Source organism: Podarcis erhardii, assembly GCF_964252035.2.
Source record: "Podarcis erhardii genome assembly, chromosome: 6".
Taxonomy (NCBI): domain Eukaryota; kingdom Metazoa; phylum Chordata; class Lepidosauria; order Squamata; family Lacertidae; genus Podarcis; species Podarcis erhardii.
The window spans coordinates 97576354-97646663 of record NC_138510.1 but is presented as its reverse complement, the minus strand read 5'-3'; the positions used below and the strand labels follow the sequence as shown (position 1 = coordinate 97646663).

Below are 70310 nucleotides of genomic sequence, written 5' to 3'. Positions count from 1 at the left end.
GTAATGTGGGTTCTTTGGCATGAACCCACACTAGAAATTATGGCAGCAATTCTGAGCCACAGAATTTAGGGTTAGGTGTTACATATTAATAAAACTTTAAAAAAACTTGCATAGGGAGAGTATGAGGAAAGACAGAGGTACACAACTATTTTCCCAGCAGAAAAGCAACTGTGGGTTTATGCCCCTGCTGCTTTTCCCTGGAAAACCCACTTTTTGATGATAAATCAGAATCAACATTAATCTGCAGAAAACTTGATTAACATTTGCTCCAATTCAGTGCGAAAGAGCTGGTTTTAAAGAGGAAAGCTCTGGGGCAAACAAAAAAAAAAAAACCCCATGCTCAGACACGGAGCTCTAAAGAGTGGACCTCTGCCTGGAAGAGCAAAAGGTAACTGTGGCTGAGCCCTAGTCTTAGGACAACTGCAGTGCTTAAGTATTCACCATGTCTTTGCAAGCAAGGAGGCTGGGAAGAAAACCAGAACAATTGGGCAAGACTTCCTAGCACCCCTGCCAGGTTCCATGGGCACCAGCTGCCAATGTATGATAGCAGGGACCATCCACTGATAAATCTTCTCTCTCTCTCTCTCTCTCTCTCTCACACACACACACACCCACACCCACACACCCCAAATTGCCAACCCCCCAAAATGCAGCTTCCACACACTAGCAGTGACTGCAGAGAAATGATGGGTGATTTTTATCTAACTAGTTTTTCACAGTAAGAAGAAATCCAAATAAAATGTAAAAAAAAGTATAAGTTGACATTTTGATGTTGTGTGAATGCTGCATAGGGGCAGTTCTGATTCCACAATAGACCTCCATCTGGAAGCACCCTAAGGCTCCATTCTGATCTGGAGAGATAAGCTTCTGCTTCCCACGCGCGGCCTTCACAGTGAGAATCGGGCTCCCCGGTCAGCTACAGAAAAACAAGCTATGCAGCTGCCTGTCTGTGTCTGTGTATTTAAGCATGCAGCTACTTTGGCAGTAATTAATGGGGGGGGGGGTTCTGCATGATTCACAAAATCAGAAATTAAAAATAGCAAATAGTAAAAATAAGCAAACTTTTATTCCAGTAGGAATAATAGAAAACAGAATGCTTTCCTCCTTCCAGAAACTCAGAGGAGCCGCTGGCTGACAAGATGAGACTGCTGTTTCCATTATCAGGACAAGATGAAGCACATCGCCTAATTTGTTCTTAACGACTTTGAAAAGGAAAAGTGCACAATCTATCTAATTTCTGTCTCTAATGATTGTTCAAACTAGGCCAATAACAGCCATGCAGATCACAATGCAATCTTCAGATCAGTCTATCTGCAGAACCTTCGTTAGAAGTAATTGGAAACAGATTCAGGGCCAAAAAGCCAATATACAGTAGTTTCCCTTCTCCCACTGAGGCCACCCTTCTCCGTAACAAAAGCAGATGCTACTGATGTTCATTTTGTTCCAATTCCTGGAACTGATTTATCTTCAGTACAGATGGGAGACTGTTTTCCTTCAGATAAAACTGACAGTGATTAATGCTGCGGATCAGCAGGCAGCAGTGCCCACAGGGATCCAAGGCCAGCATAAATGGAGCCGTCCACCACCAAGATGCCTCCCAGCAGTTGATACCATTAACTATTGTTTTTCCTTGCACACTTCCTATAAAACTCTTATTCTTCTAAACTTGCTAATATAACCTGAAGTTTTATTAACTGACAGGGGATCAATATATCGACTCACAGTCCTTTGACAAGCTGTGAAAGCCATGGGATCAACTTTCAAGCTGATTTTATTTCCCCTTTTGTAAAATGAAGTTTAATTCCCTCATATATCACAGGGGAATTTAATTTCCTGTTTAAACACTTATTTCTAAGCCCTGTTAATGCCTGCATTAATGTGCAGTGTCATCAGGATTCTGGTGACAGACAGCTCTACCTCTCTTTTCCACATATAAATCCCAGGAAGGCTGTGGAACTCCTGGACAGGTGTCTAGAGGATGTTTTGGGACTAAGATGAAGAAAGAGGTACTAAGTCTTCAGTTGATCCTGGATGGAGCTGTGTTCTAAAAGACCATCTTTACAGCTTTGGGCAGGGTTCCTCCAGGGTTAGCATTGTCTGTGGAACACAGTGCCAGGTATGCTTTCACAAGCCCTTGCCACTACGCCAGTTGTTTCCTACATGGGGAAAGCTGATCTAGTCTTGGTTATGCAAGCAGTTGTTACATTCAGACTAGACTACGGCAGTGCACTCAGAATGTGGAGCTTCTGTTGAAAACGACTTGGAAACTTCAACTTGTACAGTAGAGAAAGAGTCTGCTCATTGTGACTAGGTGGTCAGAACATGTTACACTGACTCTGTACCAGTTGCACTGATTCTGGCCCCAGTTCCCAAGCTGACCATACATAATTTGAGACCACATTGCATGAGACCACCTGTGCCTGTACAAACCCGCCTGTGCCTTCAATTTGGCAAGGGAGACCCAGATTGTTTTTTTTTTTTTTTTTAATAATTTTTATTGGGTTTTTACATTTTATAACAACAGACACACACACAAAGACAAAGACAAACAAGCACACAAATACAATTACATACCCTAAGTTTCTTTACCCACTTTCATTGACTTCCCCCACCCCCTCCTCTTACATCCCAATTCCAAAATTAATTCAGCAAGTTCTTACCTAACCTCTTAAAGATATTCACATTGCTTTTAAAAATTAAATTCTTTTGTTTATCTATATTCAACTATCCAATTCTCTTATAATCATTAATTTCTTTTTTTTTAAGGTCGATCTAACTTCCCCTTCACAAATTTTCCCTTTATTATATTAATTATAGGTCACATTGACCAAGTAAAACAAAACATAACATTTTATAATTCTATTCTCTCCCCCCCCTGCCCCGGTTTCTGTCCCTTCCTAGACAAATGTCCAGAAAACAAACAAAAAATATTTCTAGCCCGGATTCCTCACGTCCGAGGCGTCTGATTCTCTGTCAGTCCCTCTCTGCCAGCTATATTGGTAGTCCTCTTTGATGGTCCTAAGACCCCGAAGGAGTTCAGTCAGAGTCAGTTCATATTTTCTTTCATTCAGAATGTTGAAGAGTGTTTGCTGCGAAAGACCATCTAGTTTTCCATACTCAAGAGAAAAGTCCCAATCATATTGCTTTGTTCTTTCTAGTTTTAATATTCCAAGTACTCCAGGGGCTTCTCTCTTCTTCTTTCTCATCTTTCGCAGGTCTGTAATCCAGAGGTCTTCTTGCTCATACTCTAACGCTGCAGATTCCTGGTTGATATTTTCCACTTGTAGTGTCTGAACTCCTTCTTTTTTCTCTGTCAATTCCAAAGGCATCTCTTCCTGCTCAGCTGCAGAATTTTTATCATACATCTCCTTTGTGCATTCAGCAGAGTTGTTTGTTTCAGGATTCAAGGTCATAAAAACTTTACTCAGAGCCATACTCTGCTCCTGCAGGATTCCCACGAGAAAGAACATTTTTTCTATCTCCGCCAGTAATTTTCCCTCTGCAGCCATTGTAATGTCACTAATTCCCCCTAGGGGGCTTTCAGTTATTTAGTAGTCCTTTTCCAATAATCTGTTACTTTGTTATTATCAATACTTTGTTTCCAATCGCCTCAGTCCAAATGTATCAGCTTTAATTCCACGAGTTATTAAATAGCAAAATTCTTTACTTTGTCCGCCCGTTTGACAGCTTCTTTGACAGCTGTCAAACTCCTTTCACTTCTTCCTCCGGGACCCAAATAGGACACTCCCGGGTTTTTTGGGGGGGATACACACAAAGTTCCAAATTCCCTTTCTCTCCAGCACAAAAATCTTGTTCTATCAAATTTGTGAGAAACTTTTAAATCATCAAAACAGTATTCATTCCGCCTTAATTCTCCGTTCCTTGCTTTGAAACGTCTATAAGTAGAGGGGGTGCGGACTTCCCTTTAACACATCCCCCGATCGTGCCGAATTCACAGGATAAAATTTTTAAAGTCCAAATTCCACTACTCACGGGTCCTTTGTTATCCAGTCCAAATTTTGGGAAGAAAGTCAGCGCTCTCCGGCCATGGCTTGCGGCTTCGCTCTACTGAGGTAGCGGTCTACTCTCAGCACCACGCCACTCTCCGTACCCTCTCCGCAGCCTTTAAAAAGGCTCTTCGTGGGTCGGGGAGGGCGCTTAAGGTGCCCACCGAGTCACCAAGTCCGCAGGCTTCCGCGCCTGCGGTTTCTAAGGGTCCCCGTGTCGCCGGCACGGCAAGACCCGTCCTCAGCAGAGCCGATTCCCTCCGGAGCTCGGAGGGAATCCGCCATTAGCCGTTCGCGCTAACCCGGAAGTCCGGGAGACCCAGATTGTTGGCCTGCCTAAGATTGGTTGAAGGACAGGGATTTTTCAGTGGTGGCTTAACTCTGGAATTCCCTCTCAAGGGGTATATAGTTGGCTTGACCCCTTCAGTCACCCCTTTGTTGCAAAATGCTTTGAAGATCTATTTGCTCCAAGTGACTTTTTAAGTCATGGATGCACTGCTAACTGGCTGCTGTGGTTTGTGCTATTTAATGTTGACTCGTTTTATTTTAAAATGTTGCTTACCTTTGGATTTTGTCATTTTAAAAGTTCAAAGTTCAAAGAGGCTAACAAGGGTATTAAAATGAATAATAAGCTTCAAATGTTTTGCAAAAGTTCACCCAACCACACTTTCAAAAGTAACATTGCTAGAAAATAGCCTTCAGCAAAACGGAAAAACGTAAACAGCAGAAAACAGGGTCACAGAGTGGACCAATTATTATATCCTTACTTCTGGACCTTTGCTGGCTTCTCTGGCTTCTCTGGGTAAGGGATAATCAAGTCAATAGCCGAGTCAGGCTTCTGGAGCAGTGTGCCCAACTTCGTCTTGATCTCCTTGGCTCTGGAGGGAGAGATATATGAAAAAAATATATATGTAAGTGTAGCTGACATTGTATTCAATAAATGCTAGTCTGAGACAGTTGAATACATTTGTCATAACTTATAAGAGGTAGTTCTTCAAGTTGCTTCTACATTTGTTCGATTCAGTGGCAAAGAGCAGATTTTCCCAGGGAAAGTGACAGGGCAAATGGAAAACCACTCTGATTTGTGCTTAGAAAGCACAGGACAAGCGAGAAATCTCTTGGATCCGTGCTGTCTAGGCATGGGGCAAGGGGAAGTGTGGACGAGCCCTCAGTTGAAGTGACTTTAAACCATTCCTCCTCACCTTATTCTGATTGCATAGACATCTCCCCTTTTATCCTGGGTATCATCCAGTCTACTGGCCACATTCACACCATGCCTTTAAAAGACTCTTATTCCATTTTAATAGTTGTATCTTCCCCCAAATAAAAGTTTTGGAAGAAGAAGAGTTTGGATTTGATATCCCGCTTTATCATTACCCTAACATTCTCCTTTCCCTTCCTCCCCCACAACAAACACTCGGTGAGGTGAGTGGGGCTGAGAGACTTCAGAGAAGTGTGACTGGCCCAAGGTCACCCAGCAGCTGCAGGTGGAGGAGCGGAGATGCGAACCCGGTTCCCCAGATTACGAGACTACCGCTCTTAACCACTACACCACACTGGCTCTCAAAGAGTCCTGGGAAGTGTAGTTTTGTAAGGGTGCTGGAAATTGTAGCATGGTGAGAGGGGTCTCCTAGCTACTCTCAGCATCTTTACATTTCCCTCCTACCACTACCTAGAAGTAGAAGGTGGTTTCTGCACATGCTGTAGAGGGACGTGAGGAGCAGATGGGGCTCGTCCACTTGGGAAGGCAGTAGAAGGAATACTCTGATCCTAAACCTCCACTGCCTTGTGGAATATCTACATGAGAAAAAAAGGCTAAGGAGTAAACACAAATTCATAGTGGAGTCCCTAAGGCAGGTGGATGCTCCTTCCAGCAACTCCTCCAGCTAAGCTGGTGCCAAATATATTGCTCTCCTTTCCTTTCAGCCACATCAGCAAGGCTGAGAGGGGGGTCTTGTTGTCTGGGCAGCCCAGGATCCCCCCTCCACACACACACTGCTCAGGCTTGCGCCACTTGGGTGCTGCTAATGCAGCGGTTTGAGCTCACTCCTGATGGTGCCCTCCATTGTCTCTCGAGATGGACAGGTGCCAACAATTACTACTTGTGGTGGTGGGAAGTTATTTCCCACAATGTATTTTTTGCAATCTTTTATATATATATACTTCACCATTCAAGCTGAATGTTGGGAGATTCAGGACAACAAAAGAAAGAAATTTCTTCTCACAGCACATACTGTAAGTAAACCATGCCACTCGCTTCAGCAAGATGTCATGTCACCCATGTCAACAGCTTTAAAAGGGGATTAGATAGATTCCTGGAGCAGCAGCAACAACAACAGCAACAACAAAGGCTATTGATAGTTATAGCTACTAATCATGGTGGCTTTATACTATTTCCAGGCTATCTCTGAATGCCAGTTCCTGGGGAGCCTGAGCACCCCATGTCATGCTTGCAGGCTTCCCAAAGGCATCTGGTTGGTCACTGTAGGATATAAGATACTATATTAACCTTTCTTTCTTTCTTTCTTTCTTTCTTTCTTTTTTTCTTTCTTTCTTTCTTTCTGCATGTCCCGCCCATCTGGCTAGCCACTCTGGGTGGCTTCCAACAAAATATTAAAATACAGTGGTCTGTTAAACATAAAAAGCTTCCCTAAAGAGGGCTGCCTTCAGTGAGATGGGCTTTTGGTACCACTGAGCTGGGCTCTTCGTTTATTCCTACAGGGAGCGCAGGATGCCTATGGAGGCTACCCTATTTATCCTCACAACAGCCCTATGCAGCAGATGGAGAGAGGCTATGACTGAGCCAAACTTCCCCAGTGAGCTCCACAGAAAGCAGGAATGAAACCTGTATCTCCCTGGTTTGTGAAAAGCACACTAGACACGGCACCACAATGATTCTGCGATCTATAGAGCTCAGGCAATGGATGAGGGTGGGCAAGGGAACCAGTGGGCGAATGGGGAAGGGGCTGTAAGCAGCTGTATCCTGTATTGGTGGCTCAAGTAATTTGAAAGCCTCATTAATTTAAAAGTATATCAAATGACACAGTGTCAGGGGCTGCCTGGCCTGCTTTGCCACCTGATGCAAAACCGGAAAGTGCCATCATATTTGCAGGGCCCCCACCTCCACGCCAAAGCCTTGTTTCACATGGCTGTGGCTTTGGGTGAGACCTCGTGAGCAGTCCAGGAGATTTTGCAGGGCTCTTGCGATATCTCACTGGAAGCCACCACACCACTTCTCCTCACTTCTCCCGTGGCAATGGCTGTGTGGTGCACAATCCACAAAGCCCAAAATGGACTGCTTCCTATTGCCTTATTAAAAGGCCGCCCCTGCACAGTGTTCTTTCCTTTCCTTTTCCTTTCTTTCCGTTTTTCTCTCTCTTTCCCTTTCTCCATAGGCAGGAAATCTCAAGAGTTCTGAAGACTGACCGTTATGTTCTTGGCTTTTTGGACCCTGGAGTCAAAATCTTACTCATCCATCTCTTTGGAGGACGTCAACAGATGCTAAGGCTATTTCCATAATCAGTAGTTCCAAGAAATGTATTCACTTGACCTGGGAAAAGCCTTTTTCACAGGCCAAAGGGTGGCTAAGTCCCCATGCTCTCTTTTGACCGAGGTGTCTCTGGAGGAAGGATACTCTCATTAGAAATGCATACTAAGAGTGGATGCAAACGGAACACCCCACCCCACCCCCAATATGAGAAAAAAATACTCTGTATTCTGGGAGTCCCTGAGCCTAGAAATAAACACAAGCACACTAGTTGCTTTAGAAACTTCAAAGAAAATATACTTTTTGGTATGCAAGAAGAGCAGTTTTGTTTTTTTTGTTTTTTTGCTTTTTTTAGGGGGGTGGTGTATATTTTATGGTTGTGCCAGACTAAGGGAGGTTCTCGCAGGCTCATCCTCTCAAAACAAAGGAAAAACTGCTTTGAATCTTCCAATGAGTAACTAAAGCCTGTTTGAGTTCTGGGCAAATTTCACCAGAAGTGGTTTTCCCTTTCACCAAAGTTTCTTAAGCGATATTATTTGCTTATCCTCAGGTTATCAAATGAATCTCCTTTATCAAAGCAAAGACCTCTTGGATAAGCAGAACTCCTCTGCAATTAATGCAGATTAAAAACCATAAGCAGGAGAAGCTCTGAAAACTTCTTTGGAATGACAGAGCTTAGGGATGTTGCCTTCCTGTGCTTCTGACATCTACTGATACCACACACAACTGGGTGTCCAATGAAGCATGGACTCAGACGGGTACATTTCCTGCTGGCCCATCCCCAGAAAGTTAGCCAAGGAGATTGCACCCAGTTTGGGCCCTGTTCTATCTGCACAGCAGTTGCTCAGTCAGTTTTATAAATAACTATTTTATAAATAAGTATTGTCCTATCTCTATGCCGGAAATGGCTGCACCTGCTGAATTTCTGCTTAGATCAGAACTCACTGGCAATCCGCATCTCTGGTGACAACAGGACCACAACCCAAAAGTCATGTGGGAGCAAGCCAGACGGAATGGGAGCGAGAGGCAAGGAGCATTATTAGTTCAAACAAGCAAGCAGATTCTAGACACAGTAACCCCTGTACAGAAGAAGGACAGTGAGCAGGTGCTCAGTCCACCAATGTCTTCTCATGAGGGCAGGGGGGGGAGGACTCCAGCCTGTGGGCCAAACTTGGCCTGCCAGGGGTTCAAATTTGGCCCACAAAGTCTTTTACCCAAAGCATGCCCTCCTGCCCCAACCCTACATCAGGTGTGGGGCAGGTAGAGATGTGGCTGCCAGAAGGCCAAATTCCCACGAGAAGGCCAAACTAAACATGAGGTTAATCGCAATAATGTAGTAAACATACACACCAAGTTTAAGTGACTGCTGTGAGGTGGTAGAAGCAGGATTAGGATTCTCGTGCATGTGGAGGAGGGTTCAGCCGTTTCAGCTGCCACAGTCCTGATGAAGCAACTTTATCAGCAGGAGACAGTAATGGATCATGTCCCCTCCCAAGCTGTAAGCCATGTTTTCATCTATGTTCAATATTTATGCTGTGCCCAATAACAAAAGTTATCTGAGTAGTTCATGATCCTTCTTTCCCAGCTGCATTTAACTTAAAAACAAGCATCTCTCAGTGTCTTGTCATTATTTGGCACTGTGGCGCTGCAATTAATTCTGTGTGTGCTAGACACTTCTAAATTCCTGGAACCAGTAAGTGTTAGAATTTAATCAAAGGCTTCTAATTCCAGGAAATTGCTAGACCACTATAAGCCCTGGATTCAGCAAAGTGTTAAAATCTAATCAAACCCTTGGGTGTTAAACTGAGTGATACTGCATTAATCCCTCAATTTAGCAAGTGTTAAAAGTGTTAATTAAGCCAGGCTAGCCTGCAGGTTGACAAGCCATTAAGACAAAGCACAAAGAGACTTTGCGTGGGACAGCAAATAGGTGGGGCCCCTCCCTCAAGAGATAAAGCCAGGGTTTGGAGAGTGGGGAGCTATGTGAGCTAAAGAGAGGAGTTTTGTGATCAAGAAACAAAGCAGCGAATAGGAGAGGCAGAGCAATGTTTGAGAGCCGTGGTGGAGGTCTGCCTGAATCCAAGGCTGCAGCTATGGGAGAAGCAAGACCCTCTTGGGGTGCTGATGCTGTGAACCCCTCCATCGTAGGTTCAGGTTGTATATATGTGTAAATCAACCATATGTGATAAAGACACCACTGTGTCAGTGTGCCTGGGGTGGCATGTCACAATGCATTTACCCCAGGGGAGGAACTCGGACCTTATTTTGGTACACAGCCTGTGGAACAAGTAACAGTGGCTGAAGCTGGCAACCCGTGAGAGTCTGAGTCTTGCATGCCCCCTTTCTCACACCATCGAGCTCAGTCACAGAAATAAGATTAACAGTTTATTGTAAATCAGCAATGCTAAGTTGGTGCTGCTGCACACATGATGAAATAACTATTAAGTGTCCAGACAAAAACCAAACGGTAAAAGAAGATAAGAAAATGTGGTTGTCAAAACAAATCATATCTAGTTGTATTACCAAGGGTCCAGTTTTTCCAAAAGCAACTATGGAAAAAATCCATTAAAACATAAAAAGAAATCAATTAATCCCATCCCATGATCAGGAAGAGATCAAAAAGGAGGTGTGTTTGTTTGGGTCTGCAAAATAAAATGGCATTCACAATAAAGGGAATTGTTGGCTTATTCACCATTTTGAGGTTGTATTTGCACCAGCTGGTTTCCTGGGACATATTCTAGGAAGTGCTGGTGCCTTTCCCTTTCCACTTGTGTTGAAATTGCCTATGACCAGGGCTTTTTTCAGCCAGAACTCACCGGAACTCAGTTCCGACTCCTCTCACGTGGGCACCATTGCCATTCTAAGAGAACAAGGGAGGTGTTCATGGTGAGTTCTGGCACCTCTTTTTCTAGAAAAATAGCACAGGCCACAACTACTAACACTTGTGGGCTTTGTGAAATTATCTTTCTCCTGACAGAGATTTGAGTGACCAGTACAGTGGTAACTCAGGTTACAGATGCTTAAGGTTACAGACTCCGCTAACCCAGAAATATTACCTCGGACTAAGAACTTTGCTTCAGGATGGGAACAGAAATTGCACGGCGGCAGCGGGAGGCCCCATTAGCTAAAGTGGTGCTTCAGTTTAAGAACAGTTTCAGGTTAAGAATGGACCTCCAGAATGAATTAAGTTCTTAACCCGAGTTGCCACTTTAGTGTAAAACTGTAGAAAGGAGACATATATGTACAAGCAGCAGATCCCAAAGTCATTTAGACCGTCCCCACAAAAAATAAAATAAAAAATCAAGAGGGGTTTTTTTCCGTTTTTAAGTTGGGACCTCTGTGGTTTTTCATTGGTTAAGTCTTCATGTTCTCATATTATCTTTGGCTTGCTATTCTGTTTCATCAGATGAAAACCAGGCTTTTTCTTTGATGGATAGTTCTTGTCTTGTGTCTTTCCCTTGTTTTATTCTTTGATCAGGATGCCTCTGTTGTCACGGCCTATGGCTAATAAAACTCATGGACAGCACCCATTTGTTTTCTTTCATCACATCACCAGGCACACCGAAGCATTGCGCCCAGAGATGCTGTCAAGCGAAGCTGGAATTGAAGGATGGCGGACACAGCAAAGCAGCAGGTGTTGACGCAGAGCAGGTGTGGGACGGGCACAGGAGAGAAGCCAGGATTCGGCTCAAGCAACAGGAACATTTGGCCATAAGGGCAGCTCACTGACATGGCAAACTGGGTTTGGGGCTGTGTGACTTCACACTGCCGGTTAGGGTTTCCACATTTTAGTACTGCATTCTCCCGGAGCCCAAGCCAGAATCTTTTTCCTCTGGCAGCTGATCAATAAGCAGGAGTCATCGCCTGTTCCTCTGCTTTTCTTTTCTTTTTCAAAGGAAGAATAAGCTACATGTGCCTGAGCACATTATGTTTATCACAATTCATCAGAGAAATGCTGGAGGGTTTGCTGCTAACCAATGGAAGCAATTGTTCTCCTCATGCAACCTGTCCTGTCCTCCGTCCACTGCTGCCCCAATCTTCCAGCTTATATCACTCACACAGTTACACTCTTTTCTTTCTGAAGTCCTTGTCTCTGCCAGCCCTTTAGCAATATCAAAACAGTAGTGAAACACAGCACATAATATGCCTTATGAAGCCTTAAGTGACTCAGGACCGCAATGCTGTCTCTTCCCATATGAACTGAGACCATCCCCTGAGGCCCTCCATGAGAGGTCCAAAGGGCAGCAACATGAGAATGGGTCTTTTTTTCTGGCGGCTCCCCACTTACTTTCTCCCAGAGAGGCTCGCCTGGCACCTTCATTCTACATCTTTAGGTGCCAGGCAAAAACATTCCTCTTCAACCAGGCCTTTGACCTTTAACTATCTATGGCCTTTCAGAAGTGGGTGGGATGTTTCTTATGTACTGGGGGCTTTTCCTGCCCCGCTTAGTTTTAATGCGTTTAAATGGGTTTTGCTTGCTTGTTTTTGTTGGTTGGTTACAAATTGTTTTGAGTTGCCATGGGCAAGATAAAGTGACAAACAAATGTAATAAATATTACTACGACGAGAAGTCAGTCCCGTTTAGCAAAGATTGATGCTAATGTTAATTAAAAACATGCTGTTTGCTGATCCAGTTCATTTCATTTCTTCCTATTGAGCAAGGCTCGGGGATGACTGATTAAAAGCTTTTTATTGCTGATTGAAGACCGTTTCTAAATTGCCATATTGTCACTTCTAGCGCCTGTGAATGGTAGAAGCATCGGGGGGGGGGTGGAGGACTTTTCATTGCTGATTTCCTCCTCTTTAATCTTTTCATTTTCACACAGTGAAATAACACTAATGCTATATATATATATAAAAAATAAAAATAAACGGAAGATTTCTACACTACCAAGGAAAATAAATGATCAGTCTGTGGCAGTTACTGAAAAGTTCAAACAGTAAAAAAAAAAGAAAGACAAATATAATCAGTAGCCCACCCCACCCGACCCCGTCATGTTCTACAGAAAACAGGCTGAACTAGCTAACAGGATGCCTTTAATTAAAGACACAGGAGCCCTGGAAACTCTCAGTGCCACTTTGCCTGGCCACACTTGAGAAGTTAGTGCTGTGATTGTTTTCAGACAACCTCCATCCCCTGCTCAACAATCACATATGAAACAGAGGTAGAAAGATAACACAGAAAATGCTGAAATGCAAGATTGTAATGTAACCTGAATTCTCTATAAAAAGTGAAAGAATGGCAAACTGGAGAAAAGTGTGTGCATGAGGATGCAGCTTCTGCCTCCTCCTCCTCCTCCTCCTCCTTTCAGCTCCCTCAGTCTCCCCCCCCCCCATGTTGCCATCCGTGTTTTTTCCGCCATCTTTGTTTCTCACCACTTTCTCTCCTTTGTTTCTCTCGCTGGGCGTCCCCTCCTGTCTGATGCACCCCAGGCCCAGTGCAATATAAGAAAGGGCTAGCACTGCCATGAAGAATTTGTCATAGGGAATGTGTGTAAATAAGTGCTGTTGAAAAGTCAAAAGCTGTGTGGTTATAAATGCTAGGAATGGTTGCTAAGGGGTCCAAAGTCTTAAGAAAAAGCTACAGAATTAGTTTCCTGTCTTCTGTATTATGTAGAGCTGCTTTCCCATGTAGTTCCTTCTTTTTAAAAACCCATTGACACCCAACAAATCCTGAAAGGTATGCACTTTTACTAAGATATCCAAGCTAGCACCAGCAGTACATGACAAACCCAAGAAGGGGCTGCACACGGCATGCTTAGTGATTGCCTCCCCCTACAATCCAAATAGAGCTTGACCCCACTCCTGAGTAATAAAAAACACGGACATCCTGGGTTTAAAGAATGACCAGTAGCCCATTGCCTTGCTTGTGGTGACAAGCAAAAAACAAGAGAGTCACTACTAAATAAGAAGACCTGCAACAAAATGTTGCAGTGTGGTGTGCACTCTCTGCTCAGCCCTCCAGGCAGTCAGCATGTCAGCTTTCCATCCTTTTTTCAAAATACTCCATTCCACGCGATCTCAGAAAGAGGAGAGAGATATTTCTCTTTCCACTCCCACCAACAGACACCTAGCAGGGTTGTTTAGGGTTTAGTTTTGTTGTTTTGCTTCATTAGGTGTCCTGCTTCTGCAAAAAAACAAAAAAATCCAGCCTTCAGATACTTCTCCCTTGTGTAGGGATGGTGCCATTTTGGCTACATAAGGATATACTTGCGCTGCAATTCTACCATGTCTACTCAGAAGTAAGTCCCGTTAATTTGACGGGGCTCACTCCCAGGTAAGTGAGGTTGACTGCAGCTTTAGCTATGAACATATAGAATCCTTAGCACTTAGAATACTGAAAGTACTTCATCCATGATTGCACTAATCTTTATGATGACCTGTGGAAGCAGTACCAGGATGACTGCAGGTACAATTCCTGTGCAGAAATTATCTGTTTAGCTGGGCTTGATGGTTTGGATTCACCCAGAGGGGTAAACTCCTGGAAAAGGAAACCTTGTAAGAAAGCAGCAAATCTGGAAACCTTCAGGCCTCCAAAGTGTTTCATCAAGAGACAAAGACGCTTCTTTGCTTTTGTTTTAAGTTAGGATCTCTACGGTTATTATCAGCTGCTTATAAAATAAAAGTTTATACCGTTACCTCATCTGTTATTTGGTTTAATGGCTGTTATTTGGTTTAATGGAAATCCTAATATATTTATTTCAGTACTGTTATCCTGATATTTCAGATGGCCAACTGAGGCTTAAAGGAGCACAGTATATTTCCAAAGGCCATTATCATTCAGCTCATGCCTTAGGGCTAAATTAAAAGCAGGCCATGTGCAGAATGGGACCTGTATCAAATCCATATAAAGTAGAATGTGTGTGTGTGCAAAGGAGAATTAAAATGCATTAAAGATGAACAGAGTAGGAGCTAAGCCTTTTTCCCACCCACAGTCCCTCTCAAGAAAACTCCTATTAAGACATTTTTTTTCCTCCCAGCATGGGTTTAAAAATGGAAATAAATCCTACTGGGATAAAAACAAGTTTTTAAAAGGTAGTTTGGGTGGGGAAGCAGAGATGGCGGAGAATTCAGCTCACTCTCCTCATTCTTGCTTTGCCTTAACAGAACCTTCTATGGCATCCTTCAAAATAAGAGTTCACCTCTATAAATCCAAAATTTAATTAGATTTCTGGTTCCATACATGCATAATAGAAAACAAATTAACTCAGTTAATCATACTTTTCTGTTTTGTTAAGCCACCTTATTTCTTTACTGTGTTGATGAAACTCATTTTATACCATCCTGACACCACCGGCACAGTCCGCCTGGCACTTCTCCTGCACAATCTGCACTAAAATGAATGAGAACAGGAGACCATCCTAACATGCTAGGGATATACTGTCTTCAATGTACGCTAACTCTCATTCTGAGAAAAGGCTGCTGTGTTCCTTTTCAGCCCATCAACCCATTAATTTTCCTGTTTAAAGAGACAAACTGGTTCTCTCACCTCTCCAGACATGTGTGGGGCAAGGCAGCTAGTCCTTTGCACATCTTGCCGTGTGGTTATTGTGTCCTTGATGCCAGGCAGATTGTGTGTGGGGAGGCTGAGACTCCGTCTGGAACGCGGCAGCTGGCTTCCTTTCAGAAATATATAGCGGCTGCCTTGAATCCCAGCCAGCCCCTTTGGCCAATCACGTCCCATGTGGTGATTCTGAGCGAAGGAGCATTAGCCGGACAGGCACAGACCTCAAAGAGGAGGCAAAGAGGGGACCTTCCTTTTTGCATTTCCCAAGTTAGCTGCTGTTGACTCAAGACTACTTAAGCAAGCATGGACAGCATTTAAGCCTTGCAAATTATGGAAAACCCAGTCCTTCTCCAAATCTGTGGGGCAAAGTCAGTAAAATCCTGAAGGATTTATTTACAGTTCCAATATAATAATAGCTTTCCATTAGTCACACACACACATATAGCATTTTAAAGTTCTATAGCAGTGTTCACAGTACTTACTAGCATAAATATGCAAATAATCAAATAAAAGGGGAACAGGAAAGGGGAAGAGAACTGGACAGGGAGGCAGATAAAGGCAATATAAACAAGGTTTTATAAATTGGATTGATATAACGTGCATGATCTGGGACCTTTGTTCTAAATTTCACTGTTGCTGTAATTTATGCCTTCCAAGTAGAGCAGTTAGTGTCCCAGAACCATTGATTGTTGTAGAGCATCTGTATTTGCTTTGCTTTTAGGTGTGTGGTGTTTTATGAAGTATTTCTTTAAAATCTGCATCATGTGAACTGGCTTACAATGGAAAAAAAAACCTGAAATAGTTTGTGAAACAATCCACACCATGAGCAGCTGGCACCTGACAAGTCCATGTACCCCACGGCCCATTTCTAAGGTGCAGGCCTATTTCAGCTCAGCTTGCAAGGCCAGCCCCCTGCCATGCCCTTCTCTAGCAAGGGAGGGAAGGTGTCCGGGAAGCAGTGGCTTAGAGAGCTCCCTTCTTTCTCACTATGGCAGGCCCCAGAGAAGCGCTGCAGTAAGGTGGTTCTCTGTCCCAGGGGCTGCCTAGGGGCAGAGGAGAAGGGGTGACTGCCATTGCCAAACTCCTAGGGGGCTGTGGTCCCTTTGCCCCCCCCCCAAGTTGATGGGCATTGCTATTCAAATGGTGGGTGCGCTGTGTCTTGTGATCAGTTTTGTGGCGTGGGGCTTACCTGGCACCCCTGCTTAGCTTTCTTCTTTCTTCTACACATCTTTAAAGTTACAAAACGGAGGGCATTCCAGTGAAACCACTCGTGTTTTTACATCCATTTGAATGTTCTTAATAAACCTAGACATGCAAACCTTGACAGCTACCACTAGTAATTACAACCATTTTGCATTCCTGTTGTTCTCTTGTGTTCTGCTGCTAGAGGGCATAGAATCAAACCTAGGGATGCTAGTGCAGGCACAATTGCATGACCACTGGCCCCTTCAGCGTGAAAGGTGTGCAGCCTTAGCTGCTGCCAGATGTGGTAAAGCAGAACACCACTCCGGCAATAGCTGAGAGCCAATGTACACCAAGCAGTTCCCTTCCCCAATCTGGCATATCCACCCATCATTTGAGGCCCTTATTTGTGTGCCCCCTCCAAGGAGGTACAAAGGGTGACAACACAAGAATGGACCTTCTCTGTGGCGACTCCGTTTCTAGAGTGCTCTCTCCAGGGAGACACACATGGTGCCATCACTATAGTCTTTAGGTGCTAGTCAAAAACATTCTTATTTATCCAGAACCTACCTTTTAGTGGGGTGGGATAGAAATGGATCTGAGATGATAGATAGATGATAGATGATAGATGATGCTCATCTCACTTCAGGCCAAGGGACCCGGCGTTTGTCTGCAGACAGCTTTCCAGGTCATGTGGCTAGCATGACTAAACCGCTTCTGGCACAACGGGACACCATGACAGAAACCAGAGCACACGGAAATGCCATTTATTTTTTGTAAGTTGCTTTGAGTGCGGGAGAGTGGCAAATAAATAAATAAATAAATAAATAAATAAATAGAATAATCAGTCTTTCCCAATACCAGATACTCCAGCTTGCCCCACCCTCTGGCATCAGCAAGTACAGCGCTAACACCTGCAGCAGGGAAGTTTTCAGGGGCACAGCCGTAGGCATGAAGGCTGAAGATGGTCACCATGCACACACATGGATGTCAGGGCAACCAGAGTACTTGATGTCACCGGATGAGAGTGTGACAGGGAGCTAGTTTGGCACGATCCTGCTCCCTGATCTGTCTCAAGAAGTGAGGAATACTTCATGCCAGCTGTTGCCCCATCTATCCCCTCAGCAAACCAAGGCGCTGCCAAGTGGGAGCATTTAGGAGCAACTCTGTCAAGTGCTTGAGACACACTCACCATTTCAGAAGATGACCACAGAACAGACCCACCACCTACAACAGCAGAAGAGAGAGAGGGTGCAGCCTCCTAGCAGACCCTGAGTCTAGGATACATAGTTTTTGTGTCCTCCTTTTCGCATCAGAAGAAATAAAATTTATACTATTCTTACTGGACATAGAATCCAAAGAAGCACTGGAGATCTAGCATGGCTCAGGTCCCGGTTCAAACTCCAGTTTAGTCATGCTATCAAACAAACAAAGCCTGTGTAGGGGGCTTGTTCATGCACGTTAGTGGGTAATCCTTACAACAGCCTGAAAGGCAAGTTGGTTAACATCCCCATATTCCAAATAGAGGGTTCAGTGTGTAGCTTGCCTCAGGCCACCCAGAGTATTCATTGCTGAGGTGGGATTTGAACCAGGAACATTTTCATTTGTAACTCAGTCACAGAATCACAGAATTGTAGAGTTGGAAGGGACCCTGAGGGTCATCTAGTCCAACCCTCTGCAGTGCAGGAATCTTTTGCCCAGTGTGGGACTCAAACCCATGACCCTGAGATTAAAAGTCTCATGCTCTACTGACTGAGCTATCCCAGGTTAAATCTATTAGCTACTACATGACACCAGTGCAATTGGATTTCAACAAGTCATTATTACCAAGCTTCAAATTCCCACCTGTTTAATGGGGATCAAGAGCAAAACTTTTAATTCTATGCATGTTTACTGAGAATTAAGCTGCACTGAACATAGTGGCACTTACTTCTGAGCTAACATACACAAGGTTTGGGCTGAAAGGCTGATGGAAGCATGTTCCATTGAAATCAGTGAGACTTGCTTGCAAATAAATCTAATAGTCCTGAAAGGCAACATGGCTAATTTGGGGCAGTCTAGCACATTTGGGGTTGATTTTTCTTTGGTTTTATGAACTCTCTATGCTTAAATTACTTTTCAGCAACACTGTAATGAAAAATTCATGTTCAAGGGAATGCACTGGTGATTTGCCACTCTGGCAGTAGCTGGGAGACTGGCTGTTGATGTTTTACTTGTTTCATTTGAAACAAAAAAAAATGAGATAAAAAGATTCTCTTTTATGAGAATTGTCTTACAGCCGATTTTATTAACGTGGATCAATATTTTCCTCTTTTGTCATACATTATATAAACCCAACACAAAAGCTCTTTGCTATGTACAAAGCTCCTTGCTATAGTTGCAAAGGCAGCCCAGGGCAGCGGCTCAAACTGCAGCCCTAAAACTTGGCAACTCTAAGAACCAGCCTCTGTCAATCTCTGGCCACAATCCTTCATTCCATGAAGGGAATAATAACAGGAACAGGTTCTCCACAGCAAACAATGTCACTTTCCCTTTCCACAGTGACACAGAACTATTTTTGGAATGACTGCCGTGCACTGTGATTAAAAGAGGGTGCCGGGGCAAAGCATAAGCCTTGCTGAGGCACTGCTCTTTTATCCTTTCTAGAAGCAAGCACAAAGCACTCTGGTTTCTCAAGTAATATTTCCATAGGAAAGAAGTCCACATTCCACTTGGGAAAGCTGACACAATAATGCAAGTCCTGTGATCCCAAAGTCAAAATGCCCAACTGGCAGGTCCAGGAGATACCAGCCCAGCCGATCGTCAGCACTGGCCACTGCTTCTGCCTCAGCATGTCAGGAGTCCTTCCTTTGCAGCCAGCCGCTGCCGATGGATCTTGTCCTGCTGCAGCTCCTCGTGGTTTGGATGCCAGAGCTTCAAGATGATCCTTTCAATATTGAGGGCATAGACTGTGTGTGCAGGAACCACTTCTCGGTGGACCTGCAGGTTACATATGAGGAAATTTTGTTAGCAACATATTCTCAACTTAAAAGGCCTAAAATGTCCAACTGGAACTAATTGTGTGTTTCTTATTCTTAGTGCTGCATACACTACATAATCACCAGTCCAAGGGACAAAGTGTTTGATGCATGTGCCAATTAATTTTTCAAGATATACATCCTTCTTTTAGGGAAGGGCAGAATGTGTGCTCTGCACACAGAAGGTCCCGGGTTCAGTCCCCAGCATCTACAGTTAGGGCTGCTAGGGGCCCCTGTCAGAAATCCTGGACTTCTGCTATCAGTCACTGTAGACAGCACTGAGTTAGATGGAATGATAGTCTGACTCAGAATAGGGCGGCTTCCTATGTTCCTAGCATACAGTTTGGGAATTACTGTACCAAGAACTGTAAGGTGAATATGACCATTTGTTACACAACATGCATAGCTAAAAAGTGAGTTGTTGCCCTGTCCAATGTTTGCGATTCATAGAAAGATGACTCGATAAGTGTATGTAAGATCAGAAGTACATAGAGTGGGGACTGGGCCTGTTTGCCTAAATTTTAGGAGCTTCAGTAGGAAATTAAATTTAGTTCGCTGGAAAATCTAAAACAGTTGCTGGGTTAACAGCTAGATACAACCTGGAAGTTTATGTAGTGCATATGCACTTATACCGAAAAGAGCATTTCCTTCCTACAGTCCCAAGGTTACTTATGTTGGGGTTTTGCCAACACTCTCTCCAAGCCAAGCTAACTAGCAGAATAAGGAAATTACCTGCAGAGCTTCAAAGAGGTCATACATGTTGACTGCTGGCAGAGTTGCTGGAGAGGTGTCCCCAGAACATGCTAGGAGTAGGGCTGCTTGCTGCTCAGCATCATCAGGAGGTGGGTGGGAAGCAAGGTTTTGACCAGGAGGGGGAGCTAAGCATGTGGGAGGGCTAGAAAAAGAGAAATAGGGAGGGAAAGAGGAATGAATGAAAAACGCTATTTTCATATTCTAAAGTTCTGTCCTGCACCACATTAAAATAGGTACTTTCTTACCACTCAGTTAAGTTGTTGTAAGCAATAACACTATTCTTCAGATAAGGCTGTGGGTTCACATTGCTTCCAAAGGCATACTTGAAGTGACCATCTCTGAGACGGTAGGCCTTTCTCCTTGATATTACAGATGCAAGGATATCCTTAAGGTGCTTCTGCGGAGACAGAACTCATATTTACTGCTCATGATGAGTACCAAGAACAATTCCCAGTTCCCGTCCTGTGATTATTACATTGTAAATGCTTTGCACGACACCCAAGCCTGAAACCAGAACACCCACTGCTCAGGCTGCAGAGCTTTATGCCCTCCACTATCAAGTCTGCCAAAGAAATTGCAGACTGAATTGTTACCCAGAAGCAACCCAGGGAATCAGTGCATCTCATTAGCATAGCCACACATCAGCCTGATCCAAATCTACACAACTTATCTTCTAAGATGACGACCCTGGCAGACTTAGTGTCAGGACCCCCACTCTAAGCAGCAACAGGGACTCTGACTCATAACTGAAACGAGGAGGGATAGCCAGAGTTATTGGACTGGCGGCACTGGAACTAGAGTTGCTGGAAACTGACATAAGCCCTTTAGATTAAGGACTCTTAGGAACTTTTGCTAATTCATGTTTGCCATGTTCCACTATAAAGGCAGGGAGGAGCAAAAGAAATAGTGGCTCCAAGGTTAACATCAAAAGCAGATAATAGACTAGGGGAGATGTATCCCCATCTTATCTTCCCCAACTTCACTCCCTCACAATCTCTTACCCACACTCCCTTTATCCTCCAGCCCAGCTCACTTCCAGAGGTGCCTGAAGCAAAGAGAATGGGAACCTCAGGGGGAGAAGGGTTCAATTACCCTCACCCACAGTCTGATGCAGGATGCAAGCCCCTTCATTCTGTTTTATATCTGAATGGGGTAGGCATGTGAGAAACAAGCATAAGGTCCTGAATTCTGCAGACACTTTTTGCAAATCACAGGCCTAATCCTCACATAGGTGACGCCTCTTCTCTGTATTCACACTGAATCATCACAGAAAAGCAGAAGGCAAGTCAATCCCTGTACTTGTGAGTGTGGTAGAGCCTGGTTGAACTTTGGATCATGGCCAATGCAGATATGTACAACTAAGAGCTAAAAAAGAAGAAGAGAGAAAGCAAAAAGGTTGAGATGCTTAGAAATCCGAGGCAGGGAGTCAGATTTTCATCAGAGCCAGAGATGGCTTTGTTTTCTTTCATTCAGCACTTATGCCAGTATTACCGGTAAATGCTTTATAAAGTCCAAGTTTGTATGCCAGCAGAGTTACAGAAAAAGCTCAGCCTGCCTTACTCATACACTGAGAAAGAACACCAAAAGTGCTATCATATATGCTTGCAAAGGCTGGTTTTGTTTTGTTTTTTGTTTTGTTTTGTGGGTATCTGTTTTGCTTATTTCTATAGTGATAGCTAGTTTTAACTCCATACCATACACAAAATAAGACATTTTCTGCCTGCAGCAAAACCGGGACCACATTTTTCCTTCTGTGTTATCTCACCTCCACAGCATAGACAACAACTGTCACTGCCTCTTCAGTGACATTATCCAGTCCGTGCTCATAAGCAGTGACAATCATCCTTCCCTCCAGCTGGCCCCAAGTGGGAAGCATCATTGTATGTGAACAGAGCTTCAGATCATCATCTTCTTGGGGGTCCTTGGCCACAAACTGCTGAGCTCCAGATAATGGATTCTGAGGCTGGAATCGGTGCTGTTAAGTATAACAATACATTTCAGCTGTCTAAGTTAAAACACTGAGCGAGATTAAATAATGCTCCATTTGGACACATAACCTGCCACTTTCTTAAGACTTCAGAGAGATAAGAGAAATTAAACACATTATTTCATCATAGCAGCCCCCTAAACTGCAATCCTATACATGAAGAAAGCCCTACAGAGTTCAACAGTACACACTCTGGGATAGGTGCATATAGGGTTGAACTCTTAAGGATATAGATCACATCTGCAGCTCCACAGAAATACACAAAAACAGTGTGGTATCCAACTTCTTACTGGGCATTTCACAATTATTCCTACCCAGTTTATTTATGTATGCATTCTTATCATGTTTTTGCAATTTTACCACTAGCATGTACATTTATACAGTCATACCTCATGTTACGTCTGCTTCATGTTACGTTCTGTCCCACGACGACCCGGAAGTACTGGAAAGGGTTACGCCGCTCGCGTATGCGCAGACGCGCAAAATGATGTCAAGCGCATGCGCAGAAGCGACAAATCGCAACCCGCGCATGCGCAAACACGCCGCTGCGGGTTGCGCTCCTTTCATGTTGCAAACGGGCCTCCGGAACAGATCCCGTTCGCAACCAGAGGTACCACTGTACATGAGTTTAGTCTATTCAGCTATTCAGTCTATTGTGTAACTAATTCTCAAAACAATCTTCTTCTGTCTAAGCCTCTTTTATATATTTGCACATTAAATAAACTTCTTTGTTGCAAGTTGTGAAAGACAGGAAGCCTCTTGAGCATTTTTTTCCATTTATTTGAGTATAAGATAGAACTCTACCAATTTTAACCATATGGATGGTTATGCTGATTTTATTAATGTAAGCAATTTGTAGGCTACAAAAAGGAATAGCCGCCATAGTTGAGAGCACATTCTCTGCACCAAAAGCAGAGAATATTGTTTCTCATTAATCTCACTTGCACTTTTGAGAGTCCCTATCTTCATGCTTGTGGAGAAGAGATTGATAATATTAAAACTGTATCAGAAGACACCTCAAAAACCAGAAGGGGCAAAGCATGACTTGGCATGTTGGAAGGTGCGTCTTTAATACCCATACATCTTTAGAACTGCTGCGAATAATGACATCCACTGGCTCCCTAAGCCATTCTGCTCTTCTCCTTCCCTTTTCCTCCTCCATCCAAGCTCATGCAAAAGCCTTTGAAATTACATTAGGCAAATCTGCCTGTCCTTTAAGGTTGGCTGTTGCATCTCTCTTATGTGTGCCACTGACGGCCTGCTAAGGGCTTCTGCTGCAGTGGCACCTCATATGTAGAACTCCCTGCCCCAAGAGGTTATCTTCCCCTTTATTTGTGTTCTGCCAGTAACTGAAAACTTTCCTTTTAAAACAAGCTTTTATTTATTTTATTTCATACAATTTATACACCACTTGCTTGTAAAATAATCTCAGAATGGTTTACAAAAAAGATAAATCAATAAGAAAAGTTAACAACAATTATTTAAGACTTTCCTAAACTTTTAAAATAACAATATACTAAAAACAGATTAAAACTCACATCAATTTTCTAAGCATCTGGATAGGATTGTCTAAAAAAATATGTTTTAGCAAGTACCCAAAAGAGTAGAGTGAAAGCACCTGCCTGATATAAATATGCAGGGAGTTCCAGAGAGCAGGTGCTGCCACACGAAAAGACTGAGTTCTTACAAATGCAGAATGGTTATTAAGTGGCACCTATACCAGGGCCTGTTCCACTTTTGATTTTATTGCTACTCAACTGTATCAGTTGCTGGTGCTGCTCTTTTGGTGTTTGCTTTCAGCTGCTGTTTCTGGCTTCATAATTTGTATTCTAATAGTTGGGTCATTGTTGCTTTTGTGTTTGCATTTCATTTGCATGCCACTTTGAGCAACTCCTTTGGGAATGGCAAAAAGTGGGGTATTCATACTTTAAAAAAAAAATCTAAGAAGTCTGCCAAGTAACCGTTGGCCAAAATTCCAGTCCCAGATCGAGTTCTTCCCTTCTGCTCTCCCAACATCATTATCTGAAACATTTCCACACTGCTAAACCACCTCAGTGGCTACCACTGGTGGAGGTGTGGAAATGCACAGCGTAGTGATGCGCCTGGTGAACTGTACTAAAGGTTTTGGAGAGTGTCGGGAACTTGAGCTGGGGCTGCTATTTATGATAGCAGTTCTGCATTTCTTATCATTTTGGTTTGCAACATCTAGGCTTAGTTTTCCTCTTTCTAATGCATGTAAGAATGGACAAACTTACATCAAACTTCTGCCGAACGGAGGAAAACTTTTTCTTCCCCTTGGGCTTCCCTGGTTTTGTTGCAGAACCTCCTGTCCATGGCAAAGAGCCAGCACCCTCTGGAAATGGAAAAGAAGAAAACAGTAAGTCTTAGATTTGGCAAGGATCTAAACCTCTATTGCATCCTGTCCAATTTAAATATCCTGGTCATCACCGTCTATCACAAGTGCCAGAGGTTGCTTATGCTCTACTCCAGCAACCTCAGCTTCCCAAACCACAGTTTCCACTTTTCTGGGCTGAGCTATTTTCTGCTACTCACACCCAGCATCACACTCATGTCTCTGAACCACAGTCAATATATTTTATAGTGTGCTCTCTGGAGCAGAAAGACTCCTTTTTATTATGTGTTTATACATTACTTACATCAGTGGGGCACTTAACTGGTTGCGATACTGAAGAATGGCATACTTTAAAACAACACTTCGCAGCATAAAGTTTGAAGTCCAGCACAAAGTTTGGCAAAATGAGGAACACAGCACGGTTACCCTGATGAGAGTGCAACTGCTAGACAGCTGGGGTGAGGAGAACCAGGGGAAGAACAAGACCACCAGGGCTTCCTAAAGCACCCTATTGTGGCAAAAACTCCATGGACATGGAAGAGCAACGATCACACAGAGACAGAACATGAATCTCAGTGAGACTTGATAAATAAGAGTGTGCTGCTTCTGGGCATAACGAAAGCATCTTTGAAGAGAGGTAAAAATAGACCCCCTTGACTTATGATAATCTGTTGTGAGTCAAAGAAGAGCAAACTGTCGTCTTCTCTTGCAAGCTCCAAACTGTACTTTAATCACTTTCACAATAGGTCTTCCACCTGACTCCCTGAAGGACTTCTGGAGATTGTTCTGTGTGTGGCAGCTCACAAATCTACCCAATTAGACAGAATCAAGGCAAGTCTTTTTCCCCCAACACATTCGGGATCAGATTTGTACTTCTGAAACAGAATTCTGAAAAACATTTAACACTGCAGTCTCAAGCACACTTACTTTCATTTCAAGTAAATGTGCTTATGAATGCGTTGCTTCCATTATCATGACTTTACTGTGTAGGTTATGCTCAATATAAGGTTTATTTAATCTTAAGACAAGCAAAATATGGGCATTTCAACCTGTTCCTACAAACTAGGTATGCTCCTCAGACCCATTAGTCCCACTGTATGATGAAGCTGGCAGGCTGCTCACAATTAGCTCAAAGAGAAATCAACCCAGATGGTTTACACTTGTCATGTGTGGGGCTGATGAGAGGATGAAAGTCTCCAGTTTCTTCTGGGGGCTTTTAAGCCTGAGTCATAGAAAGGGAGGGAGGAGGAGGATAAAGAGATTTGGTGATCAATCTACCTGCATCCCCAGGTGAGGAGGCCTGAGAGAAAGGCAGGAAAAAGTACAGGTGCCCAAAGATCTGAGGGTATGATCACAGTGCAATGATCACAGCTGCAATCGTGGGTAGAGGGGGAACTGTTGGCCTTCCAACCAGTCAATCAAGTTTGATATCACCTTTGCCTATTTGCAGATATTTATGGTGAGGCAGCCTAAGGAAGCATTCTAGGAATAGCTACAACTGTCCTATTTAAAAGAGAAGACTCCCTGGAAAAGACCCTGATGTTGGGAAAGATTGAGGGCACAAGGAGAAGGGGATGACAGAGGACGAGATGGTTGGACAGTGTTCTCGAAGCTACAAACATGAGTCTGACCAAACTGCGGGAGGCAGTGGAAGACAGGAGTGCCTGGCGTGCTCTGGCCCATGGGGTCACGAAGAGTTGGACACGACTAAACGACTAAACAACAACAATGTCCTATTTAAAAAACCACAGAGAGAAAATGAATGCTGCTTCTGTGTGCTTCATTCCAACTCCCGTGCCAAGGCTTAATATGAAAACTTCAGGGTCCCTCCTCTATTCATATGTGTCCCACTTTCCTGGGTCTATTCATTCTGCAGTACACATCTGCAACTGAAGTTACTTATCAATAGCATCCTTAAGATCCCTGCCAATGTCATTTACAATAATGAAAGATATATATATTTCCAGGTTTCAAAGAAAGCTATTTTGGGAAGGAAGCAGCTCTATTTGTTTCTGAGAAGTACCGTATTGGCTCGAATACAAGCAGCACCTGAATATAAACCGCACCTTTAAAATTGGAGGGAGGGAAAGAAAAAAAGAAAATATACCCAAATATAAGCTGCTCCATTCCTTGCTGCTCCTGGCTGCATGGGGGGGGGGGGAGCTGCGCTGCGTTGCCGGCGGCCTTTCCCCTTCCTCGCTCTCTCCCTTCCCGACCTTGGGGGAGAAGATGGGGGACTACATGTGGGGCGGGCACCACTTTGCCGTGCTCCTGGCGCTGTTTGCCCTGCACTCCTGGCTGCATACCACAAGGTATAAGCCGCACTTTAACTTTTCACGGTAAGAATTTTGGAAACAAGTGAGGCTTATATTCAGGCCAATATGGTAAAACAGACTCAGCATGCATCTAACCATACTAAAATGAATATTAGAATTGCTGCTGAAGTAAACACACTACAGCTCTTTCTCCTAAAGTCCAGGTGCATGAGCGTTTTTACAGTCGACTTACCAGGTGCAGAAACCAAGATCTGGCATCGCGTGAGAATAGCCAACAGGAAGTCATTGTGAGAATGGACTGCCAAAAGAAAAGAAGTCCACATAAAGATGTCAGCACGCCATCTTACAAAAAAACATTGCACTTGCCTCAGCATCATATAGTGGCATGGAAGATGCCCCTTGAGTCTACACAGCAAGTACAGAACTAGATACAGAACTAGAGGTGCTTGAGCAATGCCTGATGCAATCTCCGAAACCAAAGGGGTGGCTAAACATTGTCTTCATTGATCAGGGTGCAAGTTCAGTGCCCTATAGTTCAACCCACCCCATGGCCTGCTCATATCATTACTGTACAGTATTCATTACTGTATAGTATTGCAGCTAACCCCCAAGTTCAGCATGAGATTCATGGAAGCCACATAGAGCAACTCACATATAGTTTTCTTACCATTTTCTTGTGTCAGGAGCCTCCGCGCTTCTAGGTCAAACTCTTCTTTGCTGATCTTTTGCTTAAACCACAGCTTCAAATTAGCCCAGTATCTGTGAAATATATAAATAATGCACCCTCAATACTAGCCTTCGCTTCTCAACAATCTACTCTTTCCCTCTTCAACCCTTTAGGAGAGACTATCATGCAGTTTCATACATTAGAGCAGTGTTTCCCAACCTTGGGCCTCCAGCTGTTTTTGAACTACAATTCCCATCATCCCTGACCACTGGTCTTGTTAGCTAGGGATGATGGGAGTTGTAGTCCAAAAACAGCTGGAGGGCCAAATTTGGCCACCACTGCATTAGAGGAACCTCAGGGGTTATCTAGTCCAAAGACAAGCAGAACTTCAATCAGAGTTAATAAATTTAAGGAACAATTTGACCATCAGGACTCTCTGTTGAATATCAGAGCCTGGAAACAGAACATAGCACTATGGAAAATTATGTAACTGCAATACTCAATCTGAAAATAATAAAGTCAAATTTTACACCTCAAGTTCCTGGCTCCAGCATAATCCTACGTGTACTAATTACACAATTCAAAGAAAGCAGCTGGAAATTGCCATGGAAGTGATTCAGTTTATGCTGGCTTTTTTCAGTGTTTCCCCTGAGGTAATTAAAAATTGTGTTCTTTGCAATTAAACCATGGTTATATTAAGGGCTTTCTTTCTTTTTTAAGAAAAAGAGGTACTGGAACTTGTTGGCCATTTTTTAGGGGGAGGACGTCTCTTCTTCGCCTACTTGCCCCACCGCCATGGGAGAAAAATAAAACAGGTAGGTGGTCTTTCAACAACTGGCCTACATTACAAGCCATAGCTGACTTTGTCACAACTGCCTCTCCCCCACCCCACCGTCATGTACTGCCCCCCCTAAAAAATAATAATTCTGGGCATTTCAATTCAGTGAAGGGCTGGTAGATCTCTGCCCTAGTAATTCTTGTCTGTTTTGTTTTAAATATATATTAAGCTGCAACAAGAAAATCTGTCTACGGACGAATGCCAGCAGGAAGATCAAGGCAATTAACCAACAACCAGTTTAAATTGGCATTAAACAATATTAGCTGAAACACAAAATATTACATAAAGAAGCTTACAAATGTTACATTGGGCATCACAGAATTACCTATTACTGAAAGTAGAAACTAGCTTCACCTTTCCCACCTACCCCTTTCCCCTATATACCATGTGTTCTTTGAAATATTGAGGCAACTCAAACAAGCTTATCCCAGGGCTTCAGGGACGGTCCAATAAAATTATTTATAATTTTATTTTCAGCTTTTACAACTATTTTGACAAGAAATACCAAATCTTTACAAATTTAATTTACTTCCCCCTCGACTTCCCTTCCCTCCTTTCTGAGGTTATTTATTTCATATATTTTTATTACTGCATATCCAATTAAAATATATTTACAAATTTTTCCTTATCTTCCCCTTGATTGTCTCTTACTGCACGTTTCTATATCAGTCCCACTAATGTTTTAATTTGTTTACAGTGTGTCTTCAAATAGTTCAATACATTTCCCCATTCTATTTTAAAAAGAAGAGAAGAGTGGTCCTTGAGCTTTGGGCACCTGAGGTGAACTACAAAATGCTCCTCCGCAGATGCAGCCATTTCTGCCACTGTGGCAGTGGGCAATGCATTCCTTGGAGGCCACATCTGCTACCTTTGCGGATCCTGCCACCTGAGGTGGTCACCTCACCTTGCCTCATGGGTGGGCCAGCCCTGCCAGGTTTATATTCTCTCTAGCACAGGGCACTGTGCTCTTATTTAGATATTCCTATTCTATTAGACAAGCCTACCCAGATGTTTAGGGAAGCGGGTGGCGCTGTGGGTTAAACCACAGAGCCTAGATCAGAAGGTTGGCGGTTCGAATCCCCGCGACGGGGTGAGCTCCCGTTGCTCGCTCCCTGCTCCTGCCCACCTAGCAGTTCGGAAGCACGTCAAAGTGCAAGTAGATAAATAGGTACTGCTCCGGTGGGAAGGTAAACGGCGTTTCCGTGCGCTGCTCTGGTTTTGCCAGAAGCAGCTTATTCATGCTGGCCACATGAACCGGAAGCTGTGCGTCGGCTCTCTCCACCAGTAAAGCGAGATGAGCACCGCAACCCCAGAGTTGGTCACAAGTGTACCTAACGGTCAGGGGTCCCTTTACCTTTACCCAGATGTTTAGAAAGTTTGTGTGAGTTTCATAGTCTATTCCATTTTGGTTCTCTGCCTCTCTCTCTCTGGGTGTGTTTTTAATTAGGGTTGTAAAAGAAGTACGGTAAATGCTGATTTTTATTGTTTTCATCTTTTTTTGTTGATTCACCTTGAGAGGTCCCTCCACATGACCTGCTTGCCCACTTGCAGTTGCCCATAAGACCCATTCCGCATGTGTGGGACCCTGATTGGGGAGTGTGGCCTTTGGAACTCCCTGCCTCTGGAGACCGAGCAGGCTGCGCTCTTCTGCACCTGCTCAAAACACACCTGTTTGGGCAAGGCTAGACCCAAACGTTTGGAAATGCTGAAGTGAATTTTGATCCATTCTGCTGGTATTTTCACTTTTAAGTAAGTCGGATTGCGAACTTCCCTCGATTTCATTCTCTTTTCCGTAGACCGCGGGGAGGTTTGGTTTGTTTGCTTTTCGTACGGTGGAGCGATATATAAATTTTATGAAATAAATAAAACGAGAACATAAAACGAAAGGCCGCCGCTCTTTCCGCTCGACGCCACTTTCATGCCCGCAGCGAGATATCGGCGAGCAGAGATTCGGGGCGGCCGGAACAAAGAAATGAGAATGTGGAAGGACTCGGGCAGTAGCCGCCCGCCCGCCCGCCCACCCCGGCAAGGCCCGCCCTGCGGGTGCGAAGGACAAATCGAGGCCGGCGCTCGGGCACGGCCTACTAGGCCCCTCGCGCAGGGCGCGGCGGCTAAGCGGCCGAGAGAGAGAAGGTGAAAGGGCCCCGCTCCTCACTCACTGCTTGACGTTCTCGCCCAAAGCCTCGCTCAGGTTCTTCTTGGCCGCCTCCAGCTCGCTCACGTAGGTCGCCATGGCTCCCCGCGCCGCCCGCCCGCTCCGCTTTGGCCGGCCGGCCCCGGCGCGCCAACCTCAGAGACGATCCGGGACGGGTTCGTTTTGCTTTTTGGTTTCGCAGCTCCCGGCCGTAATTCCTCCGCTCCTCTCGCGCTCGCAGAGTTACTTACTGCCTCTGACTAAACAAATTCCTTCCAGCTGCACCTGAAAGACCAACTAAGTCAGTTCTTGGTATGAGCTTTCGTGTGCATGCACACTTCTTCAGATACACTGTATGTATCTGTATGTATGTGTGTATCTGAAGAAGTGTGCATGCACACGAAAGCTCATACCAAGAACTAACTTAGTTGGTCTTTAAGGTGCAGCTGGAAGGAATTTGTTTTGTTTTGACTATGGCAGACCAACACGGCTACCTATCTGTAACTGCCTCCGACTAGTATAGAATCCGAGAATTGTAGAGCTGGGAGGGACCCGAGGGTCATCTAGTCCAACCCCCTGCGATGCAGGCATGTCAGCAAAAGCATCCATATCTGCTTAATGAACCTCCAAAGGAGGAGCGTTTCCCACCTTCCTAGGAGGTGGAGGGAAGCGGGGTGCTGAGGAAAAGCTAAACTAGGGTTCAGGGCTGCTGTTCTTGGATGTAGCCATCTCAATTAACCGGGAAATGTTCTTAAGTCACACCTGCTAATAGGTAGAAGGACAAAATTCAGATCATATTGCAGGGACAGCCAAGTGGCCACAAAGTAATTTATATCTAGCAACTGGCAGGCAGCTTTTAATCAAAATGTGGCAGAAAACATTCCCACTCCTGGCTCCATTATTACCAAATAATGGAGGCATACAATTTGGACAAAAAAGTTGGTTTCCAGGTGGAAAAATCAAAATTGGAAACAAAATTGTTAGATTCAAAAATCAAGAATTTGTCAAGAATGTATAACTTGCTGTTGAAATGGAACACTCAGGATGAAATGGTGAAATCTGATATGATTAAATGGGCACAAGATGTTGGACATAACATAATGATGGCTGACTGGGAACAGTTATGGACCACAGGTATGAAATTTACGGCATGTAATGCCCTAAGAGAAAATTTAATGAAAATGATTTATAGGTGGTACATGACACCAGTCAAGCTTGCAAAAATTTACCATTTGCCCGAAAATAAATGTTGGAAATGTAAAGAGACTGAAGGTACATTCTTTCACCTTTGGTGGACATGCCCAAGGATTAAGACATTCTGGGAGATGATCTATAATGAAATGAAAAAGGTATTCAAATATGCATTCCTGAAGAAACCAGAGGCCTTTCTCCTGGGCATGGTCAGCCAATTGGTGCCAAAGAAGGATAGAACTTTATGTATGCAACAACAGCAGCAAGTATACTTATCGCGAAGTATTGGAAGACACAAGATTTACCCACCCAGGAAAAATGGCAGATGAAGTTGATGGACTACATGGAACTGGCGGAAATGACTGGCAGAATCCGAGACCAGGGAGAAGAGTCGGTGGAAGAAGACTGGAAAAAGTTTAAAGACTATTTACAGAAATACTGTAAAATTAATGAATGTTAGGAAAATGCGGGAATGAAGTTATATGGCTTTAGTAGAAATGTTATAAGGAATTAAGTATAAATAGATTATTAGGCTATTAAAGGAAAAAATAAGGTTAGAATATGTTAAGATAATTATAGGATAGAAAACAGAGGAAGATGGAAAGGAATTGCTGAAACAATTAACAGAAGTGGCATACAAAAAGGGAGGTGAGAGGAGGTCGTTGAAACAAGTGAATGAAAGATAAGATATTGAAATTGTTTGATGTGTTTTAAACTGGTTTTGTTTTGATTTGTTAATTTAATGTGTTAGTGTTATGTAGTGTTTTTGTATTGTATTGTTCCTTTTTTTCTTTTTTTCTTTTTGTTGTTTGTAGTGTTTAAATTGTTGGAAAACTAATAAATATTAATTTAAAAAAACCCCAGAAAACATTCCCACTCCTAAGAAACACCTTTATGATTTTTAAGAGATAAGAAACACTAAACATTTCAATGTTACATTGCTCTTTGTGATGTGCACAGCCCCAACCAGCCCGAGCGCATGTGCGCCATAAGCAAAAAGCTCTTACCTTTAGGTGGTGCCAACAATTCCCTACAACCTGAGCACCTCTGGGTGGGCAAAATACATTTCTAGCCCCTGAAGCAGATTAGAGCTGACCCCAAAATATCAAAGCTGGCTAGCTCTGCATTTCAGCTGAGGGACTTCATATTTTGACGTAATTTTAATCTGTTTTAGCGTTTTAACTTAAATATGTTTTAAAGTATGGTTGTGATTTTTTTTCTTGCTTTATCTTTTCATAAACCATTTTGAGGGGGGGGTTTACCACTAAGTGGTGTAAAATTTTATGACTATATGCCACCCTTCATCCATGCAACACAGAACTGAACTTACAGATCAGATAATAATAATAATAATAATAATAATAATAATAATAATAATGAATAATAATAATAATGAATAATAATAATTTATTATTCATACCCTGCCCATCTGGCTGGGTTTCCCCAGCTACTCTGGGCAGCTCCCAATCAAATATTAAAAGCACAATACAGCATTAAACATTAAAAGCTTCCCTAAACAGGGCTGCCTTCTTTTAAAAGTAGGATAGTTGCTTATTTCCTTGACATCTGATGGGAGGGCATTCCACAGGGTGGACGCTACCACCGAGAAGGCCCTCTGCCTGGTTCCCTGTAACCCCACTTCTCACAGCGAGGGAACCGCTAGAAGGCCCTCGGAGCTGGACCTCAGTCTGGGCAGAACGATGGGGCATATTAATTCAGTGTATTATTATTGTTATTGTTAAGTTATGGGCGAACATAGCAGACGACACAGCGATTTCTCCAGAGCAGCTCTTTACTTGCAAGCAGGACAGAACTGAACAGCAAACAGCTCAGCCAGCCTGCTTTTATAGGCAGCCGGCTGTCAACATTGTAGCAACAACAACCCAGAGTTTCCCGCCTAAAATAACTGACGTGGACCTGAGTGAAAACTATCTACAGACCTGAGTGAAAACTAACTACATTATCCCCCTGCTGGCCCAGGGTGAAACTTCACTACATAACACCCCTCCCCACCGAGATAAGGCGTTAGTTATAATCGTAATGGTTTCCTTATATACAGCACTACGCGTAATGGTTCAATTAGGCACAAAAGCATGTTGGTTACATTTCCCATCCTTAGACCAACAGTGATACATGTCCAACAACATAGTCCTTTAAATAAGTTGGGCGCTTGGAAACTCTGCCAGACCGCCGGGGACTGGTAGCCAAGTCCGGGGGGCCACACAATTCTTGCTGAGGCTGTGGCGCGACCCTAGGTGGCGTTGAAACCAAATCCCCTGGATCCGCTGCTGTGGGTGGAGCCTCCGCAAGTAGAGTGGTCTGAGTCTGTGGTAAGTCTGGCAGACCCTCTGAAGCGGCTTGGTTCGGCTCCACGCTGGCAGTTTGCGAGGGAGGTGTAGGTGGAGCCTCGCCATCTGTAAGTGTCTCTTCTGGAGCCACAAGCGCAGTTGGGGGCACCACGGTAGTGTCCAAGTCCCCAACCCTGCGCCTAAGCTGGTCTATGTGCCGGCGCCACAAGCGTCCGTCTTCGAGTGCCACCTGGTACGAGCGAGATCCAGTGACTCCCACTACTGTGGCTGGCACCCAAGGAATGTCCCCCACATAGTTCCGGGCAAAGACCTGGTTTCCTGGGACAAATGACCGTGCCCCCAACTGCACTTGTATGTGAGCAGTGGTGTAGCGTGGGTTGTCAGCACCCGGGGCAAGGCAAGTAATTTGCGCCCCTAACCCCTAACCTGCCGCCGCTCCCAGCTTCTTCTTGCTGCTGCCTGGGCTGGGGTATTTACGATAAGGTAGCCACGGCGGTGGCGGCGGGTCTGTGTCAGGTGATCTAAGGTGAGTTGCCGCTGGCGCTGCCGCCCAAACGACGCCACTTGCCCGGAGGAGGAGGAGGGCAGAGAGGCGAGGAAAATGCAACATGGCCCAGCAGCTGCAGCAGCAGCGGGGCTGTGAGGAGGGGCTGCCGGGCGCGCCCTCCGCAGCGAGCACTGAGAGCCGCTGCCTGCCAGACGCCTTCAGCCCGGACGCGCGCACAGCTCGTCGGTTCCGCGAGACATGGGGCTCTGCTACAGCCTGCGCCCAAGGCTCTTCGGCGACTCCGGAGGCGGCGAGCGCCCCCCCCCAGATGTTGCGCCCGGTGCGGCCGGCCCCCCCTGCACCCCCCACGCTACGCCACTGACTTGGTTTTCCTCCTTCCAGGATCAAGATCATCAGGAGCGTGTCCTGGCGTTCGGATTGAGGGAAGTGACCGGCCTTTAGGTGTTTGGCCTGGATGGGGGGACTTGGCCCCTCTGCCAGGCTAGGCCACAAAACCTTTTTTCTTTTTGGCGTGCTCTGCCAGTCCCAAGAGGCATTTTGTGGCCTTCTCAGCTGTAGGCCACATTTGTGGCTTGGCCCTAGAGTGGTGGCATGTAGGTCCAACTCCTGGGACGAGGTTAGTGGAAGGGCATGCTGAGGAAGTTGGTGCTTTGCAGCCCCCTCACACTGGCCCTCATCTGCCTGCATGTCCTCAGCCAGGCGGACTGAGAGGGTTGCCTGCCAAGTTTCCCACTTCTGAAGCTCAAAGGTGTGGCCAATTTGAACCCATGCTCTGGTCTCTTGTCTCATTCCTTGGCGAAAAGGGTAGGCACCACAGACAGGGTTTAGCGCGTGGGCCTGCAAATAAATAGCAGCTAATAATAAAAGTGCAACGAGGCTATTCTCTCACCAGAGGAGCCACGGGGGGCAATGTTGTCTTCGGTGGCCGCTGGCCAAACACGATCACCTGCAAAGGACCACAAAGAGGGAAGGTGTAGGTAGCAGGAGGAAAAGTGATAAACTTGCCATGGAAGGCAGGATCTAGAGCCAAAGGATGCTAGAAAAGAGCTAAGTCCTCCCTTAGCTGGGGGGGGGGGGCGGGGGGGGAGAGACAGGGTCAGTCCCTGGAACCTCCTTGGGGGAGAAATGCACATTCAGCCATTATTATTCTTTTGCTAGAAAAATGCAATCTGTGCTGCTGATAGAAGTACAGTGGTACATCGGGTTACATACACTTCAGGTTACAGGCTCCGCTAACCCAGAAATAGCGCCTCAGGTTAAGAACTTTGCTTCAGCATGAGAACAGAAATCGGGCTCCGGCGGCGCGGCGGCAGCAGGAGGCCCCATTAGCTAAAGCGGTGCTTCAGGTTAAGAACAGTTTCAGGTTAAGAACGGACCTCCAAAACGAATTAAGTACGTAACCTGAGGTACCACCGTAGTACAACGCATGCAACACATTGGCAACTAATATACACACAGTAATTATCAAAGTGATTATACATTCTTTATCAATCTTCTGAGAAAAATACAAACCCTTATGCAAAGCCACAGAGACTTGCGAACTACCCAGCCTAAGATGAACTTATAATATATGTGATTTCAATGGATTTTCCAAGTGCTTAACTCAGTCTTTTGTTTCTATCTTTTTAGGTAAGTTCATGAAGATAATAATAATAATAATAATAATAATAATAATAATAATAATAAATTTTATTTATATCCCGCCCTCCCCAGCCGAAGCCGAGCTCAGGGCGGCTAACAACACTAAAACAGTACAACATTATAAAAACATTATGAAATTTAATTAAAATCAAAATTGATGGCAACCATAAACTAAAGTTTTGTAAAGATTGCCAAAGGACGAGTCAGGCTGCGCCCTGGCCAAAGGCCTGGTGGAACAGCTCTGTCTTGCAGGCCCTGCGGAAAGATGTCAAGTCCTGCAGGGCCCTTGTCTCTTGTGACAGAGCGTTCCACCAGATTGGAGCCGCAGCTGAAAAAGCCCTGGCTCTAGTTGAGGCCAGCCTAACCTCTCTGTGGCCTGGGACCTTCAGGATGTTTTTATTTGAAGACCGTAAGTTCCTCTGTGGGACATACCAGGAGAGGTGGTCCCGTAGGTACGAGGGTCCTGGTCCGTATAGGGCTTTAAAGGTTAAAACCAGCACCTTAAACCTGATCCTGTACTCCACCGGGAGCCAGTGCAGCTGGTATAGCACCGGGTGAATGTGATCTCGCAGCAAAGACCCCGTAAGGAGTCTCGCCGCAGCATTCTGCACCCGCTGGAGTTCCTGGGTCAGTCTTAAGGGCAGCCCCACGTAGAGCAAGTTACAATAATCCAGTCTGGAGGTGACCGTCGCGTGGATCACAGTGGCTAGGTCAGGGCGAGAGAGGTAAGGAGCCAACTGCTTAGCTTGGCGGAGATGAAAAAATGCCGCCTTTGTTATAGCTGCAATCTGCGCCTCCATGGAGAGGGAGGTATCGAAGATTACACCCAAACTCTTAATGGACGGTGCTGGCACTAATTGCACCCCCGCAAGAGATGGGAGTTGCCCCCTCAGTCCCATGTCGTCCCGTCCCAGCCAAAGGACCTCTGTCTTCGAAGGATTTAACTTCAACCGGCTCCCACGTAACCATCCAGCCTCAGCTTCCAAGCATCTGATCAGTGTGTCTGGGGCCGAGTCAGGATGGCCGTCCATCAACAGATAGAGTTGGGTGTCATCAGCATACTGATGGCAGCCCAGCCCAAAACTCCGGACAAGCTGGGCAAGGGGGCGCATAAAGATGTTAAAAAGCATCGGGGAGAGTATCGCACCCTGGGGCACAGCACACACCAAGGAGTGGCGTGATGACAATTCCCCCCCAAGATACCAACAAAAGGTAAGTTCGGTGTTTTTTACAATACTGAGAGATGCTAGTGAAGTTGTAGATGGATGTTAATGAAGTTGTAGACAGGGTTCCGGCATTTTGCACCTGTTTCGCCCTGGCAGCCCAAATAATCAAGAGGCAGCTGCTGTTCGCCCCTGATGGGGCCCTTTTACTGGGGCTTGCAGGTAGCACACTCCCAAGGTAGTTTTCCGGGCTTCTTCAGTGGTCTAATCTCAAAGCCTTGATACATATATTGATATTCACTAATAATAATTCAAACCAAATCTTATTAGAAATAACTTAATGTACTTCTAAATAATCAATTAAATCAAAAATACATATCCATTATATGTGAAATCAGACTTACTACAAAAATTTATACAAATATACTTACATTTCATAGAGAATACTATTTCTTGGCTTAAGCTTAAGAGACTGATTTGTTTAGCAAGGTTACCCTGTTTGGGTCTGGATATAAATACACTCTTTAATTACTGATTACTCAACAGGTGTTTAACGTTAGTGAAAAATGAGGAGGTATAGGAGGGGATGAAGGATAGGATGAGGTAGATGCTGACAATACTTACATCACATGTGGTTCATATACAGATTTCAGTGCCCATAACTATGGTCAAATAAACACTGAGAGATCAAATTCAGAATTCAATCCCACTGGCTGTAATGTTTGAACAAAAATATTAATCTTGTTTCTTGTTGCCTGAAAACCTTTTTGATGTCTTGCTTGCTGTATCTGCTGTATTTTCTGGTTTGCTGCATTTTTTTCTCTTTTATTGGTTTTGGGATGGAGACTATTTTGGACTGGGTCCAGGTTTGGGGGATGGGCCCCCCTTTCGTGATGTCATTGAATAGGCGGGTCATGTAGGGCATCAGGGGTTCTTTGAATTTCCTATAGAATTCCGCTGTGAAGCCATCTGGGCCTGGGGCTTTGTGTGGTTTCAAGTTTTTGAGGACCGTAACTATTTCCTCTGGGGTGATAGGACTGTCCATGAATTCTTGTTTCTCAGTTAAGGTAGGCATGGTCAGTCCTGCTAGAAATTTTCTGATTTCCTCTTCAGGTGGGTTATGAGAGGTGTATAGGTTGGAGCAAAATTCTGCAAATTCTGAGGTTATTTCTTTGGGGGAGAATGTTATGTTGCTGTCTTTTTAGGTGATGCAGTTCATTCTTGTTTTGATGCAGTGCGCTCTTTGTTTCTTCCTACGTCTAGTACAGTCATACCTCAGGTTGAAGTAGCTTCTTAATGAATATTTCCGGGTTGAGCTCTGCGATGACCTGGAAGTAACGAAGTGCATTACTTCCGGGTTTCGCCGCATGCGCAGACGCTCAAAATTATGTCACGTGCATGCGCAGAAGCAGCAAATCGCAACCCGCACATGCGCAGACGCAGGTTGCGTTTGCTTCCAGATGCGAACGGGGCTCCGGAACGGATCCTGTTCGCATCTAAAGGTACCACTGTAGTCTGGAGTTTTCCCCTCTGTATTCATACAAGTGTTGTTTAGAGTATATAATGCTGATCATTGTTTTGTTGATTTCTGGGGAGTCTAGGTCTCTTCTTTTTTGTTCTATAACTTGAAGGAGTTTTTTAGCTTCTCTTTGTTTGTAGCGTGATGAGAGGACAGTGATGTCTTGTTCTATTTTGCTAATTTTTGAGGAGGTTTGTTTTTTAAGGAAAACTTTCTCTTTTATGCAAGCTCCTCTGGTGACCGCTTTCATTGTGTCCAGTAAGAGGGGGGTTGTTATATTATCTACATTATTTTCCTTGAAGGAGTTTTGGAGAGTCTCTAATTTGTTTGTTTGTTTGTAGTTAGGATGTGACTGAAAGACCATGATGGGGTGGTTTGTGTTCCATCTCCCATTTTAACAGTGACTTCTACTGGCGTGTGATCTGTGATTTTTATGTTACCTATGTTTATTGAATCCACTGAGGGGATCACACCCTGTGTGAGTGGAATGCTGTCCAGTCTGGACACTGTACCATGGCGTCCAGATTGGAATGTATGGCTGGTGTCTCCCGGGTTTTGCTCACCCCAAATGTCATAGAGACCAGTTTTTTAACATTTTTAGTAACTTGTAAGAGTCCCTAGTTGTTGGGGGTTTCCTTCGGAGGAAGGTTGCCCATGGGGTTGTAAGGTGGATATTTTCAGGGATATGTCTTTCATATTTAGGTTGAGGTCACCTCCTAGGATTGCTTCCCCTTCAGAGAAAGAGAGGAACTTGTTTAGTGTCTTCTAGAAGAATTCTAGTTGTTTCGAGTTTGGGGCATATATGGAGCCGATTGTCAGTTTAATTTTGCCATCTAGTGTCCCTTTAGCGAAAATGAATCTGCCTTTTTTCTCCCTTTAGGACTGGGGTGATGTATTTATGATGCATGGTGTTATGTACTGAAGTTCTCACCCTGGGCCAGCAGGGGGATACTGTAGATAGTTTTCACTCAGGTCCACGTCAGTTATTTTAGGCGGGAAACCCTGGGTTGTTGTTGCTACAATGTTGACAGCCAGCTGCCTATAAAAGCAGGCCGGCTGAGCTGTTTGCTGTTCAGTTCTGTCCAGCTTACAAATAAAGAGCTGCTCTGGAGAAATCGCTGTGTCGTCTGCTATGTTCGCCCACAACTTAACACATACCATCGTCCTATTTCTCCTGAACCCGCTTCTCCTGAACCTGCTTCTGAAGCTGCTTCAGCTGAATCTGCTTCGTCTCAACTGCCTTAACTGCTTTGCTTCTGAAGCATCACATTGGAATTCTCTGGCGTCTCCAGGGACACTGGAACCCAGGCATTATGACACAAATGGCTGCAAATCCCAGGCAACCAAACAGGGATCCTCCATTTTGTGGGTCAAAGTAAACCTCCCCAGTGGTCTGTTTAACTTTGACCCACAAGGCCATTTTTCCACCGTCACACTCACCTGGTCTATGGGAGATGATGAACTGGGCAGGAGTTTTGGGTCCATCTTCAGTTAGCTGCATAGACTCAGTATCCACTCACTGTGTGCTTTCTCCAACTCCACTGATTCCCTCATAGATTTGGGGGCATTTGGGGACAGCACTCCACTGGTTTCTTTTCCTCAGCCTTCATTGGTTAATTAGTTGAAATGCCAATTTGCTCAGAGCCCCCCTGTAGCATTCTTGCACACGCCCCACCTCTCCCACCTGCCCTCCAAGTCCGGCAAGACCTGGCTGAGAGAGAGAGGGGTGTGTGCAGAAGCGTTTTTTTTCCAGAACAAAACACAACAGAACCAGTAGATGCTGCCACCACTTCCTTATCTTCGGACAGCCCAGAAGTATAACCTAAGGAAGGGGATTACTCTTCAGCATTACCGGGCTGCCCCACCCTGTATCACTTTCCGTGACACAGGCAGAAATTCAACCGGTTTGGTAGGTAACTAAGTGGTCAGGCGTTAAACTTAGACTTCCCCAGCAGAAAGCACAAAAGACAAAACCAGGAAAAACCCTTTCCCCAAAATTTATTTAAAAAACAAGATTATTCAAACTTAAAAGTTGGCACATCTCTTACAAGTTTCAAACAGCAAAATAAAAACATTGTTTAACATCACTAACTAAAACATACTCACAACAAGAACAAAGGAGACTTAGAATAGTTCATAAGGTTCTCGGCTGATTCTGCATTCCAGGACATCAGACAGGCATATCTACATCACAAAGATCGCGCATATGAATGTAGAGGTGATGGCGGCTGCTGGCAAGATGGTTAGCCTGGCATGATGGGCAGCTGCAAGTTGCAAACTCAGTTCCCTAAGATTTTATATGAATGTAGAGGTGATGGCGGCTGCTGGCAAGATGGTTAGCCTGGCATGATGGGCAGCTGCAAGTTGCAAACTCAGTTCCCTAAGATTTTATCCCTTGGGAACCCACGGTGTATTCAAACTCAAGGACCAATCAGTTCTTCTGATTAATTAAGAATCACCAATGATTACACAGAAGGGTGATAACTTAGCTTGTTAGAGGAGTTTGATGGCTCTATTCACACAGAAACAACATCTTAGATAACCAGGTGTTAAGGCACACCAATCAACGAAAAAGCCTCCTTCCTGCAGATGGAGGAGATAACTTATTCACACTTTCAGAGCCAAGAAGTGTACGGTTAAAGAAACAGATACACATTCCCCATAATTCTCTAGTCTTTGGTTCTCCCACAATGCCTTTCCTTAGCTTGACCAAAGTTTGTCTTGCTCAGATTTCTTAACATCACTCCACCCCCTTTTATTTTTTTTTAAATAATTTTTATTAATTTTCACAAACACACACACAAAAAAACATACACAAACAACACATGACTTCCCCATACCTCCCCTTCACTGCACCCTTGTTTCCAATTTTTTAGCAATCCTTCATTCCATTTTTATATTTAACTTCCCTCAAGTTTTCTTAACTTAAACATTTACAGCTGTAATTCTCTGTTTCTTATCCCTTGACATTTTATCAGTCTGAAATTTTACAACAGTTCTTAAGATATATTTTGAATTTTTCCCAGTCCTCTTCCACTGTCTCTCTCCTCTGATCACGGATTCTGCCGGTCATCTCTGCCAGTCCCATAAATTCAGTCACCTTCGTCTGCCATTCTTCCAGAGTAGGTAATTCTTGCATCTTCCAATACTTTGCCAACAGGATTCTTGCTGCTGTAGTTGCATACATAAAAAATGTCCTATCTTTCTTTGGTACCAATTGGCCGACCATGCCCAAGAGAAAAGCCTCCGGTTTCTTTGCAAATGTCCACTTAAGGATTTTCTTAATTTCATTATAGATCATTTCCCAGTAGGCCTTAATCTTTGGGCAGGTCCACCAAAGGTGGTAGAAGGTTCCTTCACATTCGTTACATTTCCAGCATTTGTTATTGGGCAAATGGTATATCTTTGCAAGCTTGACTGGGGTCATGTACCACCTATAGATCATTTTCATTATGTTTTCTTTCAAGGCACTACATGCCGTAAATTTAAGGCCTGTGGTCCATAACTGTTCCCAGTCAGCGAACATAATATCATGACCTAAGTCTTGTGCCCATTTGATCATAGCTGATTTAACCGTTTCATCCTGTGTATTCCATTTCAGCAACAAGTTATACATTTTAGACAGATTCTTAGTATTGGTCTCTAACAATTCTGTTTCCAATTTTGACCTCTCCTTCTGAAATCCTAGTTTCCTGTCCTGCTTAAAAGTCTCATTTATCTGGTAATAATGTAACCAGTCTCGAACCTTGGATTTTAGTTTTTCAAAGCTCTGTAATTTAACCTTTTCACCATCATATTCTATAATTTCACAATATTTTGGCCAATTAGAGTCCATGTTAAGTTTTTTCACCGCTCTAGCTTCCATTGGTGACAACCATCTGGGTGTTTTACTTTCCAACAAATCCTTATATCGATTCCAAACATTATACAAAGCTTTCCTGACAATATGATTTTTAAAGCCTTTATAAACCTTTACCTTGTCATACCATAAATATGCATGCCAGCCAAAATTATTATCATACCCTTCCAGGTCTAGAATGTCTGTATCCTCAAGAAGTAGCCATTGCTTCAACCAGCAGAAAGCTGCTGCTTCATAGTAAAGTCTTAAGTCCGGCAGAGCAAAACCCCCCCTATCTTTTGCATCAGTCAAAATCTTAAATTTTATTCTGGGCTTTTTGCCCTGCCAGACAAATTTGGATATATCTTTCTGCCACTTCTTGAAACAGTCCATCCTATCCAGAATTTGTAATGTCTGAAATAAAAACAACAATCTCGGCAATACATTCATCTTGATAACAGCAATTCGGCCTAACAAGGAGAGTCTCAACCTAGACCATATGTCAAGATCTTTCTTAACTTCCAACCAACATTTCTCATAATTATCTTTAAATAAATTCACATTCTTAGATGTTAAATTCACCCCCAGATATTTCACTTTTTTTGTTATTTCCAAACCAGTTTCCCTTTGGAAACTATCTTTTTCCCCCATCGTTAAGTTTTTTTCCAGCACCTTTGTCTTCTGTTTATTTAATTTAAAACCTGCCACTTGACCAAATATTTCAATTATTTCTAAAACTCTTTTTGTACTGACTTCTGGCCTTTGCAGAGTCAAAACCAGGTCATCTGCAAATGCTCTTAACTTATAATGTTTAGCTCCGAGCTGTATTCCTTCAACCAGCTGGTCCCTTCTAATCATATTCAATAACACCTCCAGGACCGATATAAACAATAGAGGGGATAATGGGCATCCCTGTCGTGTCCCTTTTTCTATTGGGATCTCATCCATAACTACACCATTCACGATTAATTTAGCTTTTTGCTCAGAGTATATTGCACCTATACCGTTTTCAAAGTTTTGGCCTACCCCCATCCCTTGGAGATTCCTCTTCATAAAGCTCCAAGAAATATTGTCAAAGGCTTTCTCCGCATCCACAAAAATCAAAACTGCTTTTCTATTTATGTCAGTCTCCAATAGTTCCAAAATGTCTATAATGTTCCTTGCATTGTCTGACATATGTCTCCCTGGGAGAAAGCCTGTTTGGTCCTTATGAATCTCCTGTAGCAACACTTTTTTAAATCTTTTTGCTAAAATGTCTGCAAAAATTTTATAATCCACATTTAAGAGTGATATAGGGCGGTAGTTCTTAACTTGATGTTTCTCAGTTTCTGTCTTCGGTATAAGTGAGATGAATGCTTCTTTCCACGATTCGGGAGCCTTTTTCCCCTCCAAGATTTGGTTACAAACTTCTTTCAATGGTTGTATTAGCCATTCCTTCATTGCTTTATAGTATCTCGCAGTCAGCCCGTCTGGTCCTGGTGATTTTCCCAATTGCATATCCTGGATGGCACCCTCTATTTCCTGGTTCGTGATTTTCTCATTTAAAATCCTTTTGTTTTTTTCCGAAATCTTTGACAGTCCATATTTTTTAATAAATTCTTCTATCTCTTGTTCATTTTTTGGCCCTTGTGCATACAGTTTCTTAAAAAAACTTTGAAAGCAATTACTAATTTCATTTGGTTTATTAATAGATTTTCCATCTACCTCGAGAGATGTCACAGTATTCAACTTTTGTCTCTTTTTCAATTGCCATGACAGCAGTTTCCCACATTTATCTGCTGATTCAAAAGTCTTTTGCCTCATTTGTTTTATTTTCCATTCTATTTCTTGGTTCATCAGTTCCATATATTGGGTCTGATAATACTTTATTTCTCTTAAAATCTCCTGAGATTTAGGTTTTGATCTCAGTTTCTTCTCTCCTTCTTTCATTTGTTTCCAAATTTTTTCCTTCTTCTCATTCTGTTGTTTCCTCTTTATAGAATTCTGCTGGATTAGAAAACCACGCATCACGGCCTTGCTTGCATCCCATATTATTCTTCTTTCCACATCTGTTCTTAGGTTTATCTCGAAGTAGTCTTTCAGTGTCTTTTGGGCCTTTTTATAAATTGCTTCATCTCTAAATAGGGTGTCATTCATTCTCCATCTGAAGGTTCCAGCTGTTGTCAGTTTCATTTCCATCTTTACTGCATTGTGGTCAGAGCAAGTTTTTGGGCAGATTTCTATTTTTTTAACCATTGGTGCCAGATTGCTAGAAATCCATATTTGGTCAATCCTGGTCCATGTCATTTTTGCTTCAGAGAAAAAGGTCCCCTCTCTTTCCAGAGGGTTCCTTGTTCTCCAAATATCAATCAAGTCCATAGTGTCAATCAGTTCGAAAAAAGTCTTTGGTAGTCTCCCATCCTTGGAAATTACTTGTCTTTGCGCTTTATCCATGTTTGTGGAGACAACTCCGTTCATGTCACCCATCATTATGATTTTAAAGTCCATAAAGTCCATTAAGGTCTCATGCAACTTCTTGAAGAACTCAGCCTTCCCCTCATTAGGTGCATAAATTCCTACAATCAAAATTTTTTCTCCTTGGGCTTGTATTTCCACTGCCAGAAATCTTCCTTGTTCATCCTTAAAAATCATTTTTGGTTCCAATTTTTCCTTAACATAAATCACCACCCCTCTTTTCTTAACTTTATCTGAAGAAATAAATTCCAGTCCTAATCTCTTATTTGTCAGAAGTTTTCTATGTATCCTGGCAATATGAGTTTATTGCAAACATATTATGTCTAAATATTCTTTCTTTAATATATGAAACACTTGAGCCCTTTTTTGGGGATGGTTAAGACCATTGCAGTTCCAACTCAGAAGTTGCAGAGACATTTTTGTTACTGGGTATCTTTTCCACCGACTGCTCCAAGTTCTTGTTCCTGATCGGTCGGTGCTGGATTCAATCCAAATGATAAGTTTGCAATATCCGGTATTTCCCTCTCACTCACAGTTCCTTTCTGAAAGTCCTCAAAGTTTCTCTCCAAAAAGTGTTCTTTATCTTGAATTGTTTTTATTTTGATTTTCTTCCCTTTAAAATTAAAGGACAACCCTTGTGGGAACTCCCACCTGAATGGAGTGTTGTTTTGTTTCAATATATCCACTAAATCTTTGAATTGGGTTAGGGTTACACTCCACCCCCTTTTAAATCCTTTCCCCCCTGGTTGCGAAAGGACAAAGGGGGAGGGCTATCTCAGCAAGAAGTCCCATTCCTTCCAAAGGGAAGCAGAACAAGCCCCCCAGCTACAAGGCTTCCTGTGCCTACTGGCGGAACCAAAGCCTTTTGCCTTCCACCCCTGGCAATCCCCCAGAATGGCTCCTTTATGCCCTCACTGCTAGCAGGGCAGCCAGAGCAAGAGGCCCTCTACCTTCAAGAGAGGGTCTCCAGAGCAGGTGCCCCTCTTTGCAGGTCAACATCCCTCTCCTGATAGGCTGGAGGAACCTGTTACGGAAAAATCTAGGTGTGAGGCTGCTCAGTCACCCAGCTTGTTGGGCAGAGCCCGCAGGTCCCTGCGGAATAAAGGAAGGAGTCCAGCCACCAACCAGAGCAAATAGCTGTAGACCAAAGTTTATTGCACAACAGGTTCAAAGAGGAATTTTGAACCCCAAGGATGTGGTGACAAGGACTTTTAAAACTTTCCCACCATATCCCAGAATACAGTTTGTACAGCATCATTGATACATCACTGCTACATCACTGACAGGGGTTACACGTTTAACCTTGGCAAACATGTTGAGATAAGTCCTTGGTACAAGATTAGCATAAGCAGACATGGCAGGGCAAGACCCAGGTATAAGATTAGCATAGGCAAACACCTCTGAAGTCACACCACCCAAAGTACAATAGAACTTCCTTTGCATGTCTGGACCCCTTGGCAAGTCTGGTGATGGGATTAGGCTTTCCTTGGCCAACAACCAGCCCAGCAATTGTCACCTCTGGGCACTTCCTGGGGTAGGAGGTATGTCTACATGTCTTCACGCTTGGGGAGGTGGCAGGGAAAAGAGTCGTTTTTTCCAAGGGCAAAATAGTGTTGAAATTGAGGAAACTGGCAAAGGAGTTGTTTTTATATTATTGTTAAAGCTAGGTAACTTCCCTGAGCTGTCAAGTCGAAAGGATACATTTATGTATAATATTTGTAACATTTAACAACTTTAAAGATGTGCCCCCCCTGTAATTTCCATAACAAACCCGATGCTACCTATTTTAAGGCCCGCCCTGTTCTTCCGACTGTAAATTGTTCTAACTTATTTCAAGGTTTCATTTTTATATTGTTGTAACCTCTCCTCGGACCGCGTGGTGAAGGAAATAAATTTCACAAAGCTTGCCAAAATATACAAGTCAAAATCCAATCTTTGTTGGAAATGTAAGGAGGCAGAAGGTACTGTGATGCACTCATGGTGGGGCTGCGGAAGGGTTAAAAATTTGGTGGGTTGCATTCATGAGGAATTTAAAAAGATGCTCAAAATCTCTATAGGAAAAAAGCCAGGGGCTTATTTATTGAGTATACCGGGCAAGGATGTACCACAAGACAGGAAAACACTATTTTTATACGCTGCTGCTGCAGCAAGGCTTCTACTAGTAGCAAAGAACTGGAAAGGAAATCACATCCCCACAAAAGAAGATTGGCTAAACAAATTAACAGAATTCATCGAAATGGCAAAACTAACCACAGCACTAAGATATCAAACAAACCAGAATTTAAGGCAACAATGGAAATGGTTTGAACACTATACGAGGAAACACTGCTCCAAAAACAACACGTCGATCTGTTTAGATTAAGTTTGAAAAGTTTTGATTTAGAAAAAACAATAGTTGTCAGATGGTAATGGTGGTTGCTTGTGACCTGTCTTTTGGGACAGGTCTTTCTCTGGGAGGGGTGGCTAACACCCCAGAGGACAGGATCACACTTCAAAACGACCTTGACAGATTAGAGAACTGGGCCAAAACAAACAAGATGAATTTTAATAGGGAGAAATGTAAAGTATTGCACTTGGGCAAAAAAAATGAGAGGCACAAATACAAGATGGGTGACACCTGGCTTGACAGCAGTACATGTGAAAAGGATCTAGGAGTCTTGGTTGACCACAAACTTGACATGAGCCAACAGTGTGACGCGGCAGCTAAAAAAGCCAATGCAATTCTGGGCTGCATCAATAGGAGTATAGCATCTAGATCAAGGGAAGTAATAGTGCCACTGTATTCTGCTCTGGTCAGACCTCACCTGGAGTACTGTGTCCAGTTCTGGGTACCACAGTTCAAGAAGGACACTGACAAACTGGAACGTGTCCAGAGGAGGGCAACCAAAATGGTCAAAGGCCTGGAAACGATGCCTTATGAGGAACGGCTAAGGGAGCTGGGCATGTTTAGCCTGGAGAAGAGGAGGTTAAGGGGGGATATGATAGCCATGTTCAAATATATAAAAGGATATCACATAGAGCAGTGTTTCCCAACCGGTGTTCCGCGGCACACTAGTGTGCCGCGGGACGTCGGCTGGTGTGCCGTGGGAGGGAACCTGTAAAATCATAGAAACATAGAATCATAGAATCACAGAGTTGGAAGAGACCACAAGGGCCATTGAGTCCAACCCCCTGCCAAGCAGGAAACACCATCAGAGCACTCCTGACATATGGTTGTCAAGCCTCTGCTTAAAGACCTCCAAAGAAGGAGACTCCACCACACTCCTTGGCAGCAAATTCCACTGTCGAACAGCTCTTACTGTCAGGAAGTTCTTCCTAATGTTTAGGTGGAATCTTCTTTCTTGTAGTTTGGAACCATTGCTCCGTGTCCGCTTCTCTGGAGCAGCAGAAAACAACCTTTCTCCCTCCTCTTTGTGACATCCTTTTATATATTTGAACATGGCTATCATATCCCCCCTTAACCTCCTCTTCTCCAGGCTAAACATGCCCAGCTCCCTTAGCCGTTCCTCATAAGGCATTGTTTCCAGGCCTTTGACCATTTTGGTTGCCCTCCTCTGGACACGTTCCAGTTTGTCAGTGTCCTCCTTGAACTGTGGTGCCCAGAACTGGACACAGTACTCCAGGTGAGGTCTGACCAGGGCAGAATACAGTGGCACTATTACTTCCCTTGATCTAGATGCTATACTCCTATTGATGCAGCCCAGAATTGCATTGGCTTTTTTAGCTGCCGCGTCACACTGTTGGCTCATGTCAAGTTTGTGGTCAACCAAGACTCCTAGATCCTTTTCACATGTACTGCTGTCAAGCCAGGTGTCACCCATCTTGTATTTGTGCCTCTCATTTTTTTTGCCCAAGTGCAATACTTTACATTTCTCCCTGTTAAAATTCATCTTGTTTGTTTTGGCCCAGTTCTCTAATCTGTCAAGTTCATTTTGAAGTGTGATCCTGTCCTCTGGGGTGTTAGCCACCCCTCCCAGTTTGGTGTCATCTGCAAATTTGATCAGGATGCCCTTGAGTCCATCATCCAAGTCATTGATAAAGATGTTGAATAAGACTGGGCCCAAGACAGAACCCTGTGGCACCCCACTAGTCACTCTTCTCCAGGATGAAGAGGAACCATTGATGAGCACCCTTTGGGTTCGGTCAGTCAGCCAGTTACAAATCCACTGAGTGGTAGCATAGTCAAGACCGCATTTTACCAGCTTCTTTACAAGAATATCATGGGGCACCTTGTCAAATGCCTTGCTGAAATCAAGGTAGGCTACATTCACTGCGTTCCCTTCATCTACCAGAGTTGTAATTCTGTCAAAAAACGAGATCAGGTTAGTCTGACATGACTTATTTTTCAGAAATCCATGCTGACTATTGGTGATCACAGTATTCCTTTCTAGGTGCTCACAGACTGTTTGCTTAATGATCTGCTCCAGAATCTTCCCTGGTATTGATGTCAGACTGACTGGGCGGTAATTATTTGGGTCCATACACTGTCCTGGCTTTGTTCTCTGCGAAGACCCGGAGCATGAAGTCCCCTTCCTTGTTGGGCTCAAAGGTGGAAGGCACCATGATATACTCCCCCGGTGGCAGCTTGAAGCGGGTGCTGACCTCGCACAGGTTGATGAACTGCTCGGATCGCGCCCGCGAGGAGTTTGACAGGAAGAAGTTGCATTTCAGGTGTACGGAGGTCTGCCCCCTGAACTGCCAGAGAGGAGAAGACATGAGCTGAGCAAGCGCTTCACCTGTCAAACCCTCCTCTTGGAATAAGGGCCACAGCTCAGTGGAACAGCTCCTGCCTTGCAGGCACAAAGGTCCCAGGTTCAAACCACGGCAGCTCTGGTAGACAGCAGCTTTCAATGTCCCTGTTCAAATTGGCCCTTTCTTTATATCAAGAGGACTGGAACCTTCCTTTCTTTTTGGAGGAAGGACTGTGGCTCAGCAGCCAGAGCACCTGCTTCTCATATCAAAGGTTTTGACCATACTGTTGAATTTATCTAAATACTAAAAGCATTTTCAGTTGCACACAATTATTTTCTAAATATTCAGCAAAAAAAATCCACTCCTCTTTGAATAAAGGTTCTTCTTAACTCATTGCAGATCATTTCCCAATAGCCTTTAACCTTTTTACAGGTCCACCACATGTGAAAAAACATTCCTTCCGTTTCTCTGTGTTTCCAACACAGATCTGATCCAACTTTGTACAGTACATCTTGACCAACCTACTTGGGGCTAAATACTATCTATGCATCAATTTTATATAATTCTCTTTCAAAGTATAGCATGCAGTAAATTTCAAATTATTCTTCCAGTTTCTCCCAGACTTCCAGACTTCTCCCAGAAGTCTATGTTATGCCTTATATCCATTGCCCAGTGTGTCGTTGAAGTTTTGACTAACTCGTCTTTCATTTCCCATTCTAATAAGTTATACATTTTTGACAATAATTTATCCTTATTCCATAATAATTCTCTTTCAAAGTGTGAGCTTCGATCCGGAAACCCATTTTTAAAATCTAATTTAAACATACAGTATCATATATTTGATGATACTATAACCAATCCTTACTTCTTCCATTGCATAGTTCTACGCTGCCTTTGCTGTGAGCCAATCCAAGACTATTCAGTAAGTAGACACTATTTTTAAGCTTACTTTACAAGTTGTTGCCTGTTTCTCTGTTATGCGGGCTAACAAAGAGGAAGCCAGCTTATTTCATAAGCTGGAATTTCTGAAAAGGGAAGGCTTTGCAGACTAATTTTCAAAGCTTCTGTTTTCGCTGCCAAGGATGGGATTTTAAAACAAAAACAAAAACACCACAGGAGACTGGAGGGGCGAATTGTAATTAAGATATCCTCACCTACCAACTAAAACCCATCCCACACGACTCACATCACGTGTCATGTGAGCTACCTGGGTAGTTTATGCAGCCGCCAGCCGTGCTCCCCCCACTGACAGGTTCTGTTGTAGAGTGCCATTTTTCACTTCTGGAACTTGCACGACTTCAGCGCGTCTGGCATGAGGTTGCAAATCTCAAGGCGGGAGAACTCCTGGAGGATGTCTTGTAAGGACATCCTAGGAGAAGGAGACAGGTCATGAATTCAGATCATGCACTTGCTCATTGGTGACATGCATGCATCTTTAGAAATGTGATCCCTAAGACAAATAGAAAGGGAGGGAGGGAGAAGAAACCCTGAGGCGGGTGTGTTTCCTGCAGCTATCTGGAGTTTCCCCTCGATGACCATGACCTGACAGTTTCAAAACAGCCAAGCCAGAAAGAAAACAGCCAGGCAGGAATGGAAGGAAGGCCAGAGAAAGTGAGGGAGTCACGTCATATGCTCAGAGGGCTCTGCGGCGTCTGTTGCACAATCAGGACACAGGCTCCAGTGTCCTTTCAAAATTGTACTTCTTGTCGTAACAGAAAACGAGTCATGCTGATAAAACACAGAAAAATAAACGACAGGCCAGCAGGGAAACAACAACCAGAAATTGCATGAAAATCTTTGCCTTCCAAGTTATTCTGTCTACCTGAAGAAAACAGAAAAACTGCCTCTCCCCCACCTGTTTCCAACATATAAATTTGAGCAACTTTTTTTCTTTGGGATGGGTGGTATCTTGGGCGTAGCCAAGATTTATGTGGGGGGTGGGGGTGGGCAAGACACACACCTGTAATCACCCTCTGTCTGACTCTGTCTAGCAGATTTGGAATGAAATGTCTCAACAGACATTACTTTTTTTTGATCCCAAGTGCTCATAAAAAATTGTCAAAATCCTTCTACAAATTTCTACTTTTAGTTAAGTGTTTTTATTTATTTACTTGATTATGGGTGGGGGCAGCTGCCCCACCTGCTCCCCCGGCTACGCCCATGGGTGGTGTCCAACTAACTCCCACTCCAGAACACACCCACTGAAATCAACAGACATGGCTAAGGGCTTCTCATGGACACCTGGCTGCAAAAACTGGAAGGGCTCCCTTTGGCCTGATCCTGCAGCCAAGTTCTTCCTAGGATCTCCTATACAACAAGGACCACAGCCTTGCCCTGCAAAAAAGAACCAAGGGTGTGTGAAAGAGGAGACCTGGCTGCAGTGACCCCCAACCTCTCCCTGCTTTTGGGGTGCTTAGCGCCCATCTCTGGCAGGCAACCCCACAGTCTGAGGAACCCTCCTTACCCAGAGCTCCTCGACAGATGACTGTGTGGGTCACCCCGTCCACAGAAGAGAGCCACTACCGAGAAGGCCCTCTGCCTTGTTCCCTGTAAACTCACTTCTCGCAGTGAGGGAACCACCAGAAGACCCTCGGCGCTGGATCTCAGTGGAGATGGGGGTGGAGATGCTCCTTCAGGTATACTGGACCGAGGCCGTTTAGGGATTTAAAGGTCAGCACCAGCACTTTGAATTGTGCTCAGAAACGTACTGGGAGCCAATGTAGGTCTTTCAAGACTGGTGTTATGTGGTCTCAGAGGCCGCCCCCAGTCACCAGTCTAGCTGCTGCATTCTGGATTAGTTGTAGTTTCCGGGTCACCTTAAAGGTAGCCCCATGTAGAGTGCATGGCAGGAGTCCAAGTGGGAGATAACCAGAGCATGCCCCACTCTGGGAAGACAGTGCGCAGGCAGGTAGGGTCTCAGCCAGCGTACCAGATGGAGCTGGTAGACAGCCGCCCTGGGCACAGAATTAACCTGTAACTCAATGGACAGTTGTGAATCCAAAATGACTCCCAGGCTGCGCACCTGGTCCTTCAGAGGCACAGTTACCCCATTCAGGACCAGGGAGTCCCCCCCAAAACAGTACTTCTGTCTTGTCAGGATTCAACCTGCTTCACTCCCCCCCCCCCCGCCAGTTTCTTCACATTCTTCATCCAATCTGCGTGCACCACAGATTTTCTCATCTGGACACTTGCATCAGGATACAATCAGGAGTATTGAAATCCATATTCGTTGAAATCCATATTCCTGACTAAACATGTGCACTTTTGCATGCAATCATTTTTATTTTATTTTTTGGCAGTCCGACCGCAAGCCTGTCTTCTCGGAAGTTTATATCCTACGGAATTCCGGAGCACTTGTCCTCAACCCCCCCCCCCGGGTTTTGGAGGTTCCCTCCTCTTAATTTAATCTGCAGGCCGTCTTTCCAGAAGTCAAACCACGAGCTCTAGGCGGCGAAAAGATTTGCGTAGTTACAAAAGTAGCCACAAACCACGCAGGTCAAACACATCAAAAAGTGCAGAACAAAACAGAGCTATAAATCGTAACATGAGATCTAAAAATAAAGCCCCCCCGCCCCCAAAAAAGACCAGGAACAGCAACTCGGGCATTGTGGAGTTTTTGCTGTTGCTGCTGCTCGGAATTTGGGCGCGCGAGGTCCCGCCCCCGCCAGAAAGCGGCGCCTTCTGCGCAGCCGCGCCGCCCTGGTTGTCTGGCTTCTGGCCCGCGCGCGCCGGACGCAGCTGAGCCGCCCTTCTCGCCGCTGCCATGCCGGGCCTGCTGCTGGGCGACGAGGCGCCCAACTTCCACGCCGACACCACGCACGGCCCCCTCCGCTTCCACGACTTCCTGGGAAACTCGTGAGTAGCACCACTCACTGCTGGCTCGCCGCCGCCGCCGCCGCCGCCGCGCAAGGGCTGCGCTCCTGAGGCTGGCGCTGCGCGGCTCCGCGCTCTCTCCTGCGCGGGGGGGGGCTCCGCTTTCAGGGCCAGGGGCGTAGCGCGGGGGTGCAGGGGGGGGCCGGCCGCACCGGGCGCAACATCTGGGGGTTAGGGTTAGGGGGCGCAAATCCACGGGTTAGGGGGCGCAAATCCCCGGGTTAGGGGGCGCAAATCCCCGGGTTAGGGGGCGCAAATCCCCGGGTTAGGGGGCGCAAATCCCCGGGTTAGGGGGCGCAAATCCCCGGGTTAGGGGGCGCAAATCCCCGGGTTAGGGGGCGCAAATTCCTTGCCTTGCCCCGGGTGCTGACAACCCGCGCTCCGCCACTGTTGAGGGCCGAGGGGCTGGCGGGCTGCGCAGGGCGCACTCGTGGGTCCAAGCTGCGCCTCAAGCGCGGGGCTGCTGCTCCCTCCCCAAACAATCCCGGGCGCAGTCGTGGCTGCGGCTCCGCAGAGCGGACTACAGTTCCCGGGATTCCCTGGGCGGGGAGCCGCGCACTTGAACGGGTTTGAATGACCCCCCTTCCCTTTTTTGCAAGCTGCCGCCTTGGGGGAAGGACCCCGGCAGCGGGAGGCTGGCGAAGAAGACGAGGCTGCTCCAGCTGCTGTCTCCCCCCCCACCCCACCCCGATCGCCTTCTTGGGAATAGCCCAGTGCCTTAAGCTCTTCTGTTACTCTCTCGCGTTTTTCTTAACGCATTCTGACTTTACTAGTATGCTGCCTTGGAAGAATTCATATCCTAACAGGTGGGGTGCAAATAGTTGTTGTAGTAAGTAAACAAATATATACAATTCTATATAAAGCGAAGGAAGTGTAGGGCAACATGTGGAGCCAACCTTTGGCTTCCTGCGGGGGCTTCTGAAGGGGGGGCTTGCAAGCTGCTCTGCTCATTCCTGTAGCTTTTTGCTACTACACTGCACTAAACTAAGCCACGGTTGGGCTTGGTGTGCCCTCCAAACCAGGACTCATGGTTAACTGTTCTTTGAGACCTTTAAGCGTTGGTAAGTCGTACAGTGGTACCTCGGGTTACATACGCTTCAGGTTACAGACTCTGCTAACCCAGAAATAGTGCTTCAGGTTAAGAACTTTGCTTCAGGATGAGAACAGAAATCGTGCTCCAGCAGCGCAGCAGGAGGCCCCATTAGCTAAAGTGGTGGTTCAGGTTAAGAACAGTTTCAGGTTAAGAACGGACCTCCGGAACGAATTAAGTACTTAACCCGAGGTACCACTGTATTTCTTTCACAATGCCTCCATGCCCAGTGATTGTAAGAAGATAAGTGAGATTCCAGTGCTGTATTTGAAATGCAGTACATGAGTGGCATTTCAAAAATGTTACCCATCAGTGGTATGTTAAGCATTGTAATACAATCTTGTGGCATAGTCATAGAGCACACTATTTGGTCTTAAATATGCCAAATAGTCCTTAAGATTCCGTGAAGTGCTTATGATTTGGGCAGGTTTCCATCTTCAATAATATTTTTTCAAACTCCTTGTTCACTAAACTTGATAGGTGAGGCAAGAGAAATTATGCAGTGGTCTTAAAAAATTCATGGAATATATTCAAATACTATCTATACAGCTCTAATACAAAAAAGCACAAAAAGTTTACATACACATACCATATTTCAAATAGCAGCAGTAGGCTTCTTACTCATAATTGATATAAAATATGCTGCAGTCAGTATTATCTCTTTAGTTCAAATGTGTTATTATTTATTTGTACTAGAGATCACACAGTGACTTTGGGAAAGTACCCCCCCCCACACACACACTGCTAAAAGCAAGCTTGAGAACACTGTGTGCTGGAACTTTTTCATGTGGGCAGCAAACAACAGAAACAGCTATTTTAAAAGATGCAGAAATATGTTTCTAAATTCATTGTTTAACTTGTATATCTTAAATGGCATTGCTAACTGACTCAGTAAATATTTGCTTTCTTTATAGTTGAGGACCAGAGTTTAAACAATAAAATTCATCTCCAAAGCAGTTGTGATAGTCAGGAGACCAAAGGGTAAATTTATGGTGCTTGACGCCACTTATTGAGGCTTAGTGTAATGTTTGACTAGAGAATGAACCTTTGCAACAGGAAGGTGTTGGCCAAGATCGCCTGGCAGAAGATGTTACTTGGCTACAGGGCAAATAAAATGCTTACTATATCCACTGAAATCTAGAGAAGAGTTATGAATGGGCTGCATAATTCACTTTTTAATTTGGCTGTTGTACGCTCTGCAGTAATTCTAAGCCACCTGTCAGGGCAGTATTGTTGTAAAATGCATGTCGAAACCAAACCTGATATTTTAGGGTTCCAAAGTACACCTAACCGACTCCGAGAGCTTCCTGCTTCTAGGATAACAGGAAGTGCTTCTCTTCTCCCATGGCTAAGACTTACTGACGCATCCTGAAGCAACTTTCTCAGTTCTTTCCCCAGCTCTCCCTCACAACCAGTTCTCACGGCAGCCACCATAAAGGGAAGACATCATTGGAGTAACATGCTTTCTTGCAAAAGGAAGCAGAACTTACCCAAATATTAAGACACCAACTGTGGAATGTCTCATGAAACCAAGTGATCAAAGTTGCTTTTTAGTGTTCCTAGGCTTTGTTTTTTAAAAAGAAAGTAGGGGGCAGAATATGGGAAGACATGAAAATCCTTAATTACTGGTTATCCCATTCTGTTAATGGAACCTTGACAATTTACCATCTGCTGAATAAGCTTAATATCTGCTAGAAGTGGGACAGAAATCCTAGTTAGACACAATTTCAGTAGCTCTGGGACTTCTTCAAAACACCTTCTGAGTGGTCACTCCTTTTGAGGTATATATCTATGTGGTATGCATGCATTTATTTCCTCTTGGAATTCTGAGGCATATTGTCTAAAAAGTGTGTGCCTCCTGGAGGAGTAGGGTGTAGAGTAGGGTATATATTTCATGACACTCGGTGACTTTAATATCACCTTAATGTAGCAAAGGGGGAAGCAGTTTACACTGAGGTTTGCACCCATAGCAGTAATGTGCTAAGCTGCCTAAAATGACAATGCCAGTACTCATTCACATTGTTTGTACTATACAATTTGTACTATACAAAAGCATTGCTGACTCAGGAACCTTGGCAGGCTGTGTACTATGGTGAAAAGCTATGGTGTATGAGGCTCCCTGAAAGTCTTACAAAGGCAGCGAGACCAGTTCTGAGGGGTGGAGGTAGTATTAGCCGTCAGTGGAGTGTCAACTGTGTGATGCTTCAGTTAAGAAGGTCATGGAGACTGAAAACTCTAATGAAGAATGAAACTCCTGCTGCTGCTGAAGGGAATGGATGTCAAAGTTAATATAACAAAAAGAGAGTAGGGAGTCTAAAAAGGAAATTTGCTTAGTTTTAACTAACAGGAAAAAGAAACTTGAATTGTTTGGTCTGATTAGGAGGTCTTAAATAAGCTTTGCATGACTCGATTTCAGTGTTACCCTACCCATCAAGACAGTGCCATGTTGTTTTTCTTTCAGATGGGGCATCCTGTTCTCTCATCCACGAGATTTTACACCCGTGTGTACAACAGAGCTTGGCAGAGCAGCAAAGCTGGCACCAGAGTTTGCAAAGCGTAACATTAAAATGATAGCCCTCTCTATTGATGATGTCAAAGACCATCTCTGTTGGAGCAAGGTATATGGAGATAAATAATAGCACCAGTCAACTGAAGAAGTGTAGGACTTGCAGGCTTGGCTCACACAAGGACTTACACACCCCACCCTCCCATCCTTCTCTGAAGTATATCTAAGAAGAGAAGCTTCTGCCACTGGTGGAGGAAGAGGCGTGGGGGGGGGGTGAGTGCACTGCCCCCGGCAGCGTGATCCCGGCAGGGTCTGCCCCGTGCGCTGGGCTCCACGCCCCTATGGGCGACATACCACGCCCCCCAGGACGTGCACCAGCCCCGCCCCCGCCTGCTCTCCGCCACTGGCTTCTACATCAGTTTAACCAAAGTTTAGCATTACAACTGAATCCTAAATGGTGGTTGAACCAAAATATGGCCTTTTGAAACAAACCAGGTTTGTAAACCATGATTTGAAATTGGTTTGTTTCCATTAATCGTAATTAAGAATAACTGCAGTTTGTTTCTGTTTGGATGTTGTGACAAGCTGCAGTTAATGTAAGTTGAAAGTAAAAGCTCCCAAAATCCTGGCAGATGTGCCAGAGTGTAGCACTAAATGTAGAGGCAATATTGTATCAAAAGTATATCCAACACTAAAGCTGCTATATGCTGCTGTACTAATAACTTTGCTGATCTGACACATGGACTATTCTGTGACAATAATAGTGATGTTCCTTGTATAATATGGTTCCGAAACAAGAACTATCAGATAGACAGTAGCTTCATAAAACTCAAGAATAGCACCAAGTTGATCCCTTTACATTGATAACTTGCAGTCCCTGAACCCTGATCTTTTTAAAATGGATTAAGATTAGTCTTCTTAGTGATGCTGGTGCATGCTAGAGCTCCACAAGGCAGAACACTGGCATCTAGGCTTTAAAGTGGACACAGAACCTCAGATTAAATCTGCACTGTGTTCCAAAACTGGGCGCCATGATTAGGACCGTGGGGCTATGAAGTAAGTAGTGGATGTGTTGGAAGGCAGCAGCTAATGTGCCTGTTTGAGCATGTAAAAGAAATAATTTGCATTACATTTTCATGAGTAGGGTGAATGATTTTTTTATTGTTTAGTAATCTATGAATACTATTCTATAGTCTAAATTGTTGCTGTTCTGTTCAAAACCAGTCTCTACACTATATTTGGACTTTACTGTGGAATTGAAAACAATTAACAATGGGTTTGTTTTGAATTTTTTTTGCATATTGCTTCTTGTTAAAAGAAAACTTTCAGCTTAAATTGACTTTGAGGAATTAACTGCCCTTTTACTTAGAAGGATCTATCTGCCTCAGTTTGGGATGTGTAAAATGATTAAAGTCTAGTCACAAATATACCAGGAAGTGTCCCTTGCCAAGTTGTCCAACATGCTCTTTTAAATGCGGTGCCAACTAGCTTGTATTGCCACCCTGTCAAACCAGTCAGTTGTCTGAGAGCACAAGGGAAAGGCTGTTGTGAAGCCATATTATGTGGTGGAGAGAGTTATTTCAGGACAGAACTCTTTGTTAGGCAAATATGTTCTCCTTCCAAGGCTCAACTTGACACTTTCTCTAGATAATGAAGTATGTTACATATAAAGCAAATGCAAAATAAGATTGTATAAACTTGAGAATATATTTTATTAGAAATATATGGAACTGTTCTATTTTGTCTTGGATCCAGGGCAGTAATAACAAATTGAATATTGCTCCCAATACATGGCAGTTATATTTAAAATGGAAGTGTGCCATTTCACTAGTTGTCAGAGGTGAAAACTAATTCTGGTCTGTTAAAAAGAAATTGTAGCAGTATCATGACTCTTTTATTAGGTTCAACTTAAAAGCCAAAGTAGTGAGGAAGTATTTGAAAGCTTATTTGTGACTAGTTGGTCCTATTAAAACAAAAAGCAAGTGTTTCTCTAGAGAGTATGGACATCTGGTGGTTGAATAATAGGATATAAGGAGAAAAATAAAAGTTATGTCACATTTTATATCTGAGAAAAGAATGAACAAAGGTTGCCTGTCTTCAGAAGACATTGTAGCTAGGTGAATAGTAGCATTTGTGTTGGGACTTCAGTTGAACATCAAGATGCCATCTGTGTTGACTGAAACTTTTTAATGTTCTGCTGAGGAAAAAAATGCATATATATTAGTTTTGTGTAGAATTAAGTTTCAAAGAAAGGTTAACACTTGGAAATGAAGTCTTTGATTTCATTTGCACTCCATGCTGACTTCAAGACTGACTCTAGATTGACTGCAAGATTCTCTAGTCTAGAACATATCACTTAAGTTCACTTGCAGATCACTAATGTGTCCTGGGAACTTGCAGAACACCTCAAAGGAGTTACTCAAAGAACACCTCAAAGGAGTTACTCAAATCAAAGGTTCTTCTTTTGGTGTGTGTCTTAAATCTTCCACCTTAAGATTTATGCATAAAGTTCAGGCAAATGGGGGAAAGCAGCATTAGATTATTCTAAATAATATAACCGTATTTTTCGCCCTATAGGGTGCACCGGCCCATAGGGCGCACCTAGTTTTCGGGGGGGGGGAATCAAGAAAAAAAATATGACAGCCCCCCCCCCCGGGAGCTCTGGGAGCAGCGGACAGGCTGCGTGCAGCCTGTGCGCTACTCCAAGACCTTCTCCCTGCTTTTGCGGGAGGTGGCCGAATTCCCCCACCTCCCGCAAAAGCCCACAGGAGCCACACACGACTCCTGCGGGCTTTTCAACCAGGAGGGAGAAGGGACTGAAACGGCCAGTCAGTCCCTTGTCCCTTCTCGGGGGAAAGCCCCCAAGAGCGGCGCGCTCTTTAAAGGATGCGCGGCATCCTGCAGGCTTTTCTACGAGGTGGGGGAATTCGCCCACCTCGTAGAAAAGCCTGCAGAAGCCGCGCAGCCTTTAAAGAGCGTGCGGCTTCCGCGTGCTTTTGCGGGAGGTGGGGGAATTCTCCCATCTCCCGCAAAAGCCCACAGGAGGGAGAAGGGACGGACTCGGCCAGTCAGTCCCTTCTCCCTCGGGGAAAAGCCCGCAGAAGCCGCGCACCCTTTAAAGTGCACGCGGCTCCTGCGGGCATTTTGACCCAGATTGTGGGGCTGGCGATGGGGGGAAGCACTGCTTTCCCCCACCACCAGCCTCAGCCGGGTCGGAGAGTAGCAGGAAGGTGTCGCGCGCCTTCCCGCTGCCCCCCGATCCTCTGGGGCTGGCGATAGGGGGAAGTGCTGCTTTCCCCCACCGCCAGCCTCAAAGAGCAGACTCTCCTGGCTTCAGCGAAAGCAATGCGAAGCCTCCGGAGCACAGGCTTCAGAGGCTTCGCGTTGCTATCGCTGAAGCCAAGGAGCCTGCATTCGCCCCATAGGACACACACACATTTCCCCTTCATTTTTGGAGGGGAAAAAGTGAGTCCTATAGGGCAAAAAATACGGTATAGTATGCTACACTTTTATGCCTCCTGTTGATGATGATGATTAAACTTCTTAGTTACTTCTTTGTCATATCTTTGCCAATAATTTCTTTGTCATAACTTTGCTACTGCCTTCTATGCCAGTTCCCTCCACTCTTTATGTGTGACATGCTTTATGGCTAGTTCCTTAGTGCAACTGCACTCAGCTTGTGGCCTTTCTCCCATGCAGCCTGTGAGTCAGCCTGCTCTCTCACTTGAGAGGAGGCTTATAGAATCTTATTTGTATAATATTTGAAAAAAGTTTTAACAGTTTCTACACCACTACAGTTTCTGTAGTGGTAAACATGCTGCTATCGCCAAAGCCCTCTAGAATACGTCTTACAAACAGATTGATCATTAGCAACGTACTTACTGTTGGGCTGAATGAGATTGGTAATCATGATTATCTGTGACTCTAGTTGTAGTTTGCAGTGTCACTTACCTGAAGGAGTCCCCATTTTTTTGTTGACGGAGTCTTGCACACCTGCAATCAACAATGAAATATTTTAGCCCTGTCCTCAAACAGGCGGACAATGTGTGCTTTGCTTGAGTGACATACCTAATTTCTAAGTTACCATGCGTAAGGTTAGGCTGAACGTGTCATATAATTCAGTGGAACTCACATGTAAGCCTATTTCTCACTGAGATGGTAAGCCTGGGCTTGGGCTGTAGACCACTTCAGATTTCAGGGACAGCTTCACTTGACCAAGGCTTCAATCCTATACAGGCTTAAAACCTGGTAAAAAGTGCAATTAAACTGAATGGAACCAAACAGATGTGCATAGGTTTGAATGTGGATTTCTCTGTAAAGAAAATGCTGTTTGAACACAGAAGACTAGTTTGTTGGCAAGAAGCCTTGAACCCCTCTTCCTGAATTGCCTTTTAAAGATACCGCTGTATACCAGGAATACGAGTCGTGTGAATACCACTTGTCGTCTGTCCTATGTTCTTTTGTACCAGTGACCCAACACTAAAAATTTTCTCCCCTGTAGGACATCAATGCCTACAATGGAGATGAGGCCAAAGAGCAGCTCCCCTTTCCCATAATTGCTGACTCAAAACGGGAGCTTGCAGTCCAGCTGGGCATGCTAGACCCAGATGAGAGAGACAAGGATGGTATTCCTCTGACTGCCCGTGTGGTAAGTATTGAGAGCCTCTAACACTGCAGGCTGCAATTAGCTTTTCATTCTTTGTATTATGGGATGGACAAACTTTTTGCCCCCAAGGGCCACGTGTGATGATGGGTGGGTGCTTAGGAACCTAAGAAGAGCTTCTGGATCAGGCTAGTGATCCCTCTAGTCCAGTATCCTGTTCTCACAGTGGCCAATGAGATGTCTGCAGGAAGGCTGGAAGCGAGACCTGAGTGCCACAGCCCTCTCTCCTTGGGGGCCAGAAGCCAGTTGATGTGGCTGGCAGTGCCTTGGGCTGTTAATTCAAACACATGCTCATGCACATACACACTCATATTCATTCTCATTAACTCACACTTTCTCACACCAACAGCTGGACACCAGGGGCAGACTATTTTGGGACAGCAAAACTGACTGGATTTGGAACACTGGAGAATGATTTAATCCCCAATGTTACCATCTGGAAAAAAATGTTGGTGGGGTCATAGCCACACTATTTTCTGCTTTTTTAGAATTGACAGTCATTTTGTGACTCACACTCACAAAAGTACTTTTTCTAAATTCCAAAGTTACCAATAAAGAAGGGTGATCCCTTCCTAGGGTAGTATTATTCCTGTCTTTCAGATCAGTTAGCTTGTGGGGAGAAGCTGCTAACCTTCAGAGATATTCAAAATTCTTTTGAAATCTTCCCAGTTTTACCAGTAAATAAATTTTATCACTTTTGCCTGTTTAGGACTACAAATCCAGGGCAGAAATATTACAGTCAGATCACTGTATGCCAGAAGTCAGATGAGAACACTTCCTGTAAAGTAGACCTTTCTACTACAGACAACTATAATTCCAAAATATTTTTGAAAAGGAGTGAATGTGGGGGATGAGTTGTAAAAGAATAGCTCATCTGGCATGATTTTCAGGTTCTCATTCTGTGGCTTTGCTTTTATAGGTATTTGTCTTTGGCCCGGACAAGAAACTCAAACTCTCTATCCTCTACCCAGCAACCACTGGCAGAAACTTTGATGAGATTCTGAGAGTGGTTGATTCCCTACAGCTAACAGCTGCTAAGAAGGTTGCTACCCCAGTTGATTGGAAGGTAACTATACTTCGTTAACATTAAATTCTGAAGTTTCCTCACACTGTCAGATAGCAGTACCCTGCTACATAAAGGTACAGGTAAAGGTACCCCTGCCCATCCGGGCCAGTCTTGACAGACTCTAGGGTTGTGCGCTCATCTCACTCTATAGGCCGGGAGCCAGCGCTGTCCGCAGACACTTCCGGGGCACGTGGCCAGCATGACAAGCTGCATCTGGCGAGCCAGCGCAGCACACAGAATGCCGTTTACCTTCCCACTGGTAAGCGGTCCCTATTTATCTACTTGCACCCGGGGGTGCTTTCGAACTGCTAGGTTGGCAGGTGCTGGGACCGAAGGACGGGAGCGCACCCTGCCGCGGGGATTCGAACCGCCGACCATGCGATTGGCAAGTCCTAGGCGCTGAGGTTTTACCCACAGCACCACCTGCGTCCCTACCCTGCTACATATGTGAGTCTAAATTCAGCTTCTGTCTTCTGGGAAGGGGAAGTTGCATCCAGTTCAATTAGAATAAACTAATTAGGGAACAGCGCAGTAAGCTTGAATATGTTGCTACTTTTATTCAGTTAGCTAGAGCAACTTACCCCGGGAGTCCCAATGATACCATTATTATTGACCTAAATAATTTGCTGAAGGAGGGCCACTTACTCCTTTTGCTTTCTTGAAAGATCAGCAGAGATGCCTCTGAAAGCTTCTATTGAGTCACCAAGGCATTGTCTTTAGTGACCAGATAGTGGGACTTTTGAACCCTGCTGCTCTGTTTCCCCTTCTGGCTCTCGATACATATTCCACTATCCCTGTGGCTGTAAATTACAGTTCCTGATTTACAATGTCAGCATAAGCTGTTCAAATGAACAGTTTGATAACTAAATTGACCAATTTCCAACTGTGGGTTCTGGGAATATATAGATTTTATTACTTGTACATTATGAAAATGTGGTATTGAACATTATTTACAGCACAATCTTATGCAGGTTTACTAGGTAAGCGTGCCTAGGAATGCAATTGGTTTATTCACTATATTTATATACCTCCTTTCTAACAAGGCATTAAAGGTGGTTCACATAGTTTAAATTGTACACTGCCTTTAGTGGCTTCACAGAAAGACAGTATATAATGCGGTACAAAAATGAAAGAAAGATGAAACTGTCTCTGGCCATTGGCGTATGGTCTTTTGCCTTCCCTTAGGGCACACAGATACTTAAATAACATCCTTTTAAAAGACCAACTTCGCCTTGAACTGATAATGTGTGTGCGAGATTTTCATTGCTTGACTGAAACTGGCTCCTGCAATTTGTGCAACCTTATACAGTTGGCATTTTTATGTAGTACTGTATTGGCCCGAATATAAGCCACACTTTTTCCCCAAATCCCAATCTGGAAAAGTTAAAGTGCGGCTTATATTCACAACCTTATGATATTGCTTCTGAAACAGTTGCGCAGGAGGGCCATCAGGGGTGTGGGACAACAGCGTGCTGCCCACGACTCCCAAGCCTCCCCTGATTTGTCAAAACAAAGGGGAAGCAGCCTGGGAGCATAGGCAATGGCGCACCACCTGCCTGCGACTCCCAAGCCTGCTTGGGGAGGCAGTGTTGGGGGCAGTAGTGTCGGGAGGTGGGCACGCAGCACAGTCGGAACTGGTGCCGGCCGCCCCCCCCCCCTTCAGGGCAGTAGAGCCGGGAGGCGGGCCGCACCCACAAATAAGCATTGAATTTTAAAGGCCCGGCTTATTTGTGGGTGCGTCTTATAATCGGGCCAATATGGTATGTAGGGTTTGTCTGTTTGCATATTACATGTGCATTGGGGAATATCCGTGTGGGAAACTGAATATATATTCCTACTTCAGTGAAAGCTTCTATGTAAGAGGATCGGTGTGTTTTTCACAAATGCAATAAGCTTCAGCAGACTGAAGGTTCTGGTCTTCACTGACAGGACTGGAGGATCAGAGGGTCTGCAGCTCTCTGAAGTATGGCGCTACTTACTAAAAGTCTCCTCTCCTTCTTTCCTCATGAGCCTGGGGACCAGGTCATGGTGATTCCAAGTGTACCAGAAGAAGAGGTTGACAAGCTCTTTCCAGGAGGAGTTTGCACCAAAGAACTTCCATCAGGAAAGAAATACCTGCGTTACACCCCTCAGCCTCAATAGCAACTGTGAAGAGAGATCGAACAAACCAGAATGCTGATCACAGGGGCTCTGTAGGAAAAGCTGCATTAACTATCTTGTGTGGAAGTAGATTTGCCAAGCACACAATATTTAGCAGAGTGACTGAGTCCCAGCTAGTCATCACGGGGTTGATCTGTTCAGACATGTGATCAGTTGTCATGGGTTTATTTTAAATGAATAATCAATTTTCTGCTCTTTAGCCATGTATAAACACACTTTTCAGATAACAGATTATTTCTTTGTCACTGAAAATTTTAGTAAGTGGGCAAACAATCTCTTGTGCTGCTATGTGCAGAAAATCTCAAAATAAAACTGTTCAGCTAACCACTGTACAGGCTGTGGGGTCAAATGAGGTAGGGTTCTTGAGCATATTTCACTAGAAATGATTGTGACAAGATTGTTTGCACAGCTGAAGCTTGTTGCAGTTTTCCTGGGCCTTTATTTCAAATTAATTTGTCCTACTAATCAAATGCCTAATCTGGAAAGGCTTGTATTAACCACCTAGTCTGTATTGGTTACATTGGATTGATGGCTATACCAAAAAGACTTTCAACCTTTTTTTTTTTTTTTTTGTTCTCTTATTCAGGAAATAAAACTAGCTATTAAAATCTGTTGTCTGCTATCCACTAATTCTGTAATATATAAAATCATGCATTTTTGAAATACAAATTGTGCAGCATACAAGGTCTCTATTCGGATCAGCTAATATAAACTGGGAATCCCCCTCAAATAATCTGTTTAGGCCTAACTAGAATAACAATGCTAGAATGGAAACATGACTGTAGAGCAGGGGTGGCAAAACTGGCCCTCCACTATGTTCCTGGACTCCCATCAATCCCAGTCAGCCTGGCCAAAGAGAACTGTAGCTCCTGCAGCCAATTGGAAGCCACACCTTGGTTTTCAAATGTTTTTGGAAGTCAAACTTCGGACTTCCGAAACGGATTCCCTTTGATAACCAAGGTACAACTATATTCTAAATAAATAGTGGTTTTGGTCTCTCTAGGAAAGGAAAACTTCGCGCTATGGCTTTTTGAAAAAACGAATTGTTAGAGCACCTGCATTTTGTAAACTTCATCTTGAATGCTTTATTTGGTCTTGCTTTTAGTCACTCTGACTTTTCTACCCTATGCTGCTGTTACCAGCAAAGAGTGTTTTCAACTCCTGAGAGCATCTACTGCTTAAATATTGCAAACAGCAATGGAATGTAATACAGTAGTCAAACAACCTGCTGCAGAAAGGGAAAGGCTTATATCATGCCTACCTCTGCTTTAAGCACTTCAGCTATTGGATTTTTAAAAGTGCACTAGAGCAGTTAATGACTTTTTATAATTTGAAAAGGGCTGCATAAGAAGATTAGTTGTATGAGTAGGAACAATGTGCTCCTGGGGCCGAGCCATTTAAGTATTCCCTAGCTCAGGCCTTTGCTGGTTCTCATCAGAAAAAGTTGAATGTGGAAGAGGAGAACCAACAAACCTAACCAACAAAGCTTTATGAGACTAGGAAGTATTTTGTAGAAAGGCATTAATTCTAATAAAGTGATCCTACAGGCTTGCTAAGAAGAAAAGCTGCAGGCAGATTCCAAAAGGCAGGGCTCGCATTGCTCAGCTTCAAAATTTTATTATGCTTATCAAATAATAATAATACAGTGGTGCCCCACAAGACGAATGCCTCGCAAGACAAAAAACTCGCTAGATGAAAGAGTTTTCCGTTTTTTGAGGTGCTTCGCAAGACGAATTTCCCTATGGGCTTGCTTCGCAAGATGAAAACGTCTTGCGAGTTCTTGCAAGTTTCCCCCCCTTTTCTTAAAGCCGCTAATAGCCGCTAAGCCACTAATAGCCGTGCTTCGCAAGACAAAAAAACCGCAAGACGAAGAGACTTGCGGAACGGATTAATTTCGTCTTGCGAGGCACCACTGTAATAATAAGCCAAGACCAGGCTCAGGGCAGCTGACACCAGGTATAAAAACAATTGATTGAAATACAACTTAAAAACAAGATTAAAATGTGACATTAAAACATCAAATGCAGCCTCATTTCAGTAGGAACTCAAATCAAAAACTTTTGGGGGGATGAAAATGTCAAGTCATTACCAAGGCCAACTATCCAGACTGGTCCTATGTGGGCCAGAAAAAAGCCAGGGAAGTCCCCAAATGGGAATTCCATCACAGAAAGAGAAAGGAAAAAGGAAAAAGGGGAAGAGGGGGAGGGGATCAAGTGGATCCCAAGCCAAAGGCCAGGCGGAACAACTCTGTCTTCCAGGCCCTGCGGAAAGAAATCAGATCCTGCAGGGCCCTGGTCTCATGAGACAGAGCTTTCCACCAGGCCAGAGCCAGCGCAGAAAAGGCCCTGGCTCTGGCTGAGGCTAATCTGACTTCCTTAGGGCCCAGGACCACTAGGGTGTTAGTATTTATGGACCTTAAGGTCCTCCTTATAACTGTACAATGTCTTCCATAGTAGATTAAAGAGGTGGTGAATGTGTGCATTTACCAATATGAACTATGCTACAATAATTTAAAAGCAATTAGACATTGTGGTCCTGGTAGACCACAAGCTTAACACGAGCCAACAGTGTGACACAGAAACAAAAAAAAGCTAATGCTATTCTAGGCTGCATCAACAGAAGTCTAGTGTCCAGTTCAGGAGAAACAATAGTACCACTCTGTTCTGCCTTGGTCAGACCACACATGGAATACTGTGTCCAACTCTGGGCACCACAATCTAAGACGGATGTTGACAAGCTGGAACATGTATAGAGGAGGGCAACCAAGATGATCAAGGGACTTGGAAACCAAGCGGTAGAGGAACGGTTGAAGGAGCTGGGTATGTTTAGCCTGGAAAAGTGGAGAATGAGAAGAGATGATAGCCATCTTCAAATATATCAAGGGCTGTCACATTAAAGATGCAGAAAGGTGGTCTCCTGCTCTGGAGGTTAAGACTCAAACCAATGGCTTCAACTTACAAGAAAGGAGATTCCAACTAAACATCAATAAAAACTTTCTGACAATAAGAACTGTTCAACAGTGGAATGGTCTCCCTCAAGAGATTTTTAAGCAGATATTGGATAGCCATCTGTCATGGATACTTTAGTTGAGATTCCTACATTGCAGGGGGTTGGACTAGATGATCCTTGGGATCCCTAGCAACTCTACAATTGTATTATAAAATTAAAACGATATACATATATATAATCTGTTCAAAGCATACACATACTTAGCAATAGAAACAGCACAACACCAGCCTTTTCATTAAAAGCAGTTTCCAAAAGCCTGCTGGAACAATAAGGTATTTACCAGCTGGCGGAAGAGCAACATGGAGCCAGTCTAGCTTCTCTAGGTATAGTATAGTATAGTATTCCAGTAGCACCTTAAAGACCAACTAAGTCAGTTCTTGGTATGAGCTTTCGTGTGCATGCACACTTCTTCAGATACACAGAAGTGTGCATGCACACGAAAGCTCATACCAAGAACTGACTTAGTTGGTCTTTAAGGTGCTACTGGAAGGAATTTGTTTTGTTTTGACTATGGCAGACCAACACGGCTACCTATCTGTAACTATAGTATAGTATAGTATAGTATAGTATAGTATAGTATAGTATAGTATAGTATAGTATAGGAGCAATCACTGAGAAGGCCCTTTCCAAGTTATAGGTCATATCCAGCACTTCGAATTGTGTCCAGAAACAGACAGGAAGCCAGTGGAGCTATCAAGGGAGTCATCTGCCCCCTATAACCAGCCCCAGTCAGCAGTCTGGCTGCAGCTCTTTGAGCCAGTCGAAGTTTCTAAGCACTTTTCAAAGGCAGACCCTCGTAGAGCACATTGCAGTAATCCAAATGGGATATAACAAAGGTTAGTGTCATTGTGGCCAAATTAGGTACCTTGCAGATGGCCAGAACTCCCACTTGTATTGCAGTTTTCACTAATGGGGAGACACAACCTAATTCCACATCCTGTGGAATGTGCAGGGTTTCCAAGGCAGATACTCAGCAGTACATCGGCACATCTTTCTCCATAAGAAAGATTCTCCAAAAGAAAAATACAAAGAAAAATATTTCCATTTAGTAGCAGGGCTCTGGTACTCACGGGGCGTAGCCAACTTTGTGAAGATGGGAAGCATAATGTCCTCCAGCAACTGTTTCTGCTCCACAAAATCTTGCATAGTAGCCTCTTTTGTGTTTTCAAGCCAATCTGACTTGGCTTGACAGGCCTTCAGAGAAATATTCTGCACAGAGGGGGGAAAGTGAGTGTGTCATATGGGAAACTAGAGAAACTAACCAACCACTTGTAGCTAATCAGGCACTGGCATCTGCTGCTCAGGCACTGGCATCTGCTGTACAGTGGTACCTCAGGTTAAGAACTTAATTCATTCCGGAGGTCTGTTCTTAACCTGAAACTGTTCTTAACCTGAGGTACCACTTTAGCTAATGGGGTCTCCCGCTGCCGCCACAGCACGATTTCTGTTCTCATCCTGAAGCAAAGTTCTTAACCCAAGGTACTATTTCTGGGTTAGCGGAGTCTGTAACCTGAAGCATCTGTAACCCGAGGTACCACTGTACATGTTGCTTGCCTCTGCTTTACTTGCAAAGTTGTAAGTAAGGAAATATTACAAAAACATTCTAGGTCTCCAATGCTCTCTACAACAATGAAAACCAAAACCTGGGTATCACTGCTACTGGAACATCTCAAAACATGGTGGGCAGCACACAAAAACACATATTTATGATCCATAATTGTTGTATTTAAATATTGTGCATTCTCCACTATACCTTATCTTCTTTATTAAGCCTTCCCTGAACTTTCTCAGGATCAGTGATTGTTGTCTGGATTTGGAAGATCAAGTTCCGTAAATTCTGCTTGGCTTCTAAAAAAAGAGAGAGAGACAGAGAGATTAAAAGCCCTAGGTAGGTGTTTGTATTTCTGTACTAAAGCTATAGTCAAAGGTAACAATGGCCATTAACTAAGAACCAGTCAGCATCTAAATCCACACATTTTTATAAGGTACCTATAGGTTATCAATTACCAGTCTCCATAGTGCTCATATAATGTGAGACGCTGAGGTTTTCGACAATCAAACAGTATATAAATATGAATGAATGAACAAATGGATGAATAAATAATAAACATTACATAGTGTCAAAGTTTAGCACATTCCCTTTAGTAACAGAAAAATTGAGGACACAACAGCATTCAAGATAAACATATATTTGTTTCATGGTTTTCATGCCAAAAAACAGTCCCTTTTTATAATCCCCCAACTGCCAGTGTCAAAAGTATAACCTGGCTATTTTGGCAGGTGATAAGGACAGCTATTCTTCCTTTCTCCTATGGACTTCCCTCTGAGTTGGGGCGGGTGACCTTTTCCGCTGGGAGGGCCACATGTCCTCACAGACAACCTTCTGTGAGCTGCATACCAATGAGACATGGCCAGAAGCA

General features: G+C 44.1%; 4 protein-coding genes and 2 long non-coding RNA genes across 10 annotated transcripts in view; 1 reads left to right on the top strand and 5 right to left on the bottom strand.

Moving 5' to 3' along the window:
* The window catches only part of LOC309344390 (regulator of G-protein signaling 5-like), a 21581-nt gene extending 6438 nt beyond the window's left edge, over positions 1-15143 (bottom strand). The window contains exons 1-2 of the mRNA XM_081866736.1: positions 14984-15143; positions 4775-4885 (exon numbers count right to left, since the gene is read on the bottom strand). Of these exons, the coding sequence (XP_081722862.1) occupies positions 4775-4885; positions 14984-15027 (155 nt within the window). The 5' untranslated portion in view covers positions 15028-15143. The remainder of the gene's footprint in view (positions 1-4774; positions 4886-14983) is intronic.
* A 3307-nt stretch (positions 15144-18450) lies between these two features.
* Positions 18451-30447, bottom strand: TADA1 (transcriptional adaptor 1). Its single transcript, XM_081868367.1, has 8 exons — positions 30234-30447; positions 27237-27328; positions 26802-26867; positions 24196-24293; positions 21719-21928; positions 20199-20350; positions 19933-20095; positions 18451-19162 (listed from the first exon to the last, which is right to left on the bottom strand). Exons 1-8 carry the CDS (start codon positions 30305-30307, stop codon positions 19010-19012), a joined length of 1008 nt encoding a protein of 335 aa, XP_081724493.1. The 5' UTR covers positions 30308-30447; the 3' UTR covers positions 18451-19009.
* Positions 30448-35204: 4757 nt separating this feature from the next.
* LOC309344764 lies at positions 35205-38778 on the bottom strand. The gene is made up of 3 exons (XR_014157871.1): positions 37452-38778; positions 37095-37320; positions 35205-35274 (listed from the first exon to the last, which is right to left on the bottom strand). It is a non-coding gene; the product is annotated as an uncharacterized lncRNA (long non-coding RNA).
* Positions 38779-39709: 931 nt separating this feature from the next.
* LOC309344765 lies at positions 39710-47237 on the bottom strand. Its single transcript, XR_014157872.1, has 3 exons — positions 46603-47237; positions 45545-45855; positions 39710-40188 (listed from the first exon to the last, which is right to left on the bottom strand). It is a non-coding gene; the product is annotated as an uncharacterized lncRNA (long non-coding RNA).
* Positions 47238-53225: 5988 nt separating this feature from the next.
* On the top strand, positions 53226-65489 carry PRDX6 (peroxiredoxin 6). The gene is made up of 5 exons (XM_081867389.1): positions 53226-53378; positions 56948-57104; positions 61494-61640; positions 62575-62721; positions 64732-65489. Exons 1-5 carry the CDS (start codon positions 53287-53289, stop codon positions 64861-64863), a joined length of 675 nt encoding a protein of 224 aa, XP_081723515.1. The 5' UTR covers positions 53226-53286; the 3' UTR covers positions 64864-65489.
* ANKRD45 (ankyrin repeat domain 45) overlaps positions 58681-70310 on the bottom strand; it is a 31783-nt gene continuing 20153 nt past the window's right edge. For 4 of the 5 annotated variants that reach the window (XM_081867370.1, XM_081867374.1, XM_081867372.1 and 1 more), the window contains exons 4-7: positions 69644-69738; positions 68961-69099; positions 60944-60985; positions 58681-59189 (exon numbers count right to left, since the gene is read on the bottom strand). In XM_081867370.1, coding sequence (XP_081723496.1) covers positions 59179-59189; positions 60944-60985; positions 68961-69099; positions 69644-69738 — 287 coding nt within the window. In that variant the 3' untranslated portion in view covers positions 58681-59178. The remainder of the gene's footprint in view (positions 59190-60943; positions 60986-68960; positions 69100-69643; positions 69739-70310) is intronic. The other variant, XM_081867371.1, reaches the window with a different exon arrangement.

Excerpts from the sequence above, each read along its gene's own strand:
- PRDX6 (XM_081867389.1), top strand. The coding sequence starts at position 53,287 with ATGCCGGGCCTGCTGCTGGGCGACGAGGCGCCCAACTTCCACGCCGAC. Across the intron at positions 53,379-56,947 it reads CACGACTTCCTGGGAAACTC|ATGGGGCATCCTGTTCTCTC; the intron begins GTGAGTAGCACC and ends TTTTTCTTTCAG. Across the intron at positions 62,722-64,731 it reads CTACCCCAGTTGATTGGAAG|CCTGGGGACCAGGTCATGGT; the intron begins GTAACTATACTT and ends TTTCCTCATGAG.
- TADA1 (XM_081868367.1), bottom strand. The coding sequence starts at position 30,307 with ATGGCGACCTACGTGAGCGAGCTGGAGGCGGCCAAGAAGAACCTGAGC. Across the intron at positions 24,294-26,801 it reads GATCTTGGTTTCTGCACCTG|AGGGTGCTGGCTCTTTGCCA; the intron begins GTAAGTCGACTG and ends TTCCATTTCCAG. Across the intron at positions 20,351-21,718 it reads TTGTTGTCTATGCTGTGGAG|AAGCACCTTAAGGATATCCT; the intron begins GTGAGATAACAC and ends CTGTCTCCGCAG.